Source organism: Mytilus galloprovincialis, chromosome 8, assembly GCF_965363235.1.
Source record: "Mytilus galloprovincialis chromosome 8, xbMytGall1.hap1.1, whole genome shotgun sequence".
NCBI classification, from domain to species: Eukaryota; Metazoa; Mollusca; class Bivalvia; order Mytilida; family Mytilidae; genus Mytilus; species Mytilus galloprovincialis.
The window spans coordinates 17,040,130-17,112,218 of record NC_134845.1 but is presented as its reverse complement, the minus strand read 5'-3'; the positions used below and the strand labels follow the sequence as shown (position 1 = coordinate 17,112,218).

Here is a 72,089-nt window from a genome sequence, read left to right as displayed (position 1 = left end):
AGTGCAGTGAGGACTAAAAATTCCTAAAAGTTTTGCCAAATACAGCTAGGGTAATCTATTCCTGAGGTAGAAAAGCCTTAGTTTTTCAAAAATTCAAAGTTTTGTTAACAGTTAATTTATAATTAAGAACATATCAATGATAACTCAAATCACCACAGAAGTACTGACTACTGGGCTGGTGATACCCTCAGCTGTACTTTGATGTATCTTTTCATGTGTTTTTGTTATGTAAATTTATTTTTATTGACCAATTATTTTCTTATTATAAAAACAATTGTCTAAACATTGCTAGATCCAGACAAAGGCCTCATTAACATTAATCATCATTTTAGTCATAAGTTATTATATTGAAGCATGACATATTATGTAATTTTAGTTCTCTATTAGCTTTATTAAGTATGTAAAGTTATATAATAATGTATTTATAATTATAAACAAAAATGACAAAATTTTTTAAATTTATTAACGGAGAATGTTTGAATAACAATAACATGTGTAATGGTAACGTTTGCTCTAATCATTAAGACCATTTATACCATATTATGACGTGCCAACCTTGCAGAAAAGTTCACATGTTATTGTTATTTCAAACTTTGAATTGTTGAAAAACTAAGGCTTTTCTACCTCAGGAATAGATTACCCTAGCTGTATTTGGCAAAACTTTTATGAATTTTTAGTCCTCAATGCTCTTCAACTTTGCACTTTATTTGGCCTTTTAAACAGTTTTTGATTCGAGCGTCACTGATGAGTCTTTTGTAGACGAAACGCGCGTCTGGCGTAAATATAAAAATTTAATCCCGGTATCTATGATGAGTTTATTTGCAACCACTGGGTCGATACCACTGCTGGTGGAGATTTATTTCCCCGAGGATATCACCAGCCCAGTAGTCAGTACTTCTGTGTTGACTTGAGTTATCATTGATATGTTCTTAATTATAAATTAACCGTTTACTAAACTTTGAATTTTTGAAAAACTAAGGCTTTTCTACCTCAGGAATAAATTACCCTAGCTGTATTTGGCAAAACTTTTAGGAATTTTTGGTCCTCAATGCTCTTCAACTTCGTACTTAATTTGGCATTTTAAACATCTTTTGATTCGAGCGTCACTGATGAGTCTTTTGTAGACGAAACACGCGTCTGACGTAAATATTAAATTTTTATCCTGGTATCTATGATGAGTTTATCTTACCTTAAATGAACGTCGAAGCGATTGTTATTTTAGTAGAAAATAAAAATCATATGGATCAAATTTAGAGCTAATAATAACATGTGTTGGTTATACTGAGAGCAATTTAAAGATTGAAATTTCGTGTGTTGATGTAGATATTTCAATATCGTGAGCTGTCTATATCTTGGGCGATTAAGAGCGCGTCATTCAGTTTGCTGTTTGTATCTGGTGCGATTAAGAGCGCGTCATACCGTTTGCTGTCTGTATACGGTGCGATTAATAGCGCGTCGTACCAGTTGCTGTCTGTATACTGTGCTATTGAGAGCGCGTATACAGTTTGCTGTTTAATCCGGTGCGATTAAAAGCACGTCATACATTTAGTTGTCTATATCCGGTGCGATTAATAGCGCGTCATACCGTTTGCTGTTTGTATCCGGTGCAATTAAGAGCGCGTCATACTGTTTGTTGTATGTATCCGGTACGATTTAGAGCGCGTCATACCGTTTGCTTTTTGTATCCAGTGCGATTAAGAGCGCGTCATACACTTTGCTCTTTGTATCCGGTGCGATTAAAAGTTTGTCATACCGTTTGCTGTCTGTATCCTGTGCGATAAAGAGCGCGTCATACTATTTGCTGTCTGTATACGGTGCGATTAAGATTGCGCCATACCGTTTACTGTTTGTATCCGGAGCGATTAAGAGCGCCTCATACAGTTTGCTGACTGTATACGGTGCGATGTAGAGCTTGTCATGTTTAAACTGTCTATATATGTATACAGGTGGTCAATTTATAGTATTTATAATGATTCCTGTCTATACCTGTGGCCATTTAGAGATTGTCATACCGTGAACTTTACATATCCGAGACGTTTTAGATATTTCGCGATTGCAAACTTTTCATCGTCCGAAAAGAAAGCGTGCTGTTGCGTGCAAACCTTAATATGATATCCTTGAAATGATTTTAGAAATACAAGAATAACTGAAATAATATTGATAATAAGGGCAGAATTAATTTCCTGTGTTGCAGAGAAAAACGGACTTATTAATAATGTATAGAATAGCCAGGTTTGGTCATTGAATTCAAAAAGAATATCATAAAATATAAACTGAGTTGTATTAGATTGAGAGGAAACATATAACGATAAAACAGATATAGTTTCCATTAATTGACTCAAAAAAAAAATCGTTGCTATAACAGTCACGTGGTTTATGTTACAAGTTTGTATCTATTTATTTTCTCTGTCGATGCATTCTTGGCATTGTTTTCGCTAAAGAATGGCGTATAATTTTGAATGCTAAAAAATACGAAAATGAATAAAATAGGTGCTGAACTTTAAAATCTGTTAAAACATAATATCTTTATAGTAAATATTTTCCTTCAAATATCGCTTCAAAAGCAAATCATTGGAGCAATCTGTGATTGATCGTTATATTTCGTATCTTAAAAATAATACGCCCTTTGAAAATTATGCTTGTTCTTTAACTGTTAATCACAGTTTATGGCCAAACTCAGTAAAGATCCGTATAAATTACATTTTATTGATTAATTTAAAAACATTTACCGTTACCTTGATAATATTTTTGCTTTAAATAATAAAAATATTAGATACCATCCATGTTAAATCATTGTTTCTTTGAATTGACCTATTCTTAAAGGTTATTAATTTAACACCGTTACGGTAATACTATCATGAAATATTGTGTTTTACGATACTAGCCTTGATTTTTGGTTTGGAAAATTGATGTGGTGTGTTCTATACAGTTTTACCCCTAATGTTCTAAAGAAATAACATTTTGTATGCTACATATGTAGCAAGGTAAAACTGTCGACAAAAATGTCGTAACTTATCATTCTTATGTATATCAAACTGAAGTTTCCTGAGATTTGACTGATCGGTGAAGAAATTAAAAGTTTTGTAACTTATAACAGGTGTGTATGTAGTTTTACCTCGTATGTTCTAAAGAAATAGTAATAGGTGTGTTGTAACTCATAAAGCAAGATACATTTCGGTATTTCTTTTAGAAATTGATTGACCGATAAATACAGATAATAGAATTGCTACATGTACTTATTAATGATGTGTTCGTTATAGTTTTATATCTACTGCTCTGAAAAGTATTTGTTGGTACTTATATAGCAGACTGACATTTCCTAATGGTATTAAAAATGACCATCTGGTTTAGGAAATGAAAATATCTGCTATTGCTACCTTCATGTTGCAAGATTGTATTCTATTTAATTATACTTCTAATGTTGAAAAGACATAGTACAATTTTTCGAGCTCTCAAACATGTTTATTCCGCCACATTCTTTATGTGCCTGTCCCAAGTCAGGATCCTATATTTCAGTGGATGTCGTTGGTTCATGTCAGTCATATTTGTTTTCCGTCAATTGTATTGTTTTAAATAAGGCCGTTAGTTTTCTCGATTGAACTGTTTAACATTTTTCATGCCGGGGCCTTTTATAGCTGACTAAACAGAAAGGGCTTTTCTTATTGTTGAAGACCGTACGATGACCTTTAATTACTTATAAACAGGTTATTTGAATTTTCTCATTGAAAATCATACCACCTCTTGTCATGTTTATAATTTATATGTTGAAGCTAACATGCGAGTTATAACCAACCACTTCTATTATGTTTTAACAGACTTTAAATTTCAGCAACCTTTTATTCATTTTTGTTTTGTGTTAGCATTCAAAATTACACGCCACTCTCCAGCGAAAACACAACTAAGAATGCATTGACATAGAAAATATTTAGGTATGAAATTATAACATCAACCACGTGACTGTCATATCAACGTTGTTTTTTTATATCAAATACCCGAAACCCGACTTTTTTATTACATTATATTTCAGTCCGTTTTACCCTGCAAGATTGATTAAAGGAATTCTGCCTTTTATGATCCATATTATTTTGAGTTATCATTCTTTTACCGTTGTGATAAAGGTCATGTCCAGCAAGTCATAAGTTTGCACGCATCAGCGAGCCTTATTTTCAGTTTATGACACGGTCGTAATCGCCTGAGTAAAGACAAGACACAGCTTGAAAAGCTCTAAAACGTTGTTTTGATTTTGACAGTACATGGTATGAAAACCTCTTAATAGCCGCGGGTATAGACAGCAAACCTAAATCGACCGCCTGTATACACGTTTCGACAAAACACGCTCTAAATTGCACCGGATATCGACAGCAAACATAACGACATGCTCTTTATCGCAACAGGTGAAGCTGCACTTTGGGATATTTTCGTTTGTGTTTTTATGTAAATTTAGCTTTATTGCACTAGTAAAATCCAGACAAAGGAGTCACTGACATTTATCATCTTTTTATTCATATAATTTTATATAATTATGTTTCTTTCCCGAAAGGTTGGTATTACATAATATAAATGGTCTTAATGATTAGAGAACACGTTACCAGAATGTCATAATCAACATTACCAAAAAAATAATTATCAAGATATGTTAGTATAAAAACTGACCCAACTAAGTTAATTTCATAACGACAAAAGTACACCAAAGAAGCAGAAATGTTGATGCTGATTGTTATTCTTGTGTGTTGTGATCGTGCCTTATCATGCTGTTTAGATCCAGGTAGGTGTAATGTTTTGCTTACATTAATATTATTATTATTATTATTATTATTATTATTATTATTATTATTATTATTATTATTATTAATATAAGCTTTGTGTAGTTAGTTTGTCTTTTTTTCTTCTTCGAAAAATACTGTTACCTGCCTTTTTCCTTCTAACAGAGTTGAAGCAATCGACAAATATCGATACCATACATCTACGTTTCATAGTCAGATCTGCCAAGGTGTGCCGAATGGGAGTTGAATGTCCCCTTGGTATTTTCTTATCTAGCGATCCAAGAGAAGTTTATATCAACACGACGTGTCATCCGCACTGAAAGAATTCTATTATATTTATTGTCCAGAGAATTCACACCTACGAGAACAAAAACAACATAATAATGCAAAATCACCACACAATTATATATATATACAATAACCAGGATTTTTGTTTGTTTTTTGATATTGGAAAGTTCATTATTTTTATCCATTTTGTTCCTTTTTAACTGTTCAAAAGCCTGATACCATTGAACAACTTGTACAACTAGCAATATATTGTCTTATGAGTATCACTCAAACAGTTATTGCAAGACTTTTCGGACGTCAAATGACCCTTGTTATATTGTGAAAACACGATGCATTCAATTTGGCTCAAACTACAGTAAAACTGAATATGGTTTCTCATTTGAACATCTCCCAGATGACATGTGAATATAGTTTTATACGCCAGTCAAAATTGGGAACATTTTGGAGGATGCTAGATATAGAACAAAACAACAAATTAAGAAATCAATAGAGTAAAATAATATTTGTAAAATAATTTGAGAAAAAAATCACTGTATGATACGAGTAAAAGATGCTTCAAAAACAAAGGTTTCAGGAAAGTAGTACTAATATAACCTCAACAAAAACTGAACGCAATTACAGATATATATATATACAATAATGCTGTGTTTGTTTTTAATACTTACTTTGTGAACAAGAATATCAAGTGACCACGCTAGTGCAAGCTGCTGTTCGAGCTGATGAAATTAAATTGTCATTAATTTTTTTTCAGCAGTCATATGTCTTTAAACACCTATTTTTAAACATGGTATAGAATACGAAATACTATGAAGTAGTTGGAAAAACTGTTTTTATGTGTACACAATTGCGATAGTTGTTCAGTTGTGTGAATAAATATCTCGTGCTTTTCATGATAAATTGACGCGGGTTGACACGAAAACGTGACGTTGCTGCAATTTTACGTGGCGTTATTATGGAATATTTTCAAATATCACGTTCTACCTATGATCTAAAACAGTTAGGTTATAGGATGGAAAATGTACAAATTACCAATCAATATATTTTTCTGTGAATTAATGTACATTGAGTTATAATAGTTCGATATGAATTGTTGCGTCGGATGCGATTTGTCTAGATTAAACTTCACCAGGAACGCTCAAACGTTATATGTTTACATAATAACGTTCAGATGTGGTTCATGTGTAATATCTTTACGTTACATGGTTATATCTTTACTTAATTTGGTTATATCTTTAAAGTATAGGGATATATCATTATAACATATAGTTGCATCTTTACGTTATGTGATTGAAACTTTACGTTTTGTGGCTAATATGGCATTCTTTTTATTGATTTTACAATCTTTGTTAGACTGCATTTAATTACTAACAATACTGAGTTATTTCAAACGTTTCTATTTAGTTCCACCGACTCCAAGCAATTTACAGCTACTACTACGCAATCAAACCAGTATTGCGATCGGTTGGGATTCTCCAGATTTTGATATACCCGTTAAATTCAATATCTACTACGGGATAACTCCTTCAACAAATTACAAAAAAACAGTGACAGCGCCTGGTAAAATGTTCAAAGCTCATGGGCTGAAGGCTGGCACTGAATACAAGTTCCAGTTATCTGCCAGTTCTGCAGATGGAGAAAGCCAACTTGGTGATCCATTATTCATAAGCACTCTGAAAGACCGTAAGTATAAACATCATTTTCTTGTTTAAGAACATGCATTACCTTTTGTGTATCGTACTTAACACATGATACAGTCATAAAACATTGTTGAAACGTCTTTGAATGTGATACCTTTGTTCTTTTTTAAAACACATTTACAGTAAATTAAATGTGGACTAACACTAAGATAACTCTACTGTCTATGTTTTATACATTATAAATTCAGAACCTTTAGTAAGTAAGCAAAAGGGGGACTTGTCTGATGATTTTTCCTGTTTATTTAAGAAATTCTTCATTTCTTACATAATTTATGACAATTATATTGTCTTTCACACTAGTTTTGGTGACATTAACCTGAGACTTCAAAAATCAATCTTCTACTTATTACATGTATATGTAACCAGAAATCAAAGTAATGTACAGTAACACTATGACCAAATGAAAAAAAGTAAACAAAACTACACAGAAAACGATTGAACAAGAAAAAATCCATCATATAAAGGGGTTCAATTCAGGTATTTAGGAATTTTGAAACCAACATTTCTCTAAAATTAGTAGACATATATGCTTAGCTCTGAAATCCGCAAATAAGGTTTACATTAGAAATAAACGTCCTTTTTATATGATAAAATCGTAGATGAATATAAATAGTTTATATAGAGTATGATTGCCGTGATCACACCAGATGTTTCATGGATGATCTTAACCAGATAGCTCCGTGCCATATGTTTGGATAGGCAAAAAAATAAAACGCCTGCAGCTGGGATCATAAAAAACCAAGATGGTGTTAACAGAATAGACATAACTTAACGTCAACTTTACCTGGGGCATTCCATTGTGTTTGCTGTATAATTATATATACTATGAACAGAAAGTGTTCAAACAAAAGCTTGCATTTAAATTACAAGCCATTACATTTTGGCCTAAAAGAAAATGTTTGGAAGGGCCAACCCCACCTACTATATTGGAGAATAAAAATCAGAAGATCTAAATAGAAACGACATTCTATATAATGTTAACTCGATGACGGTATTGAATTCTATCATAACCTTCAGCGGGAGCGCCAAGACCAAATGGGTTTAAAGCAAAACTTACAATACTTACAACAGCATAAAACAAAAATGGTGTAAGCAGAAAAACAAGGGTAAACTTTTCATTGGTTTGCAAACTTAGATGAAAAATAAAATTATTGAAGAGGAATCTAGGAAAAGAAAGAAAAAAAAGCAATTGATGTGATTTTGGAAGCAGTGGCGACTACAAGCGAATAATTATGACCTTTCGGATTGATAGTCCACACCAACTTTTAGACCGAGGAAATTCAAATCTGGATTTTGTGATTCGAAATTTTATTTTATAGTGCCACATATTCTGTTTTTTTTTCATTTCAGAGAAAACAGAGTGAAGAGATGTGTTTTGAAAACCCTAGACGATGATAGTTAATTTCATTTTTTAGTTTGTTTAAGCAAGTCACACCAATTATATTTAAAGACATATTAAATAGTAATGTATACTGTATATTGTATTGTATATTTGCGTCTGTCCTAGTCAGGAGCCTCTGGCCTTTGTTAGTCTTGTATGTGTTTTAATTTTAGTTCATTTATTTGTTTTGAAGTTGCGTGTGACGTCCATTTTCACTGAACTAGTACACAATTTTATTTAGGCATATTGACATATTCCCCATTTCCATTCTCAATTTTATGTATTAGATACAGAATTCGAACAAAGGTAACAAAAAAACAGGACAGTAGAGTTTTTTCTTCACGTCAAAGTCAGGTCAATTCCGAGGCGATAGCAGAAAAACTTTACGGTTGGTTTCTAACTAGAAAGTAATACAATTTGCATTTAAGACGATTGCACAGACAAAAAGATTGAACACAAAAAAATTGCATACCGTTTCTGTATCACGATGTTTAATGATATTTTGTCTTTAATGAATTAGTATATTGTATTAACACTAGCGCTTCTCAATTCTCTAAAATGTAAATAATTGCTTATTCCTTTGATATATATATCCGTGAAGTAGGAGTAGATTGAAAAGTGAAGAAAAAAAGGGGGGGCTTTGTAAAGTGACAAGCCAAAAAAAAAAAATACATTAAACTTATATTTTCTATCATATTAGTCTAATATAATTGAGAATGGAAACGGGGAATGTGTCTAGAAATAGTCTACAAGTAAGTTAATGTCCTCATTCGTAGCCACTTTATATTTTGATAACAAAATAAATTGCCAAAAGGGGGTGGGGGTCTTACAATTTTGCACTTCATCTTTGCAAGTGTGTATTGCAATTATGGTCCCCTTTTCCGGCTCCTACGCCCCTGCGTTTATACAAACCCCTTTACACAAAAAAAAGCATACATACATACATACATACAAACAAACAAAGTCAAAGAAATATGATTTTCCTCCTCCATTCATTTTAAAAGTGTGGGGGGGGGGTTGCTCCCTACCACGGCTCATACTATGACGTCAATAGTTCAAGTGTCGCAGATTCTGAGGTCAAGTGTCGCAGGTTCCGAAATAGCGATAAGGTCTATACATTAGGGAATGGTCATCCTGAATATGAATGAACTCATGATTGTAAACATTTGGAGCTGGGAAAAAGGTTGGTTAAGGGTACACGGGGTCCTCATTTCCCAAATCCTGTTTTTCTAGTCACATAGTATTTTTTTCCAATTTCCCAAATTTTATCTTATTCTTTCCTCATCTAACTTTCTTTTTGCTCCCTACATCCCACATCCTAACTGTTTTGCCTCCTATAACCCACATCCCAAAAGCATGCCACCCCCTTTAAAGTGTATTGACAAAAATACAGAACTCCATGGTGAACCAAAAAGGGGGTAGTCTTTTATCCTGATAAAAATAAACGCTAAACTATATATAGATATTAACCAACAGGATGACGAGAAAACAACCGTCATATTCCGGATTTAGTACAGGCGTAAACAAATGTTGGTGAAACTTAGTTTAATAGCTAGCTATCGTTAAGGTACCCAATTTTCACCTATTTCACTTTTTTTGTGTAACAGGCAAAAGTGTTCTAAGACTTTCTGTATTCATTGAGTAGTTGTATCCATATTTACATAATGTGCTGATACCTAAAATTGCACCCATTTTGACCGTTTTTCCACCTTCGTTTATTTGTGAAACAGACAATACTTTACATACTGTTGTTTATTTTGAAAATTTATCTTTATTTACCATACAGATAATTTTAATTTTAAATCGGTACAGAATCTTAAAAAAAAATGGTTTGGTCCGACCTCCCAATATTCTGCACTGAGGAATACCTAAACTGCCAGGCTAGTACAGGATTGGGGAAATGTTCGCCAAGTCGCCAACATTCTAAATAGGACCACTGTTCGCCAAGTTCGCCAACTTCGGAAACATTCTGAATAGGACCCCCTGAAGGCTAAGTTCGCTAACTTTGGAAACATTTATCAATACGACCCCTGTTCGCCAACTTCGCCAACTTCGAAAACATTCTGAATAGGACCCCTGTTCGCCAAGTTGCCAACTTCAGAAACATTCAAACAAGTATCCCTGTTCGCCAACTTCGATAACATCGGAAACATTCAAACAAGTACTTCTGTTCTCCAACTTCGCCAACATTCAAACAAGTAACCCTGTTCGCCAAGTTCGCCAGCTTCAGAAACTTTTAACAAGTATCCCTGTACTTCAAGTCCGAAAACATTCAAACAAGTACCCCTTTTCGTCAACTTTGCCAACTTCGGAAAAATTTTAACAACTACCCCAGTTCGCAAATTTTCGGAAACATTCAAACAAGTACCCCTGTTCGCCAAGTTTGCCAACTTCGGAAACATTCTAAGAATTATCCCAGTTCGCCAACATTCAAACAAGAAATTCTGTTTGACCAGGTTGGCAACATCGAAAACATTCAAAAATAAGTTCTCCTGTTCGACAAGTTTGCCAACATTTTAACACCAACTAATAAAAGGTTCAAAATAGGATCCCTGTTCCAAAATTTTGCTATCTGTCAAATGTTTAAACATGAACCAATTGCCTTATCTCTTTCCCATCTTTCATATTTCATAACCTTTCTTAAAACTGGTTGCCTGTTTGTCGAATTCAGCTTCTTCAGTCTCATTAAAAATTCCCATGTTGACCATATTTTAAATAAAGTTCTAGTTTTCGCAAATACAGTATTTAAGGATTTGTCAATATAAATTGTTAATAGTAGCATGAGTAAAACATGTAATTTTCATGGGTTACATAAAACAGCTGTAATAACTTTTCTGTGCATTGTATATTGTTACATTGAAAACTCACACAAATGTAAATCTGTGTTTGCCAAATTGAGTGAAGACGTCGTGTCTCCTTACAATTCTAATGTGTGTTAACCTCTAATACATAACATACAAATCATTATAGAAACTAATGAAAATAAGAATTAATAAAAAGACAAACTGAGAGTTACTTGCCGTTCTTCTATGGAATAGGAAATTCATACAAATCTAATACCATCTCCAAAAGAAAACCTAATTCAGTTGATCAATTGCAACTTGTCAAGAAACTAAATAATGCTACACTTCGATAATTAAATAGCCCACCAATAGTTTCCAAAAAGGAAAACAAATATCTTTAAAAAAAACCAAAACTGAACAGCCTACAAACAGCAATATCACATTACCATTATAAGATATAACAAGTGCTTTTAAAATTACGGGAATATAAAACTTGAAGTAATTTCATATCTTAAACTGTCAAATGAACAGGTTCTTATAATTTATCCACAAAAAACACTATCAATTATTGTCACTGTTGACTTTTTTTAGTAATGGTTATGTAAAACAATCCAAATCCAAAACTATGAAGTCTGAACTGAAGTGTAAATTTAAATAAAATATCACATGTAACTAAAAGCTTTGGTATAGTTCCTAAGTTTTGATTTTTCTACCCTATATACCACTTTGCCTCATAATCTGATTAAGAAAAAAATCACACACCTAATTAAATGGTAATTTAAAAGTCAGAATGCGAATATATAACAAACTCTTTAAGGTCATTTTTAAGTAATAGCACAAAAAAAAAAGAACTATGCCAAATTGGACCTGATCGGGATTCAAATGGAAACTGACTATGCACCATTTATTGCAGACCTGTTTCTTTATTGTTACGAGTTACAATTTATGACTTTAAAAAAAGACCCATCAGGACAACATCTGATACAAAAAATTTAATAACACTTTTAGATATTTGGATGATATATTGGCTCTCAATGATGACCACTTTAGTATGTACACGTAAGAGATGTATCTTGCTGAACTGACTTTAAATAAAGCTAATACTAACAATGAATACTGAAAGATTATTACACCAGGTTTTTCGATATCACAAAGTCATAACATTTACTAAATTTTATCTTCGGTTCAACAATGTACAAGGACATCATTCGTAAATATAAATCAACTTGCAAACATCTAATACATTCATGCATTTCACTATCTTTTAAGGTAATATTTTATACAATGCACAAACATTTCGGCATTCACCTCAAAAGCTATCCAAACCTTTAAACATACTTATTCAGAAGGGATATAGCTACGATACTATTATCAGGTCATTAAAGATTACATATTTTGGAATTAATATTGATTCACTCATAGGGACTTGACATCGGCAATAAACACATTTATTCTTAAATCAGTTGTTGGCATGATATGTGTTATGTTTTTCTCATATATTTTATGATGGTATGATACTAAATCCCTAACGGGAGGAATTGTGCTTGATTTTCATATGATGAAGACATAATCTTTCAATCAATTTGAGGTCTGGAGCTGGCATGTTAGTAACTGCTAGTAATCCTTTGTGGATTGATGTATCATTGTCATTTTGCTGTGTGTTTGTTTATTCTATATTGGCTACAGGTATAGGGGAAGGGTTAAAATCTCACAAAACATGTTTAACCCCGCTGCATTATTGCGCCTGTACCAAGTCAGGAGCATCTGGCCGTTGTAAGTCTTACATGTTTTTTTTAATTTTCGTTCATTTATATGTTTTGGAGTTTAGTGTAACGTCCATTTTCACTGATGAACTAGTACACATTCTAGGTTAGGGACTACATGAAGACCGCCTCCGGGTGCGGGAGGTCTGCTTCTGACCAGACCTGTGGACAAGTCTGCTATTGACCAGACCTGATGACCGGTCTGCTTATGACAGATTATCGTGTTTAAGAGTTTTCATATCAGACTTGAGCTTTAATTAAAATATGTTAACAACATCCGAATTGTTTTCCCTAGATAGCAAATTTCTTTACTCGCTAGACTCTACTAGATATTATACATATAAACAAAATTCCTTTTTTTATTTGATATATTCTTATATACATAAAACAATGCGTTTTTATCCATGATGGACCAGACCTGACTGGTGCATTGACAAAAATAATTAACAACATCTGTATATCATGCGCTATCCTAGATTACATCAAGATTGGAATTATTTCACCAATTTTCAAAACGAAAGGTTTGCCAACTGATCCGCAAAAAACTACAGAGGAATTATAGTTCTTCCTGTTATTGGTAAAATTCTAGAGATACTTCTTAAGGAACATCTGTGGCAAATGATAGCTGCCATCCAAAACCAATTTCAGAGAGGATTCACGTCTAAAAAATCACCGTTATTTTGCGCTCTTCTACTTAATGAAGTGATTATCGATACAGTATACAGAAAACACCTTTATATGTAGCACTGCTTGATGCAAAATCTGCTTTTGACGTTGTAAACAATAGTAGTTTATATAGGAAGTTATATCTAGCAGGAATTTCCGGTTCATTATGGCTACTTTTACTTTTCGATATTAAGCAGGGAGTTAGGCAGGGAGGAATACTAAGCACAGAATAATATTAACTTTATATTAATGATGTTCTTAACCAATTCAAGTAAAGGACAGTGCACTGAGATCCTATATTGAACACATTCACTGTCCTATACCAACCTGTGCAGATGATGTCACTCTGGTAGTGAATGACCCTACCAATATGCAAACCCTTTTGTCAACTGTGGAGAATTACAGTCAACAGAAGTATTCATTACAGCTTGTGTAAAATTATTAAAACTGGGAAACCAAAAATAGAGGATAACTTCAATTTCATATTTAATGATATACCCATTCAAAATGTTGAAACAGCTGTACATTTAGGAATTACTTATAGTAGTAACCCGCGGCAAATATTCCAATCCATGTCCAGGAAAACATCAACAAAGCAAGTAGAACAATGTACAGCTTGATGGTAACAGGCATGCATGGCAAGAATGGTCTTAATCCCGTAGCATGCCTGCAATTATTCCGTTTACGTGTTACCAGTACTCATTTATGGCCTAAAATACTCTTACCAAATTCTACTCAAATGGAACCAATTGAAGTCTTCTATCGGAAAAGTATCAAACAAATGTTATCTATCCCCAATAATACAACAGACATGGCCGTATATATACTGTCGGTTACCATTCCAGTAATCAGTAAAAAGCATAAACTAGCTTTAGGAACCTTTTCAAACATTTCAAGACAGGAGAACTCTATAGAGAGACAAGTTGCAGAAAGACAAATTCTTATCTCAACTGCTGTAAAGGACAGTTGGTTCAATAAAATTAGATCTTTATTAATTAAATACAGCTTACCATCATTTTTTTTTTACATTTTAGATGAACCACCCTCGACATTAAAATGGAAGAACCTTATCAGGAAAGCGATTGACAACTACTGGGTTGATCATGTGGTGACCATGTCTGTCTACTACAAGAGTATTTCATATATTTCTACAGCTAATTATAAAACTGGTCATCTTCAGTATCCAGACTTCTGCAAACGACATCCAAACTACGAATCCTTACTGGTACATATATTCTCCAGTGTAACAGGGCAGCCTTTAACCAGATATCAACCCAACATGTCTTTTGTCATGTTTTTTCTAGGGTTATCCGTACTTGCCAATACTAAGTCAGAAAATTATCGTTATTACCCATTTGGTTTTTTCTTTTCCATTTCATGATTTAAATTTAAAAAGTAAAATCACAAAAAATACTGAACTCCGAAGAAAATTCAAAACGGAAAGTCCCTCATCAAATGAATTTAATGTTCACTGTACTCTGACTTTCGAAAACTGTTCTTTATCGATATAGTTTGTTTTACTATATATAGAAAGAATAACTTAAAATCATGTCATTATAAAGTGGCAAATAAGTGAAAAGTCAAAATACTCAAAAATATTTTGCAGGACAATGAAACACAAAGAATACTAACTCCATAAGACAAACAATCACGCACAACAAGCAAAACACCACAACAATCTCATTTTTTTTTTGTTAAATCATCCTGAATCCGTTATAGTGAGCGCATTGAACATGGAGAGCTTTAAATCTGCTCACTATCACAGTCAAATAAATAGACGGGACTCTTGCAGGTGAATGTTAATTTCACACAATAGGATATTGAACATTTCAAGTTTTACAATGAAACATTACAATGGTTGAATATCTTGAATGTTGACTGAATTATTTATCAAATTATATAGTTACGTACTGAAGTAAAAATGGAACTTATGATACAGTAGGAACATAATCAAGATACTGTGATGTAAGCTCCCTTTGTTACAAAGAAGTACGTCTAGTTAAACCCCTTTTTGACCCCAACATATAGCAGTTTTACAAAAATTTTAAAAACGTTAACTTTTAGCTATTTATTGGAAAGTAGAATACTTCTGTTACATAAATATGAGTTTCCGTCTAAAATGGAAGTGGCCGCATTCGTGTTTTCATATTTAAGATTGACATTGAGCGTCGTCTAAATGAGTAAATCAGTGCAAATCTTTCACATAAACTAATTGGATCGACTGAAGTAGACACTAAAGTGTCTAAAAAGTCATCAGATGAACCTGAAATTAGAGGCCAAAATCGGCTCTTACCGGACTTACTCCTTTATCTCAAATGTATACATGACAGTAGTTTTCCATTTGTTTGATGTGTTTAAGCTTTTGATTTTGCAATCTGATTAAGGACTTTCCGTTTTGAATTTTCCGCGGAGTTCGGAAGATTTGTGATTAAACGTTTTGTTATATATTTCAATAATTTAAAACATTTTGTTTCATCTTTATGAAGGAAAAAGAATGATCAGTGATATCATATAACGTGCTATTTCAATGTAATGTATATGAAGTTTGTATAGTGTGAACAAGCAAGAGCATAATACCCCAGTCCCATTAGGCCACGATCGCACTACGATCTGTGAAACAAATGCAAATTTTGATGTTGATCGCAGTAAGGTCTTCAAGATCGTGATGAGCGTGGCAAACTTGGAACATGTTCAAAACAATCGTGGTGCGGTCGTGGCGAAATCAGGTCGTAGTAGAAGCGTAGTGAGAGCGCACTAAGATCGTAGTAAGATCGCAAAAGTTGCTGTACCATCGTCGTGAGAGCGTAGCGAAAGCGTGATTGTATTCGGAGAAACTGCGCTACGATCTCATTGCGACGTTATTACGACCTCACTACGACCATCACATTCTCATCGCGACCAAACTACGCTTCCACTACGAATATGCCACGCTGTTCATGACCATAGTACGATTCTAGCACGCCCTTGCCGTCCTCATCACGCTCTTCTTACGACTTGACTACGTTTATACTACGACCATTATTCTCATTGTCATTTTCCCATAAAATATATTAATTCTCTACAGGTTTTGTTTGTCTGTATTTGATTGGGACTTCTTGTCCACTTTCTCTAACGGCTCAACCATGCTTCTTGTTTTCATATAGATTAGACCGTTGGTTTTCCCGTTTGAATGGTTTTACACTTGTAATTTTTTGGGCCTTTTATATCTTGCTGTTCGATGTAAGCCAAAGCTCCGTGTTGAAGGCCGTATCTTGGCCTATAATTGTTACTTTTAAAAATTGTTACTTGGATTGAGAGTTGTCTCATTGGAACTCATACCACATCTTCCTATAGCTATTGACACATCTGTTTCATATCTGCTATCGTTCACTAAAATATCGTCATTTCAGCTTTATGGACCAGCAATAGGTTATAATTTAGGTAGATTGGTCGGTCCGACATCTCTACTTGATCAAGATTCGTTACTATCAGAGCCCAATCTGCCTCTACATCAACCCTTACACCACGCCCAACTGTTCTAGTGATTTTGGTGGCATGCCTGTATTTTGTTTTCTCGAGAAATCTACGTATTAATCAGAAATAGAACTGAAGGAATGATACTGTATTGATATGGAACACGATGTTGACGTTATTGCTGAGAGTGTAGTAAGATCGCGGTTTGGACGTAGTGTAATCATGGTAAGAACGTGCTATAATTGCAGAAGCGTGGTAAGATCGTGTTGCAATCGGATAACCCGTGGTATGGTCGTAGTGAGAACGTGAAAAGAGTAGAAAGGTCTTGATAAGCGTAGTAAGGTCGCAGAATAAGCGCGATGAGAACGTGTTATAATCGTAGCGGGATCGTTGTAGAAGCGTAATAAGGACGTAGTAGCATAGTGAAAGCAACGAAAATTTACATTTTCATGCCGCTCATACCGCGACCTCACAACGATCTGAATTTAATTTAGATCGCGGTGAGCGTGGTGCGATCGTGGTCTAGTGGGACTGGGGCTTAACGTACAATGTATCAACTGAGCTATGAAAACACCATAAGATGTGGTAGAGAGTATGTTACTGCTGATAAATTGGAAGTGGTTAATTTGGAAGTTAATATCGTCCCGTTTGCAATAGATGTTATTGTGAAGTCGTACATCGACAACACGACATCGTATAATCGGTTATATAAAAGACCCCGATGAATAACAATTTGAAAGAGAAAACTAACGACCTAAGTTTTAACAAAGCATTTTAAATTCATATTTCATAATTTTAATGAGCCGAAGTTTCAATCGCTGTGCGTATATGTAAATTCAAATTTCAAACGTTTAACATGCTCCGACTATGATCGTTGGAGATATGTACTTTCTATAACTTGATCCTGTTTAAAAGTTTCTTTATCAGTAATAATGTTTAACGTTTCTTGTTCTGATAAAGCACTGTAATTGTCACGTAGTGAAGGATCAAGTAATAATGATAAATCGAAGATTTCTGTGTTTTCTAACATGTTTGTCTGACTCCTGACATCCAATCGAATCTTTAAAAGTATGAATGTTGCCATTTTGAACCGAGTTTAGAACATCAGTTAGTGTTCTTCTGGTAGAAACAGAAGTTTACTGTGTCGATATCCGTCTTAGCTTTCTGAAATTATAAAAAAATAATTGCAGTAACAATATTTAACCTTTTTATAAAATGAAGCATTGCCAATATCTTATTCTTTTAGAACTATAAAAGAATCCATCAAAATGTTTTTCATAAACTAATGTAGGTGTTTGAAACAAATATCTTTTTTATGCTTTACAAATAGGAAATATTGGGTCCGTGAGTTATTTCTGTAAACGACACAATTTGTCTCCTTTATTAATAATTGTGTTGGTAAATTCCCTTCAGATATTGGTCATGGGAACAATTCTTGACAACATCTTATGCATGAATGTAATTGGTTGAACCGGAATGTTGCATCCAGTTAAGTAGTTTTTAGTGTCAAGAGTTTAGACGCAATATGATCATGATGTATCTTTAGGGTTTTAAAGAAACTCTTTAAAAGTTTACAGAATTAACATAATGTGTATATATTTATCAATATAAATAGCAGCCGTGTTACTCAGGTTTCGTGCATTTTCTGCATAGCATAAAAGAAATCAAAGACGATCCGCAACAATACTATCCTTAATGAAAGGATTATATTTGCAATGTAGTCATGTTAAAATTAACATTCAGTTGGCAAATCATTATTTAAAAGTAAGCTGCAGTATGAACAATAGTTGGGGAAATAAATTGTTGAAGCCTTTGTACTTCCCTACAATCCTTTACATATAAAAGGTAATAGTTTGTCGGTTTTTGTATTTTGTATTTTGATATTCTCAATAAATTAGATCCTTATTCAAACGTCTGTAATTTAATCAGGATCTTTCATGTTCTTTATCAATCTGTACTTGATTTGAATGACATCAATATTAATACATGACATAATAACTACTCTCTTTTGATTTTATTATAAGTGTTGACAGAAGATTTACAACTTATTCAAACCAGTCACTCTTCGGTATATATGGTAGTATGCTGTTTGTTTAAATGTTCCGTGGCACATATTTTATGCATATAAAACCCGTTTAATCAACCATTTTCTACATGAGATCGTACCTGTACCACGTCAGGAATATGACAGTTAGTATAAATTCGTGTGATGTGTTTCAGCTTTTGATTTTGTGATTTGATTACAGACTTTCCGTTTTGGGTTTTCCTCGGGGTTTGGTATTTTTGTTATTTCACTTTTCAGAACGAGAGCAAATTAAGCAATTAATCAATCAGATAGGTACTGCATAGTCGGTCAATCGGACTGAAGTTGTAAATGTGGTCTATTTAAACAAAAAAGGGTACGTTTGTTAAAACTAATTATGAAACATGTAGATTAATTCAATAATGGTATATCACTGTTTGATAGTAATAAATCGATTTTACTGAAAGCAATCCAGGTCTTTTAAAATAAGGGAAAAGTGAACACTACATAAACACACGTCAACATACATAGAAAGTACTATTTTATAACAACTACCATATAACTGACTAAGAAGACAACATCTAAAGAACATAAATTAGTGGATTGACCCTTGTTTTATGGCTGGACAGACATATGGCAATGATAAAAATATCGCTATAATGACACATTAAGTGACAGGAATACAATACAAATGAATGCAAGAACAGTCAGGACAGTGAAACATATTGATTTTGTTACAACACCTACATGTAGGTAGGCTAATAGTTGTTACTTTCAAAAGGAACATACAGTTGTTAGAAGTAAAAAAACAAAAATACCGCACTACGAGGAAAATTCAAAACGTAAACTTCTTAATCAAACAGCAAAATAAACTCAACAAACGAATGGATAAGTGTAAGTATATAAAAGAAGGTTTGTATGATTTATGAGTCTGAACACAAATAATAAACACGAGTTAGATCTATTTTGATAAGATTGAATATAATTTATTAACATTCTGTACACACGAAGTTCGATTCGTGTACACAATACTCATCAGTAATGGGAAAGGGGGGGGGGGGGGGTCCTTGAAGAATGAGCTGCACTATGAATTAAAGGTAGATACATGAATTGTCGGCGTTTCTCAACTCCTGGATACTAAATCAACCGCTAAATTGTTTCTTATTTGAATAATGAACTATCCAGTGATGTATTCAAAACCACAAAGCATCCTAAAACTTCTCTTCGTGCAAACAATGCTGAGAAATAAAAAATCAACACTTTAAATATAAAAAGAGACTGTCAGATTAATAGCAAAACAGATTTCCTGTATGAAAATTATATTTGAAAATCTTTACCCCCAAACATACATGTATAGAGTGCATAAATTAAGTGAATTTATGTAGGGTTCGGAAAAGAAATGCCAAAACAAATTGAAGTACCACTTTTCGCTACTTAAAGGCTACAATTCAACACTGTTGAAAGTTAATATCCTGAAAATCGAACTTGATTTTTATTTATTAGTAGTTATATGAAACAAAAAATCTAAATTTGAAAAGAATGTGTCAAACCGTATTCAAGTTATTAAACTGAAAACACTTCAAGTATCAACTTTTGCTACTTAAAGGTCTAGAACGCAGCAACTATAAAATTTCAAATAGTGAAAATCGAACTTGACCTTCAATCGCCCAACAACCCGCGCCCTATACACCACCAAATCAATAACGGATATTTTCCTTTTTAAATACGGGTAATAAGATAAGTGCGAACACTTTATCCTGTTTTTAATTTTGCAGTTACCAACAAATTTATTAATTACAACGGGATTAGTTAGTTTACAACAGCATACATTTGCACTTTGCATATCCTGAAGTGACTATCCTGTTACTTTGGTTACAGTACAATAATAAGCAGTATTTGACCGAAGCACCTTCAAAAAGAATACATTGATATACATTTTTACACATAATGAAATGTTTGGTTATTCAAGCATATTGGAAGGCTACACCGCCTTTAATTTTGCAATTTAGCACAGACAAAATGTAACACTGCTGTCGGTAGCAGGAAAGACAACACAGTTTACAGACTAGAATTAACTTAGTATGGTAACATATAGTTATCGCATGAACCTGTTACCATAATCACAATGACGAAGTTAAAACAATAGTCTAGGGAATAACTTGATGTTGGAATCCTTTGAAAGAGAACATTAAATCTGACCATTTCGAATGCCATTACATTGTTGAATGTTATTATTATAACATTTGAAAAAAAAAAGTTTCAGAGGTATATTAATTTCATCATGGAAAATTAAAAACAAATCTATCAACTCGCAGACTGGAAATATAAAGAAGTGTTCGCTATCGAAAACAACCTTATTGGCCACGACAAACAAGATACGAAAGTTATCGAGACCTTTTCTAAATATCATTAAACTCATTTTGATCAGTGTAACAGAATAAACCAAATAGTGTACATCCTATCAAAACAATTTTCAATATATTCTTGATCATTATTATCAAGATTTTATTTATGTATATGTAGTATAATTGTGTCTTTGGTTTAAACAGGTAAGTTTTATTCCATTTTGAAATTTCGAAATATGACATTATAAAAATATGACCTTTATGTAGAACTTGATTGGAAAAACTAAATATGCTGAGTACAATTAGTTTTAAAATTAGTTTAATGTAGAAAAGCAACTCTTTTGGGAGACAAGGAATATGATATTGTTTATTAGTTTCCTTGTAAGAGATGATCAAATCTTTCTCTTCAAATATGATGTTATCTCACAAATGACCTTTAATTCATACTTAATAAACAAACTTTTATTAACAAAAAGTATTTTATTGTTCTATGAAGCCATTGTGTTCATTTTGTAACGTTCATTTTATGTCTTGTTTTATACACTGACTTGAATATTAGAATCCTATATAATGTTCACACTACAATGTTAGTAACATCATGTGTAAGATAATTTTCATAGATTGGATGAAACTTTTTTCTATGTATCCTTTTATAAATCGAGCTTGCTGCTCGTTGAAGTCCGTACTTTCGCCTAATGGTTTACTTTCACAAGTTGTGACTTTGATGGAGAGTTGTTTCATTGGCACTCATACCACATCTTCTTATATTTATTTATGTTGTTGTTACGTGATTTCTCTACCGAGATTTGAACATCGATAAATTACCTCATTGAGTACGAACATCAAAAGAAAATCAAATCTATTGCCGTAGATTTACCGACAACGTTCGTTCAATATAACACTTTCAGATATCCTCCAACAGGCTTATCATGAGCCTTCACATTGTTTTCGTTCCTCGTTCTCTTTAACTGTAGAGGTGTCAGCTTTTTATTTTTAAAACACATCAACGGTAGAGAAATCCTAAGTATGGTTACATTAATTTGCTGTAGAAAAGTTTCATAACGTTTCTGTTTTGTAATGCTCTGGTTCTTTTGTGGTGTTGTTATTTGATATCTTTAAATATCATTTATTTAAATGCATTAATCATAACACTTTCATTTATCAGATTTGATTTCGTTCAAAGTAATCAGTACGATATTTTACGTTTGAAGTTAGATTCATAACAAACCTGACATAGTTTTATAATATAGTTAATTGCTACCTCAGTTTTATATTAATAAGAATTAAAATGTGCTTTGTTATTAAATGCAATATCAGTATTTAGTTCAAATATATAATCTTAAATTAATCCTAATTCTAATGACGTCATTTTTTCGTCATTTTTCATTTTTTGATGCTCTGTTTTACTAATTCTAATGACGTCATTTTTTCGTCATTTTTCAGTTTCAAATAGGACGTCACTTGGCGTAGAGGTTTAAACGTATTCGGATGTGTCTACTTTTGTGTTTCAAATGTCTGGTTATGTAAATGTATTTCAGTTGTTTCCTGTAATTAGTTAATACTTCAGCTTTATCATGTACATCTTTTGAATATTCATTTTATTAAATTTACTGTTTGCAAAAGTATAAATTACTCTAAATTATAGGGATTTTCTGGTAACTTAACGGAAAACCCTTGCCGTTTTTGGCACAACCTTTTTGATCTTTTGGTCCTCGATGCTGTTCAACTTTGTACTCGTTTCGGCTTTCAAACTTTTGTATCTGTGCGTCACACATAGGTCTTGTGTGGACAAAATACACTTCTGGCGTATTAAAATTTTGAACTTGTTGCCTTTTGTTGGCTGTTGTTCGTGTGATTCTTTGTCAATTGTGTTCTCCAATTTATTTATATTGTAGTCCTGTGTTGTCATTTTGATGTTATATTTCACATGGCCATAAAAGTGCGAGGTTTGGCATGCCACAAAACCAGGTTCAACCCACCATTTTTTCCTTTAAAAATGCCCTGTACCAAGTCAGGAATATGGTCATTGTTATATTATAGTTCGTTTCTGTGTGTATTACATTATAACGTTGTGTCGTTTGTTTTCTCTTATTTTTGAGTGTAAATTCACATTGCGATAAGACGTGTCACGGTACTTGTCTATCCCAAATTCATGTATTTGGTTTTGATGTTATATATATATGTTATATTTGTTATTCTCGTTGGATTTTGTCTATATGTGTTACATTTTAGTGTTATGTCGTTGTTCTCCTCTTATATTTAATGCGTTTCCCTCGGTTTTAGTTTGTTATCCCGATTTTGTTTTTTGTCCATGGATTTATGAGTTTTGAACAGCGGTATACTACTGTTGCCTTTATTCATTATTACAATCCATCGGTGGAACACAACATAGAATAAGCCAGCATTCACTTTAAATCCCTATTTCGAAAAACAAAATTGACTTTTGAAATAATAATTTTCAAAATGTTTTGTTAAAAACACTTTGTAAAGTTTCATATTGTATGAACCAATCAAATAAAGTTATTAAGATCAATAAAAGGTGCATGTTGCCATTATGCCATGAAATATATATCAGACACAAATTATACTGTTGGAGGATGCTGCCATTGCCTATTCAAATAAATAATTATTCATAATATATGAAATTTTTATCCCCATTGTTTTTTTTTGAAGTTTAATGAAATATTCTGTCAAAAATAATTAAAATTTTGAGGCAATGATTTCAAATAATACATCAAAATATTTACAAAAGGACACGATAGCATCCTTAACGTTGCTTTTTATAGCTTGTTTAGATAGTTTATGAATGAGTAACAACCCATCAGGGTGATAAGGTGAGCCAATAAAATTGCAATAAACCCATACAAATACAATAGAGAACCCATAAATGTGCAATAGTGAACTCATCAATGTGCAATAGTGAACCCCTAAAGGTACAATAGTTAACCCATAAAAGTGCAATAGTAAATCCATATAAATACAATTTAGTCAACCCATGAATATTTGATAATGAACTCATAAAGGTGAAAAAGTTAACCCATAGAGGTACAAAAATAAATATGCAAAATAAAACACATAAAGGTACAATACTGAACCCGTATAGGTACTATAGTGAACCTTAAAAGAATAGTGAAGCCATACAAGTACAATTGTAAACCTATAATGGTAAAGTGGGGAACCAATCAAGATGTAATAGGGAACCCTTAAAGGTACAACAATGAACCCTTCAAGGTGAAGTACTGAATCCATGAAGATGCAGCAGTAAACTAATAAAGTTACAATACTAAACCCATAAATGTAAAAAAATTAACCCATAAAGATGAAATAATGAACCAATAACGGTGCAATAGTGATACCATAAAGGTGCAATAGTGAACTCATTAAGATACAACATCGAACCTATATTAAGGTGCAAAAATTAAACATTAATGTTTAGTATCATATTTACATTTTTATCAAATAATGGACAAAGTTCGTGTTTCTGTCATACCAAAATATAAATGTTTGACCAAATTATTGTGTCCTACTTGCGCATGATATTATTATTTGAAACTGATGTTGACAGGTATACATTCAGTTTTCTTTTATTTTGTTCAGCACTGCGTGATTCGTATTAAGTCTTCCGAGGTACTATATGTTTTGTAACCAAATATTTACGTTAGTTGCAGAATTTATGTCATAAAAATTAAGTTGAGCCTGTTGTATGTATTAAATTAACGTTACCTTTGTATATAAGTTTATAACTCACAAAAAAAAAATTTGCCTGATAAAGAGCACAGTATTTGTCGATGCATATGCTACGAGAATAGTGCACACATCGTTATGTTATTTTGTTCGAAGTTTGTTACTCCTATTCTCTTTCCTCTTGCAACTTTTTAAAGCGTATCGGAAGTAAGTCTTTATACAGTTTCTTCACTCATCGTAATTTGCTTGATTGAAGGCTATTCTCAAGAAGAATTTTTATGGTACCAAAAGTCTAATCTGGTAAAATCATGAAAGTTGAAGTGATCTTTTTATGGGCGCCATTGGGATTTGTTTGATGATTTGTAATAGCTATGTCACCGATACACACAGGTGTGTTCCTCGTGTCGTAGCTTATATAGTATCCATAGTTTCTTTGATATGAGATCGCCTTATACAAATTATCACGAAATATGATACATGGTCCTACCGACGAGACAAATCAATTGGTGGAGCACGTACCTTGTATCCTGTCAATTTAATTTGATTGACATAGAAATGTAAGCTATTTGGCTTTAGCGCAGATACCATAAGGCTGATAAGTGGCGATTCGACTAATTGGTTGTCCAAATTCAATACCTCAAAAAAGGAACAATGGCGTTTAACAAGTTTCGTCAATTTTGTCAATTCATTTAAGACAGACACTAACAGTTTTCTTTTCCTCCATTCATTTGTTAATATCGTAATCTTGGATATTTATGATGGCTCATTGTAAATTTGGAACATGCATGTTCACAGCTGTGGTTTAATGTCCAGGTATCAAAGTGTATCAAATATTTGGCATGTGTAATGCAGCTTCGAATTTTGAAAGTGAAGTAAAACATCGTTACTTTCACTTTGCTAAATTCTCTGGAAACTCAGATCTTACAAAAATTTACTAATCAAATAGTTGTTACATTTTTCCATTTTTTTCTTCTCATAAAAGAGTCCATCTATTAAAGATCGGTCAATTGTCCACATGTCTTACATCATTGCATAGAGTAAATTGCTCATGTTTATTTTACATCAACATTTTTACAAGGAAAATAAAGGCAACATTAGTACACGGCCGTTCAATAGTCATAAATTGATTCGAAAACAAATCAGGGTCACAAACTACAACCGAGAGAAACACTTTAATTATAAGAGGAAAACAACGGAACAACAGAAACAACGAACTAGTACTGCTATAACAACAAATGCCAACATACATTGAAACGGTGTCTAACAACTGTCATATTCCTGACTTGGCAAAGGACATTTTAAGAAAATAATGTCTGATTAGCAGACCTGTGTATAGGCTTATATGAATGACATTAATTTACAGTTTGACACCACATTTTTGAATCAAGTATGAGACAAGAAAAATAGGAAATAACAGTAAATAATTTTTTTTTTGTTTTGTCTATACATGATAGTTATTCTCATGGTTCCATTTGAAGATGTTTCTATTTTATTAAATGTGGACATTGTATGCTGCTGTTGACATTTTGTGTTTCATAATATTTAATGCTTAGACAACATATTTTTTTTTCTATAGACAGCTGCTAGTCATGTTCTTAATTTTCAGAAATCGAACCGTTTTCGATTGATTTATCAACCTTGCTAATGTTCAAACTCCGCTACACTTTGATAATGAGTGCACACTTAATAATACAAAATTTAAAAAACCTTCAATTCTACCGTTTAAAAACTTTACGTTGTGTAACGGCATACGTTTAATGGAAAAATATGTATATTGTTTCATGAATAGTCATACGAAATTCTACATGTTTGTCAGAAATCAAGTTATTTAACATTTCCGAGTACAAAATGGACTCGTTATGGCAGTTTTAGCAATTAAAATGTCAAGATTAATGCTCATTTTGGTTTAAAAACAAGTTAAAGTATTGTGTCAAAACATCATGAATAGTAAGCTACTTATGTATTTTTTCCTGTTTATAAATGTTTTTAATTTTCATGCTGAGATTTATGTCTTTTACCGTAAGGCAATTATATATCTCATTTAGTGCGTTAAACTCGTCCTTTTTTACGCTTTATGAACTTCATTAGAAGGGTGTTGAGCCTTCTATAAAAAGACTGCTTACAAATAGTTATCAGGGAGAACGACTGAAATAGCGCTAGATATGTTTACAGGTCATTCTCACAAATTAGTTCACCGATACAATATAAGTCTCGGCTACCAAGTGATACGTTGTCACACTCTTAGATGTTCATGTAAAAGACTAGTTGTATGATTGATAATTTTACCGCTTGTGTCCTTTCCCGATTATAACATTTTGACTGAATGTCGCATTGCACATGATGCCTGTATACAGCATAGCATGGGACGATAACCATTTTTCGATACAAGATCTCGCTTTTATTGGATTATTGGATTTAATGCTATTCCTTCATAATTGTGTTTGTTTTCTAAATTAATCAACTAGATTTGAACATACGTTAACGACTGTTGTCTTAATTTTCGTCGCGAAAATTATGTTGCAATCAGACTTTCAAGGTTTCCCTTGTTCTTAAAATAAAATGTCCTTTTCGTCTACAACTTAGAGAAAAACGTGTATGTGGGAAATCATCAATACCATGTTATTGAATTGTTTTATTTAACATTTGATTTATATGCATTTAACAGTATCCAAAAACTGCATTAATGTAAAATAAACTGTTTAAGTGTTCATTATGTGAATTGCATAATTGTTTTAATGGTATAGTATTCACGTTATCATTTTAATTATGGGTTTGATTTTTTCAAATCATAATATATCGATAAAATAGATGCTTGAAAACTCAGAAACTTTTCCAATGTTTTTAAACTGACAAACGAAGCATGTCTGATTGGTCATCTTTTTCAGATCAACTAAGGCCAGATGTTTCTGTCTTCAGAGAGGCACAACAAAAGGTGGAGTTAAACATGTTTTGTGAGATTTTAACCCTCCCCTTATACTTCTTACCAATGTAGAATAAACATACACACATTAATACGCATATTTAAAATCAGTTTATAAGAAGTCCGAATTATATGTTAGTAAAGATAACAGAAGAAACATATGAAAATGATGAACATAAACTTAGAAAAACTTCTAGCAGTTATTGACATGCCAGCTTCAGACCAAATAAAAATTAGAGAATTGGACACAGGGGTACAGGACAAAATCAATGAAAAAGCGTAAAATAACAATAATACAGACCTCCCTGGAAAGTTTAATCGGAAAATCCCTTATCAAATGGGAAATTAAAGGTTCAGACGCATCAAACGAACAGAACACAACTGTTATATTCATGAATTGAAACAGGTATTTGCATATATAGAAAAATGGTGGAAAGTGTTTAAATCTTGCGTTTCTGACTATGAATCGGCTACTATTGGTTTTTGGTTTTTAACTCGCTTGGTCTGCACAACCGTTTTCTTCCTAAATTGCCTTTAGTGCTTCAACAATTTTGTGTTTTTTCGGTCATCCGTCAACTTTATATTTCGTAAGTAGATCGGTAAGCTATAAATTTCAGCTTAGTAAACGATTTAAGATAGATGACTACTACGCGTTTGTTTTAACTAGATATATTTATCACAGCCTTTTGTTTGCTAAGTTAAAAATTTGTTGTCTTAAAGTTTTCAAACTTTTTTTCGATAGTGTGTCTATGTATCTTAAAAAAAGAAGGAAGGTGAACAATAAAAATAGGACGACAAGTCAAAGAATAACATGAAAAACAATGCATCGCAAAAAGAAAATCGACGACATGTCAGTAAGTTACAAAATACTACACATAAAAACTAAGATAAGAAACTATTGTTATCTCAGGTATCTCCATAGCAAGCACACATTTGTTTCCAGGTGGTATTTGCCATGTTACAAAGTCCCAGTTGAAATTCAATAAACAGTTAAGTACGGTTATTCCCTAATCGAAGAAAAAAATGCATTGTGGGTAAGACAATTGAACCAAGTCTTTAATCGTCTGTGACATAGGACAACACAAGTATAAAACCGTCGAATAACTTTCGCGTTGAAAATGGTCAGGGAGAACAGTTATCGTCGCTTGTTTTTCGTTTTTCTAGTACCTATTTTGGACAGTGTGTTACTTGCCAATTTTTATTCACTTTCCAAATTTATTAATTCATTTTATGCGTCAAAAAGCAAGTAGGGGGATGAATTTGCGCAGAAATAAAAATCATGAATTTTAAAGTTGCGAATTGGACCAGCTGAAAAAGTGAAAAAAAAACAAATTCAAGACCCCCTTAACATAAAATTGTCCATTTTGGGAGTTGGAGCTGATAACGTTTGCTGTAACTTTTATATAATTTGTTTCACAAGTTGTACACCACGCTGTTAAAATATCATTAAGAAAGCGCAAGTGGGATTTTTTTTAAATTTCAATTGTTTGTCTCAAAGAAATTTACTACGAAATAACTGTGTTCTCGGAAATAAGATCATTAGACAAAGTTATACGTCATCAGCTTTATTTTTTATAAAACAAATCCTGTATCTATCATCGTGTTTTGTGGTTTGTGCTTGAACAGACTTTTTCAATTGGAATTGATTTTCTATATTTTCCATTTATTTTGTGCTGTTAAAACACCATGTCGGGTAGGTAAGAAGAAGTGTGACATATCATCTCCCAGAATGTGAATCTTCCCTGAATTCTTTCCTTCCATCAACAACACTTCGAGTTTCACTATCGTATTACTGCTGCTTAATTTGTCCATAATCGTAATTACATTTTGGTAAAGCATTTATAGGGCCGAATCTGCAAACTCTTACGTAATAGCTTTTGGTGAGAGCAACTTAGTCTTTGGTTGCCTATTCAGTGTTATGTGAACTTGTTTGTCCATTCGTCTTCTCTTGAATTTTTAACAATGCGCTGTCAATATATCTCTACTTAATGAGTTTCAGGAGACTTCTTGGTTGCTTCCAACTCTTTTTTGAGACACAATGCATACAATTGACCTAACCATTTATGTATGGAACATTTAATCAAGTGGTTGTTGTTGGGTTGCTGTCTGTCATTTCAATTTTTTGTTTATTTTTGTAAATGATGAATAAAAAAAAATGTTTTTCTCTTTTCGACTGTTCAATATTTTCCATTACAAAAATTATGAAAGCTTTCAATTGTCTTAGGCCGTTGTACGACATATAATTGCTTTCATTCATTTCCCCCCCAGTATGAAATATAACTACATGGATAAAACCAAAGGATTCCGAAAATCTGGCAAAAAATCAAAAACAAGAGAAGCGAACACACTGAAGTGTTTCTTCATTAAATGCTTTTGATCATAAAACTGTACCATTCAATGAGAAACAAAACGGATGGTACTTGTAAAGGAAGCAACTGAGCTCACATGGGGAGGGGGAGGGTTTCAGAGTGTTGTTCTCTTTTAATAAATTTACATGCATGACATACATATATATACTTCAATCATCTTTTAATTGTTTCATTTTTGTATAAGAGTCCACTGAGGGAGTAATAAAAATCTACAACTAGTTTCTCAGTGTTTGACTAAATGTAAGACGTAAAAGCATATGTATAAACTGAATTCCCGTTGCTTACGTCATAAAATAATATGCCATATAAAAATGAACAAAACTGACCTAGAAATAAACGAAGTTTTAGAAATTCAGTTTTATAAACTTTTTAGATATTTGCTAGAGGAATTTGATGGCGAATGCGGGGTAAAAGATACATTAAACTCATAGATAGAAATTAAACTGACAACACCATAAAAAAAGATAAAGGACAAACAGACAAATAGACAAACTATAGAACACCATATAGGAAACTAATGACCAAGTAACACGAAACACATAAAAATGTGTGTGTTCTCAGGTGCTCCGGCATGATAAGCAGATCCTGTTTCACACAGGGTACCTATAGTGTTGTTCAAGTTAGTACAAACCCGGTAAATAGTCTACTTTGGCATAAAAAAAATATTCTAGAAATTCACAGCGGCATTTTATCAGAAATATCAATGAAAGTTTTCATTTGTATTGTTTATTTATCAAACAATCCAAATTCACCGTGTTGAATGCTGTTTTATAGGCTTAACAAGGCTTTCTATGATGGCCATATGAAGGCACTCCACATTTGCTTGCTGAATAGAGTGTCCTAGCAAATGTACAGCACCATCCATTCGATTTTAACCAATTGGTAACTCTTCTATCACACTCGTCACCGCATGTTAAAACTGCTGAGTTGTGACAACCACAACTTGAGGAACTACAATGTTGGATTGAGCGAAAATCGTGAAGTATTCTATGTGTATCTGCATCAACAGCTTTACAAAAACAGCTAAAATAACATCAACAAATGCAAAAATTAACATACATGTGTATTGAATTTCATACCGAGGAACATGGTTCAACTGGTGACATATTATTCTTTGATAAAACAACAAACAAAAATGAAGATATGAAGAACATTTGAAATAAATTTAACAGATGATATCTGACGAATGTAGCAAATATCGTTACATTTTTCACATTTATTATATTAATGAATATCTTTAACATTTTAAATTGGGTTGGCGTATATGAGACAACTTCAATAAAACACTAAAAAACAAATACTGAAAATATGCCTAGTGTAACAAACGTTACTGATACTGCAAGCATCTATATATATATATTAGACCGTTGGTTTTCCCGTTTGAATGGTTTTACACTAGTAATTTTGGGGCCCTTTAAAGCTTGTTGGTTGTTCGGTGTGAGCCAAGGCTCCGTGTTGAAGGCCGTACATCGACCTATAATGGTTTACTTTTATAAATTGTTATTTGAATGGAGAGTTGTCTCATTGGCACTTACACCACATCTTCCTATATCTATTGTACGTTTTACTTTATAATAATTGCATTACATATTAGTTGAGAGATTTGAAATCATTTACACAATCTAGGTTTCTTTTAAATTTGATTTGTTCCTTAATTTGGACACGGTAGACTGCATACATAAGTTTTTAGAAAAAAAAGCGTCTTTAAAATTTAATTTGTTCCTTAATTTGGATACGGTAGACTGTATACATAGGCTTTTAAAAAAATGATAAGTTAGTTTGCTTAAACTGTATGTATAATGTCTTTTCACTAACAAATTTTAAGTTTGGTGTTTATAGCAGTCATCCTGTTGAATTTGAGATTAAGGATATTAAAGATACAGTAAAGCTTGTTTTACTTCAAATACTATCATAAAATGAGAGCCAAACTTTGCGACAAGAAACAACGTTATTGCAATTTTCATTTTCAAACTTTCTACTTAAATTTGGAGTATTACTCCAACAATCATGCATTTTTAGAGGGATTCCAAATTTCAAATCATAATTTATGCGAACCAGGTGGACTCTTTACAGGAAAGTTACTTTACCGATGGTTTAAACGGTAAAATTGAATCATATATTCGATATTATTTATGGATGCAATCCACAAGCACAAGAATTGACCCAATGGTAATAAGCTTCATATAACTATATTCGTATGACGAACGATTATACTGAAATATGTATATATCGAATGTTCAGTTACTTACTGTTTAGTGATGACTGGTGGGGCTCTATACCTATGCCTTCTTCTTCTGAAACGCCATCCTTCACCCTGGTCGGTAAATACAAGGAACATAAGGACGAACAATAATTTCTGCATATCTTCCTGGAAAAATACATATATGAATAAATATAAAGATAGCAATTACTTAAGGATGTATATATCGAAGCAATACTATCTTCAATACAACTGCTAATTTGTTACATTGTGTATACAAAATAACAAACCGTTCAGAGGAAAGTTCAAAACAGAAATCATAATCACAAGGCAAAATCGACAAATCAAACCCGTCAACGTTTTCTGATAACATGCATTAACAGTAGTATTCATAATGAAACGCCACAAACGACGTTCAAAACGAACTTCTATACACTTACTATATCATTTGTATTTGGTTGGATACAATCTTCTTTTTTTACAATTTGAAAATATGATTTTGCATCAGCCAAAAATGTATAAATCAACAGGTTTTTATATACATATCGAAGATAATAACAGTTTAAACCATGTATATAACTGTTCATACAGCGTATTTTAAATCCTTAAGGTTTCGATCAATTCCATTATAACAATCATAACTTACCTGGTCTTCAAATTTTTCTCAGTAGATGAATCTGCTCCTGTTGTTGGAACTTCTGATGGAATGCAGAGAAGAACAGTCTGTTTTATAGTCAGGAAAGCAGTTAATGTATTCAGATTGTGCAACATATTGCAAATACCACATTAATATCTCAAATGCTTGGCATGCTGATTAACATAATGTGGGCGGTTGATTATATTCGGACATTTGTACTGACTTTTTTTTTAAGATAGCAGTGATAGATTGTATATGAATGTGAGTGTTTGGTCTCGGCCTCTTTGTTTGTGTTCAATATATTGTGGAGATATCACCCCTTCTGGTATTGACCAACCGTATAAGTTGGTTGATATGTCAAGGTTAAGGAGTTATTTTATCAAATTGTATCAACACTGGTTATGTATTGTGCATCCCATGATACTCCTATATAGCATAGATATTTACTTGTAAATTTACTTTTAACCATGTAAAATCTGATCACAATTACGTATGAAGCCATTTTTGAAGACATTCTTTTTTACCTTTATATCTGTAATTTTGTATACCAAAGGTGTCTCTATGTATACATATTGTCCTTTTACATTGATGGTCAAATCACTTGGTAACCTATAAACTGTTCTTGCTGAGGTAGATATTGTTTTATAGCCATACATGTTTCATGTGATACATACATTTTACAATAATATTGTGTGAAATTATTTGTCATAATCGTAAACAGTTTTTTTTAGAATTTATAAATTTGATACATCATTGTGTTCATCAATTCATATCTTGTTCAGATTGACTCGCCACCACTTCAATTACTTACATTCTGAATTAGAAGTGTTTTAAAAGTGTTCAGAAAGATTTAAAAGATCTGTAGACTGGGTTGGTTCTCACGATTACAATACATTTATTATTGGCATTGCACAAGTCATGTCTTCTCTGACTGTTCATGACGTTAAAATACTAAATCCCTGGGATGTGTTTTAGTTGATTTCAGTCTCTGATGCAAGATTTTTTATTATTAATTGTTTTTGGCTTTTAAGTAGCTGTCAGTAACTGCGAGTACTCTCAAATCAAATCATATTCTTGTTAATTTGACCTTTTGATACTGTTTATAATGCTTTTTTGTTATTTTATATTATTATGGATCTTGTCTATATACCAGCTTTGATTATTTGGAATATCTTCTAATTTTCACTTCTTCTTACTACATTTGTATAAACTTCAATATTTACCTGTATTATTAAAACCGTTTTTTTTTTTTTTCAAAAGTGATTATTTTCGAAGGGTTAACTATTCCGCAGTGGTGTCTTGCCATGGCTTTGTTTGGACTTGTTTGTTTGCTTAATGGCCTTGAATGTTTGTCCCTAAAATTTTATAAAACTGTGCTTTTGCATTCAGATATCACAGATCAAATTTATTCGTTCATAGTGTATTAATTTACGTTTTTTGATTGAGTTAAGCCTGCCAATTGATATTTTATTGTGTGTTTTTCTGTGTTGTGATGTTATGCTATTGTTTCAGGAAAAAGGGAAAAGGTTTGGTACCATTAAAACGTTTAATCCCGCTGCATATGTTTGCACCTGTCCTAAGTCAGGAATCTGATGTACAGTAGTTGTCGTTTGTTTATGTAATTTATACGTGTTTCTCGTTCCTAGTTTTTTTATATAGATTAGACCGTTGGTTTTTCCGTTTGAATGGTTTTACACTAGTAATTGTGGGGCCCTTTATTGCTCCGTGTTATAGGCCGTACATTGACCTATAATGATTTAATTTTTTCAAATTGTTATTTGGATGGAGAGTTGTCTCATTGGAACTCACACCACATCTTCCTATATCCATGTAATTATGTTTATATCTGTCCCTTTTCTGGCACTCAGATAGCACGACTTAGTTTAACTACCATTGGTCTTTTTGATAACTTTTAAATACATCCTGCCACTATTAATACCATAAGAAAATAGAAATATATGATTTTATCGCAAAATAAACTCATCATAGATACCAGGATTAAAATTTTATATTAACGCCAGGCGCGCGTTTCGTCTACAAAAAACTCATCAGTGATGCTCGAATCAAAAAAAATGTTTAAAAGGCCAAATAGAGTACGAAGTTGAAGAGCATTGAGGACAACAAAATAATCAACTGTCCGGGATTTCAATAATTCTCCAACACTTTACGAAATCTGCAAATACATACCCAATAGTACAGCTAGTACATTATAAAAGTACCTTCAAATGTCATTGAATTAATTTGAATTTTGTCACGATCATAGCATAATATGTACAACTGAGAATGATTAATTACATGTACACGGTAGATTTTTTGATGTAATGTAACATATTCGTGAATAATAATGCTGATTATTAATTTTATTCGTCTGCAACTTTTTTTTTAAAAGTACAATGTCTCGTAAGTTATTTTGAAATATGTAAATGTTGTAGTTAAGAAATGAACATTTCACATTTATAACAATTGGTATTTGAATGTTTTTAATGCGTGTAATTGCGTTACTTATTAACGCTTTCAAGCATCCTTGTTTATGTTGACTTCAGCTTTAATGTAGCCAACAATGACGCTTAAATCGTGCTTGTGTCTTGTGTCTTTTCCTTACACGAGTAGCACAATATCTTTAATTCCACATGCACCTGCCCAACACGATATGGCATGCATTTCAGTTTTTCTTTGATTTATTCATTTGTTGATATATTAATAAATGACCATCTTTTACCAAAAATATCTAAAATTCAAACTTGCTTAACACACGATTCCAGCCATCTTCACAACGTAGTCTGTGCAGACTGAATTGATGTGTATGATTCTTTTTGTTTTAAACTCCACAAGTATCCTCGATGCTATTTTAATGATACATAATGCATTTTAATTCCGAAAGAACTTCACAAAAATAATATTTATTGTATTTTTCCAAGATATCCCGAACAATGGCCACACCAGCAATTGAGTTTTACCGATGATATTATTGATTTTTGTTAATTGTTCAACACATGAAATAGTTTATCTACTTCAAATGTTATAAATGCATACACGAAAAAAGTATCCAGGTATACTATCCGATTTCATTGCGTACTACGAGGGGGATTTATTTATAGCAGCAAACAAAGGCAAGTTTTATAATAAATCTTAACATATAGTCATCTATTGTTGACCTATTCCTTCTAGGAATATATTCCAATCGCTTAGGCGATGAGGAACAAAATAATAAAATGATAAAAAAGCATGAGACAAACCGACTATGCATGAAAAAGGTTCAACCATACCGAGTGCAGCACTGTCAAATCTATTTTAAATACAACAATACAACAATATGTTGAATGAACACACATGAAGCGTGTAAGCAATTATAAATATTTCGCTGTCATCGGAATATCCCCTCGTATATTTTGTCATTGATTTCTAAGAAAATTATGATTCAAAGTTAAAACTTTTATTAGTAAAAATGCATTTATATTGTTATATAATATAACTATATAATATTATATAACTATAACAAATTCCCAACACAGGGTGAGATTTAATGTTGTGTTTACAATTATTTATTTGCAATTTTGTCGCAGGACCAGTATGTGGTTTGTATATAAACACTTAGTAAATTATCTTTTTCGGATACACGATTCCTTCTTACTATGACTATAAACTGATTTTACTTCTGATCCTCGTATTACAGCAGGTCTATCAAACGTTTAATTTTAGTGTAGCTGAAATGGTTGGTAGGAAGAATGCGAGTAACACAGAGGTCGATGAGGATATCAAATAATTAGGCGGAAAAGTATCTTGAAGCATCAAAAACAAAAGTTTCAACGTACATTGTCTAATAAATTGATGATACAGAGAAAACCAACATGAGAAAATGGTCACGAAATGAGAATGGAAGCTGTCAGTAAAAAATCAATTTGAAAGTTGTTTTAAGATATTGAATTGATGGGTGACTAATATTGTATTAGAATGTGACCTTAAAAAATATAATAGTGTTTGTGTAATTGTCATTTTTGTTTTGAAATAGTTTGTGAAATGAAGAAAAAAACTGTGAATTAATGATTTCTTTTAGTCTTTGAATTATTAATTATATCCAATATTTTTAGAAGTTTTCATTCTATAAAATAGTGGACGGTTAACTGTAACATAATGGTATCTTACAGGTGAATGATGTCGCTTAAAGAAAAATCACATAACCAATATCTGCTATACAACTATGACCGAAATATCACAAAATACATGGAGCTTCAGAAAGGCTTACTCATGTTAAATGTATAAAATAATATATTGTCAACCACGTGTCACCAATGATCTAAGGAAGGACAATGAGTAAAAGTAACTGGACAATGCATCTTTGTACTGCAGTACTCGTCGTATTTTTTTTTTATTTCAAATGGATATACTAAATTAAACGAAAATGTTATAGATATTTAAATATTGTTTTTGAAAAACAGTTTAAAGATAAAAATTAAGATGGCATAATTCACCTTTTCTACATTCAGAAACAAACTTTAGGTTCTTGCAAAATGATTTCTGTTTCTACCGGCTGACAAAGCAGCCAACAATCTGGTAGTTTTATGCCGTATGTGCGCCTATCAGAGGGCCATATAGTAAACAATCATATCATACATACACAACACAGCTCGAAGCTTCTTCTGAACTTTTGAATGTTACTATGATGTATTGGTTACCTACTCTTCACCAACACCTAGTACATCATTGTTTCATAATTGTTTTCTCGTTTTTCGTTGTTGATTTCAATGATCAAGAACGAAAATCGACATTTGAATTATATGTTTGTATTTTGTTCTAATTGTTTCTCGTTTTATATTGAGATATAGGTATTCCTGTGCTCGTTTACAACTTGATAGTCCTACATATTGTATATCCGATTTTGGCTTTTTACAATTTACAATAAACGAGGCTTGGGTTGTCATGAAATGATACAGGATAAGGAAAACGAATAAGACCGTCCGTTCAGTGTTGTCATAACAACATTATTACAAGATAATCTAATTAGATATAGGAAGATGTGGTGTGAGTGCCAATGCATGTAAGTCGTTGTCTGTCATTTTACGGAATATGTGTGGGTATCCACGTGTATTTGTGTTTAATAATTTGACCGAATAAGCCAAATTTAAAACAATTGTAAAAAGTGCTAAATCAAGAAGAAGTCTTTGACTGACCGCTGTAGAATATACATTTAAAAGGCTCAAAGGGGTAGTGTATTTATTTCCTTTTCGTTTAGGAAAGTCATGGTTTATTAACAGTAATGAGAAAATGAAATGATACTGAAAGTCATTCAATAAGGGCGAAATATACCAGAGGAACATTCAAACTCATAGTTCGCAATAAACTGACAACGCTATGACTAGAAAAGAAAATGACTAACAAACAAATAAATGCACAAACGACACAATACAGAAAACTATAGAAAAAGCAACACGAACCCTTCCAAATACCAAGGGTGATATCAGGTGCTCTGGGAGGGTACGAACATATTATTAGAAACATTATTAACATGAGTAATACAATTTGAGGAAAATAAAATTGAGAATGGAAATGGGGAATGTGTCGAAGAGACAATCACCCGACCATATAACAGACAACAGCAGAAGGCCACCACCAGGTCTTCAATGCAGCGAATAATTCCCGCAGCCGAAGGCGTCCTTCAACTGGCCCCTAAACTAATATATCTACTAGTTCAGTGATAATGAACGCCATACTAAACTCCAAATTGTACACAAGAAACTAAAATTAAAAATAATACAAGACTAACAAAGGCTAGAGTCTCCTGACTAAGGACAGGGGCAAAATTGCGGCGGGGATAAACATGTGTATGAGATCTCAACCCTCCCCCTATACCTCTAGCCAATGTAGAAAAGTAAACGCATAATAATAGGCACATTAAAATTCAGTTCAAGAGAAGTCCGAGTCTGATCTAGAAGTTGTAACCAAAGAAAATAAACAAAATGACAATAATACATAAATAACAACAGACTACTGGCAGTTATCTGACATGCCAGCTCCAGACTTCGACTAAACTGAATAAAAGATAATGTCTTCACCATATGAATATCAGGCACAATCCTTCCCGTTAATGGTTTAGTATAATACCATCATACCATATATGAGAAGAACATAGCTCGTGTCATGCCAACAACTGGTTTTTAAATAAATGTGTTTAGTTCCGATCCAAAGACCCTATAAGTGAATAAATATTAACGCCAAAATATGCAAGGTTGACAAGGAAACGTCACCATCTAAAAATAGATAATTAAGGTTCATCATAACAAATGGATGAATATGGCCGTATATATTTTCACCTCAAAAACTACTCTGTGTACAGACTTACCTGTGCTGTTTGGAAAGTTTTAATGCCTAGCATCCACTAGATATATAAAAGTTAAATGCATTTTGTGTTAAAGAAAGATAAAATCTTTTTTGGTTTTTGCTGGGCATTTTTTTTCCTTTCTGCAGAAGATGTAAAAATAAACAAAAAACCTGAACTACTTTGATACTGTCCACTCACTGACTCAGATGAACTCTTCAACTCACCTGTAGTTGTGAAAATGCCTCTTGTTCATGTCAATTAAGGACAATCAAAACAATACAAACCGGTTTTTTATCTGAGGGAGCATCTCATAGTTGTACCACAACTTAGTTAATTTTCAGACCTTTTGCATGAAGGAAAAAAAATGCCCATCAAAATCCAAAAGAGATTTTATCTTTCTGAAAGACAAAATGTATTTAACTTTATCTAGTGGATGCCAGGCATTAAAACTTTCCAAACTTCACAGGTAAGTCTGTACATTAGAGTAATTTTTGGCATGTAAATACAGCCATATTTGTCCGTTTGTTATGATGAACCTTTACAATAGGAACAAAATCATCTCTTTTATCATATATTTTAGTATTTAAAAGCTTTCCATTAATGATATACATATCAAGATCGAGGAAAATGCAGTGGTCATTGTTAGTATTAGCTTTGTTTAAAGTAAGTTCAACAGGATAAATTTCTTTAGTATACATACTGCAGTCGTCATTATTGAGAGCCAAAATATCATTCAAATATCTACATTTTTGTAAAAGTATTAATAAATTTGTGTATCGGATGTTGTTTCGATGGGTTTTTTGTTGATACACAAAAAGTCCGCAATAATTGGTGCACAGTTAGTCCCCATTGGAATTCCGATAACCTGACGATATACGGAATTTCCAAAGCGAAAACAAATGTTGTGTAGTAAGTATTCAAGGGCAGATATAGTATCAAAGGATGTCCAATTGACATAGTTTTTTTTTGTTTATTGCTGCTAAAAATGACCTAAAAGAGTTTGAACATATAAATTCACATTCTGACTTTTTAAATGCCCATTTAATTAGGTGTGTGATTTTTTTCTTAATGAGAATGCGAATGTGAGGCAATATGGTATATAGGGTAGAAAAATTGGAACCGATTTGAAATCATCTATATATGCATGCAATTTATCAAGTACTTCCAACGAGTTCTTGACGCTCCAAAGTAATTAATTCCACTATTTTCTAATGCCTTATATGAACAATTTATTATCAAGTTTTTGATTGTACCAAGTGAACTGGTAAGAAGAATAGACAATTTAGTGGTGAAACAATGGCTTGAAGATGAATTTAATCTATATTGTAAGGTTTTTCTGTGTAGTTTCGGAAGCAAATACATAATTGGGACTTTCAGTGTATTTGGTTCTGCTTGTAAAGAAGTAGCTAAAAGTTTATGTTTGTTACAGATGTCGTTTTCTGAAAATGGAGTAGTTGAAAAGTTGGTGAATTGGTGATTTCTTTTTTCAGAATCTCAATGTAAAATTTATGTCAAACAATCATAATATTATTAACAACTTTATCCAAAAAAAAAACAAAAAACAAATTCCTTGGCTAGTTTTTTTAGTTTATATGTGATACGAGAGATAGGTTTATTGTTAAGAATAAAATATTTTTTAAAATGTTGAACACGTATATCAACTATGTTCATTACTGAATTGAAAAAAGAGTCCAAAGACTTTTTGTCCGCTTTTTCCCCGTTTTATCCATTTCAAACAGTAAGTACGGAGTGAGTCGTGGATGATATTACGACACTCATTCCAATTAATAATTGACGGGGGACGATATTTAGGTCCTTTACTGAGGAATGATTTTAACTCTCGGTCTTAAACGATTGATACGATGCTTTTCGTCCGCAATTTGTTTTTTGTCCGCTTTTGCTTTTTGTCCGATAATTTTGCTTTTTGTCCGACACTTTTGCTTTTTGTCCGTTGCTTTTTGTCCGTTATGCTTTTTGTCCGATAATTTTGCTTTTTGTCCGATAATTTTGCTTTTGTCCAAAACTTTTGCTTTTTGTTCGTTGCTTTAATTACTATATCCACTGTTGTCACAGTTTCAAGGTGTTTCATAACGGGTATGCTGATAGGGTATTATGCCCTTACCTTAAAAAAAACTTGAAACTATTACAGGAGTGGAAGAAGTCTTGGATGCATATGGTAGTTGTAGCAACACATGTGCAGGATATTCTAATCTTAACCACCACGTGACGTGTTTCAAGTTAAGCACCATATGCACATTAAAAGGCTGACACTAGAATCAGTGTGCATGACGAACTATGGATTGTGTTTAGGAGGGGAAAAAGCTTTGGATAAATATCTATCAATGACCTTTCAAATGCACAAGCGATGAGTGATCACACACACATATTGTTATCCATGTATTTACCTTACCGGTTGTGATACGGTTCTCAGTTTGCTTGAAAAGGGAAAAAAAGACTGCGTGGGAGACATTGATTGCATTTGAAGATGTGACTTAAACATAAAGAATGATAATGTTAATGGCGCTTCTGGATAACGAAAGGACAAAGAGGATCACTTTTAAAAAAACTCTCATCATTTTGTCAGAAGCTTGTACATTGTGGATGTACGAAAGGTTGCCGCGGTTGTTGTTAATGTGGAAAATCAAGTCTCCCGTGCCCTGTGTGGTGTGCATGTGGTGGTGACTGGGAATTAACATGTTTATTTGGCAAAATAGTGGTAATTTTTTAAAATGTTTAGTACTTAAGTGATTTTATTTTGTTTTAATCAATCTATCCAAAACTCTACATCGAAGATATGGATTGAGGACTCACCTTTTACATTTACGCCATATTGTTTTTTTTTTTACCAGAAGTGTTTACTTTACATTTTAAAATCAACTACAGTATATGATTAGTGGTTTAGAGGATAAGTTAAAGCCAAAAAAATTTAATGACCACCACAAAGAAAAACACTTTCTTCACATTTTGAAAAGAAGTTGAATATCAAAATAATAATAAACTGTTATCACAGAGATATGTCTCGCTTTTTTGTGATTTTGATTATGCAACTGTTGAAATCAAAATAGCAATACTTTAACATCTTATACAAGTAATGCAAGTATTCAAAGTCAATGGACCATGACTGAGCTACATGGCTAAACAATCTCCATGTAAATGAGATATGCCAATGCTAATTCAACTCATACCAAATACTATTGACTTATTATAAGTCGTTCCCAAACCTAAACACACACATTAACTTGTAAACTATGTAAAAGTTTCAAAGTCAATGAACCATGAAGAGCGGGAGGAGCTATTTAATCTCCATGGAAACGAAACTTGCAAATGCCAATAGATTTGCATACCAAATATCATTGACTTAACATAAGCAGTTCATCTTAAACTGATATAATTACAAACTAATACATAATAAGTAAGATAAGTTTCAAAGTCATTAGACTGTGACTGAGGGGCAAGATCAAATATTCTCCATGGAAATGAGATGTGCCAATGCTTATACAACTGAATACCAATTAACATTGGCCTACCACTAATGGTTCCCCTTGAACTGACCTAATCACAAACTTATACATGATAACTAAGAAAAAATTTCAATGTCAATAGACCATGACTAAGGGGGCGGAACCAAATTATCTCAAGGGAAATGAGATATTTCAATGCTTATACAACTGCATACCAAATATCATTGACCTACTACTTGTGGTTCCCCATAAACTGACCTAATCACAAACTAATACATGTAAAATAAGCAAAAGTTTCTAAGTCAATAGACCATGACTGAGGGGGCAGGCCCAAACAATCTCCCTGGAAATGAGATGTTTTAATTATTTGGTTAAAATTTCAAAATTTCAAAACTTTTACACAATTTGGAATTTTGATATTTTAGAACTTTGATCAAAATTCCAAAAATCTAAAATTTCAAAATTTTTAAAACTTTGAACTGATAAGTGTTACACGGACCGCATTCCCGTGGCTTTCTTTCGTTTACTTCGCCTACATTTTATACAGACCAGTATTTTTCTTCAATTGTTTTATCAATATTCACATCTTGAACACTCATAACAAAATTTAGATTTCAGAAATAAATAGCATTTACAGTGTAGCCATAAATGAATTACTTTTCAAGAGATGTTTTCGTTTAAGGATAATTCCATGATTTTTGTGCAATTTCCAGTCTTAACGTTAATGTCTTGAATAAACATCTTTATGCGTTTGTGCGTTTTTCCGCATGCGTTTCAGTTTTTATCATGAAATTTTATCTATTTGCCAAGACAAAACTCAATTAGTTTAATGAACTGGACATTGGTTTCGCATTAAATTTGTTCACATCTATACACCTTGTTTAATTACCTGTACATAAGATTTGTTCACACTTGTAAACTCTATGTCATTTAAATGTTCATTACGTAGAACCGAATGCAAAGTTTTCTAGCAGTAAGGGAACGACCATTCGACTTCAAATCGGCGGAGGGGGGGAGGGGGTGGGGGCGGGGGTAGGGTGATCGATGGAAATACTCCGAACCCCAATTGGATCAAAAAAGGTCCTACAGATGATACAAAAAAATTCTAAATCAAGAGTTTCCCCATACTTTATAGTGTTAAATGTTGAAAAAAAATTTGATTACCAGCATCGAAAAAAAAAAACCCGCAATAAAACATTTGCCCAGAATTTTTTTTGGCTCAGATAAATTAACAAAATACCCCCCCCCCTTTTTTTTTAAGTTAAGTGGTTGCTTCTTTATGAAAGCCATTTTGATGATTTGCAGTAGTTTAAAAATAATAAAGATGTCTCGATTAAGCATTAGAAAACGTAGGCTGCAGCAGCGTGCTTACAGGCGAAGAATATATATTTTTATTCTCATAAAGCCAATGCATTACATCGGTACAGAGATTGAAGGAGAAAAAGGAATGATATATTAGGGATAACTATATTCCTATCTTTTCTGTTTGTTTCAAATGGTATTTCTTCTCCAAGGAGTATTAGGCAAAGAGAGGGGGTAATGTTTTTTTTTTTTTAGTTTTAAGGGTAATTTAACGGATCCGAGATACATGTACTAGACAAACAATAAATTTACCTCACACTTTTTAAGTAATGCATTTATGAGTGAATCGTTGTTTGAGTAAAGACCAGTGGCAAACATTTCTGTGCAAGTCAAGTCGATTCGGAAAGACCTTAATTTTCAAATGAATTATGTGTTCGGCAATGATGATGCTTTGAGTCTTGATAAGGGCTTAACAAAGATACGTTTAGTTAAAAAAAAATATATATATGAGGTTTAGACAAATATTTCTGTAAAGAACTTTATTAATAATTGTTATAGATATCAATTTTATTCAAAAATTGTTTCTTCCTTAAATATACACGGTAAGACTAATGTTTTAGATGCCTAGTTTTGTGTACCCTTAATATACACAAGGCCTACATCGAGTATCGGCTGCATGTAGACAAAACATGTTTTACACTACATGTAAACATTGAGTTTTATCAATGGGAACGTAATTTTGTTTAGTTTACGTGTGAGTTACACTTACACAACACCGAGTTTAGGCCAATGTGAACACGGCCTTAGTCAAGTGGTTTAAACAAGTTAGTTAAGTCGTTAAAACAAGTTAGCTTACTCGTTATAACGACTTCAAAATAAAACTCCAATCAAATGTAAACTAAAACAAGCTAACTTACCTTAAAAGTAAAATATCAGGGGCAGCAACTCCAAAACGTGTTGTCTAATGTAACTGAAAAATTTCGGGCAGCTAGATCTTGACATCGGATGAACAATTTTATCCCAAGCTCTAAATGCTTTAGTTTCAGAGATATAAGCCAAAATCTACATTTTACCACAATGTTCTATTTTTAGACATGGCGGCCATCTTGATTATTGGGCAGGGTCTTCAGATACTTTTTTGAAACTAAATACCCTAAGGATGATTCTGGCCATATTTGCTTTAATTTTGCCATTAGTTTCAGATTTTCTTAAAGTTAACGACGACGACTGATGCCAAGTGATGAGAAAAGCTCACTTAACCCTCTGGTACAGGTGAGCTAAAAAGGCAAAACGGACAAAAAGCAACGGACAAAGAGCAAAAGTGTCGGACAAAAAGCAAAATTATCGGACAAATGGCAAAACGGACACAAAGCAACGGACAAAAAGCCAAAGTGTCGGACAAAAAGCGAAACGGACAAAAAGCAACGGACAAAAAGCAAAAGTGTCGGACAAAAAGCAAAATTATCGGACAAAAAGCAAAAGCGGACAAAAAGCGAATTGCGGACAAAAAGCACCGTATCAAACGATGTTAAGATCTCCTGTTATAACATAGGAAATGGGTCCATAAATGTATTCGGAATTACTGCAATTACATGAAATAGGTGTATTTTCAATGATGTTAACATCTTTACACAATTGGCTATTTTAATTAAACACAAATTTCCGGGTAGATTTCTTGTAAGTATAACAGATGATAGGGAGCTCAGTATTATAAAAACATCCAGGAATTTGTTCTTTAACAGAATGGTCGTTAAAAATATCGGCAATATTTACAAAATCAAAACCCTTATTGACATACTTTATTTTAATCAAATGTTTTTATGATCTTCATGGCGATCAATTTTTTGAAACAGTTTGGAATAACAATATGCCATTATAGTTTGAACGATTTCATACTTAGGACTGCTATATGAAATTAAGTTGCAATTCACTAAAATTTTATGTTACTTATTAACCGGTAATGAACAGAGCTCTGTTAACAGAAAATGTCTTCCATTGTTTTTTAAAATAGAAATTAGGTCCGAAATATTGGTATGATTGCTCCCAAATTTTCTTTAATTGCGATTTTTTCTATGACCATGAGAACTGTTTTTACGAACAGTTTTAGAAACTATATTCAAAATGTTAACAGATTCGGTTCTTGTTACCAATTCCCATGATATTATCATTAAGAGCGAGAGGGTAGACTGTCTGTATTTTTTTAATCCAATGTATTCAATTATTTTCCGTGATCGTACAAACTTTGAATGAGATTCGCCAGGCTGCTTAAAAATATAATTACTTACTACTAAAGGTGGAACTGCTAAATATTTTAATAGGATGATTGTGCTTCTTAAGGTGTTGATAAATGATACTTTTGAATTTATTGGGTCTTTTAAAACGATACAGATGTTCTTGAGTGCGTTTAGATAAATGTCAGTTTCATCTACGTACTGAATATCGCATCCCGGTTTGTTTCATATAGTACGTAGGGTGCCTAATCAACAAATTTTATCGATTTGCCTTAACGGATTAACACACGGCTATATTTTATATCATTGAAAAGAGAAAACAAGCCTCGTCGAAATACCGTTGTCGTCGTTGGCTGTTGTGGTCACGTTTTTTTTAAATCAGGGTCAAAGGTCAAAGAAAAAATTCCAGAAAAATGCACAGTCACATTTAGATAGCTTCTTTCTCCTATAGATATGAGTTTGGAGCAAAATAAAAACAACTTCTTTATAGAAAAAAATCTTTTCTACCTACATTTAGAATTTATTTTATATTTTTATCGACAAACATGACTTTAGATTGACTTCTTTGCATAAAAAGTTCAAATTTGAAATTTTCAAACAGCTGTTAAGTAATGTTTGATATTTTTGTATTCAATTCATAACAAGTAAGATCTAAAGATGTTTTTTTTTAGATCTTAACTTAAATAATTTGTCGAAAGAAAAATGGGGTTTTCACGTCTTTTCATAGTATGGTGTTCGTCCGTTTCTAGGTAAATATAAAATTTATGTTATTTGGCGTGAAAGAGTATATATAAATGATTTGTTACAAAATTGTACAACATTAACGTCGAGCTTGGTTGATTAAAGTTCTGTGTAAAGCTTTGCTTTACAGATGTAAAAGTTACTGCAAACGGAGATAACGGGGGGTTAACGTTATGAAAACAAACCGTCTATTAGAAACGAGTAAAACACCTCATCCTATATATACAGATGACTAAATGACAAACAATTGGCTATAATGTTTACAAGTATTCCAAAAATATAATAAGGGAGAGGGTTATGTACAGCACCTATGTATTTTACAAACAATTGCAATCAAAACAGGCGTTAGAAACCAAAAGGAAATTAAAAACTTATAAAATGAAGACAAGCTGACAACACTGAACAGCATAGCAAAAACACGAAAAATGTTCTATGAAACTAGTATTACCTACTACGATCTAAATTATTATGGACTATTTTATTTGCATTCGATAGCTAAGAATGATTCATAAGGTACAAACAGAAAAATGAAATCTTATATGTAACATCATCTTCGTCGTCATCAATGTTTCTAACTACAACCAGACGAGCATTTACACTTTGACATATGTCTAAATCTGTACATGATATATTTTGTTTTGAAGCAAATGCAACCCTTTGAAAACACAGATATATCCTTACAAGTACAAACTAAATCTTGCAGAAATTCATTTGACATCTGACCTTCGAGATGGACAGGAACAAGTCATACTCCTTTCAAATCCGAGCTGATGCGGAGATTGTTAGGGTAGATTTGCTATATTGGGAGACATCAAATTTATGTCATATTGTTTCAAAGTAGATTCACAAGGAGGAAGTTTGACAAGGTAGACATTTTAAATTGTAGCTAATTTTACGCTCAATTTGTTTAAGTCACAATGATCTATTTTGAGTTTTGACTTGAGATCATTTAATCTAACAACAAAATCTCGAGCTGCATCTATCGATTCATCAGCGTCACAATTAGAAAGGTTTGACAAATCGGTGAAATAATCTATGTTGTCCTTCAAGACTTAAAAACATTGTGCTTACCTATCCTAAACAGGGATGACGTTGTATTGCATCATGTTACAGCATGTGCGGCTGGTAGAATGTTACAGATAGCAAAAAAGAGAAATGAAGACAATTGTTCTAGTTTATGAACAGATAGTGTAAGCTTTAAAACAATTAACGGCACGAGAAAGGTGATGTTTAAATCAAGGCAGAATTATCACTAAATATGTGTTTTAAATTGCTATTTTCTTCTCACACGAAAGATATTTGGCACACATATGAACCATGTCTAATTGATGTAATCAGAGTAAAAATCCCGTGGAAGTAATTCGCAATAAATTTTCTTTGGTTCACAAATTTCAGCTTAAAAAAATGCCTTACTAAAATCATGAAAAACTTATACTTAAATTATATAAATCTTTTCAGCCTTCACTATATGATAAATTATTTTTTTAAGCTAAATGATAAGTATCATTTGAACAAATAACGCAGAAAGCAATAACTTTATTTTTGTGTTGAAGATTGCCTGTATGATGAGGTATCTTTGAGTACCCTAAGAAACCACAAAATCTTGAAGAACGTGACCACGGGAGCTTACGACGACATTCATGATTGGAAACTATAATGATTTTCCAAAAGTTTGCATATAAATACAGCCGTGTGTTATCCGTTAACTTAAACTCGTTAACTAGACGTCTTTTTCGATACTGGGCACCCTACTAATATGAGTAAATAAATAATACTGTTTGTTTTTCAAGTTATATCAGTTTCAAAATTTAAACAACATTTGAGACCATTAAACGAAGACCTTACCGTATTGTTGGTGGAAAGACGGGCACATGTATTAAAGTCATTTTTTGGGCTAGAAACTCATCGATCGAAGATAATGTTAGCGATGGAAGTATTTTTAGATAAGCGATTTTGAAGATTAAGACGTGTAGATACCCTTTGAACGAGTTTAGTATTTAATATTTCTTCTATTTCTTAGCTTCATATTTGTTTTTTGTTTGTGAATTATAAAAGAAAAAAAACAGCCTACAATGAATCAAATTTTGTAAAAATGATAAATCTGTTCGGATAATGACGTCAAACGCTATCCGTATTAATTACATGAAAAAGATAGGGTATATCAGGGTAGCGACTGACGTCTGACTAAAAAGTAGAATAGGGCTGAATATTGAAAAATTTTGATAAATATTCCTAAAGTAATGAATTAGAGAAGTTCTCGCTCGGAAACACACTCCATAATCTAGTATATTATAAGAGCATTAACCTGAATCACGGGGAGGCACTCTACTGTCTCTACACGGCACTAATGACAAACTCTGTAAAAATAAATGAGAATGGAAATGGTTTATTTTTTTGTGGAAATATGAGGTTTTTACAAACAAAATACAGAATAATAAGTATAAGAAGAAAAACTATAATGTATGGGTGCATTTTGAGACACTGACTAGGTGAAGATAGGACACAAGCAAGTTAACTTCATCGTTTAAATGTCTGTTTTTGGACTGCCGCACACCTATTGGCATGTCTGCTAAAGACCATGACTGTGAACAAGTCTACTGTTGACCAGTCCCGAGACAGGTCTGACCAGACCAGACCTGTGAAAAGATCTGCAAAGACCAAACATGTGGACTTTATAGAAAATAAAATGGACTATAACTTATTTTAATTTGATAAAGTCCATTAGTTATAAACAATTGGAAAATGGTAATCACTCGGGAAAGGGGATATAAAAACTTACTTATCAGTTGGTTAAATCATTTTTAAGGTTTTGTCCGTAATGAGGACAACAAACGGACAGATAACGAACATACTTGAATCTTAACAAAAAATGGTATTATAATTGTTCTATTTTAGATATGAAATAAGCAAGTAAAATATTATCTTACAAATTAAAAAGACAAAGATATGAATTCAGTGATCAGTCGTTTAAAATCAACCAGATCATTTGGGCTCTAGTTGATAGTTGCCACAATGGAAAGCATACCGAGCATTTTTATTTTACAATGTGTTGTTTTTCTAACAAGAAAACAGCAGCAGCTATCATAGTTTCCTATGGGGAATGAGTGGTACAAGGAGTTTTCTGGATATCTTATATCGAACAAATCGAAGTTATCATACAATCAGTTCAGTCTCAGTAAAAAAATATCACTATTAAATGAATCGATAGAGCTGACGAAATAATTAAATCAACCGCACTTTATGTGTTCACCATGTAACTCTGTAGGTAGTGGTTGCAAAAAAATTTACCTTACGAGAATGACAAATACCTAGCATGAGTTGTCTATTCAATGAAAATAGCATTAGCAAAAAATATATATAAGGAAAAGCATAGCAAAGTTTATTTCTTAAATCTGAAATTTCTTAATTTGATCAATGGTAATCAAATCAAGCCTATCAAAGAACCATGAAAACACCATGCATCTTACAATATGAAAATGAACTTAAATTTGTAGTTTAGATCTCAAACAATTAATGATTTAACTAAAATAGATCCATGCCAAACTAACATTTCTTTTTAGCTTTTAAGGTGTACTAAACTGTGTATAAGTAAAGAAATATTAAGTCGGGGATTAAGTTACCTCAAATTACTAAAACAGTTATCAAAAACTGCCGTAGATATAAAGATTTGGTTTTAAAGTTTTGTTATACCTGTACAACTCTTATTTAAATCGGATAGCACATTCTCAATTTTATGCTGATGTTGTTAAAAGAGGGACGAAAGATACCAAAGGGACAGTCAAACTCATCAATCTAAAACAAACTGACAACGCCATGGCTAAAAATGAAAAAGACAAACAGAAAAACAATAGTACACATGACACAACATAGAAAACTAAAGAATAAACAACACGAACCCCACCAAAAACTAGGGGTGATCTCAGGTGCTCCGGAAGGGTAAGCAGATCCTGCTCCACATGTGACACCCGTCGTGTTGCTTATGTGATTACAAATCCGGTAAATAGTCTGTTAACAGTGCCCGAAAATGTAAAAACTGATCGATCCTTTATCAATTTTATTTTCAAAGGTTATAAATTCAACATTTTGATATTGATAATGATATCGTTTTTATTGTTATCAATGTTGATTTGGAAATCAGTAAATTAAAACTAATATTATTATAACTGTTATATACTGTACACTTTCATTGATATATAATTTGTAGATACCTGTATATTTGTATTGTATAATGTCATGTTTGCTCTGACTGTTTATGGTATTATTACACTTAATCTTTTGGATGACAGTTTTGTCCTGATTGATAATTTGGAATAAGATGCATGGTAGTTTTTATTTGTTGTTTTTGGCTTTGAACTTTGTTATTAAGGTTTCATCAAAAATCAAAGAAGATCTGCAACAAATTTATACCTCACGAACACTTTATTTACGAAATGTAGTTAAATTAAAAAAAAACTTTCAGTTGGCAAGGGATTCTTTAAAAAAAAGGGTCCAGTACAAACAATAATTAGTGAAAATAAATTGTTATGCAGTCCTTTACATAGAAATGGTATAATTTGTCGGTCTATGTATATTCCATTTCACTATTCTTAAAAGATGATACTTGTTTATATGCCTGATCATTGACTGCATGCATATAAACAGTTATGGGCAATAAAAACAAAGTACTTCTAATATATCGTGTTTATTTTCGTATTTAAATCGAAAGAGAAATTATTTAAACGAATTTTACTTGAAAACGAGTTCTCTAATAACGATTAAGATATCAAATAAACGTCTATATTGTAATCTGTCTCTTTCATGTTCTATATCATATTGTACTTAATTTGAACGACATCAACATAAATACATGACATAATAACTTTTATCTTCTGACTAATCATAATTATGTAAGTGATGTCAGATAAGGATCAACTCATTCAAATCATTCACTATTCCGTATCTACATGCAAAATACTAGTTCATTTCCTCAATATAAAGCAGCAAAGTAGTACAATGCAACGACATTGAGAAATTTACAAACGACAATAACTAAAATTGGTCATTAACATGTTGTTTGTTTTACAATTCAGTGCAACAAATATCTTACACATATTTCTGACGATGTTTCATAGGTGGTTAAACGTGTACAATGACTTCACATTTAAATATGATAATACAACTCTTCTCGTTTATTTACAAATATTTTAATAGTGTTTTAAATGAATTGCATTTTAATTGTTTGCACTACGTAAACCTTTGTTTTCAGGGTTTTCCCTACATGCAAATGTCAATACTCAGTCAAAAAATTATGGTTCCCGCATATTACAAGCATTGAATTATGTTGGCTTTATCCTTTTGCATTTCATGCTTTGAATTTAAATGGTTACGATACTTTGACTTTTGAAAACTGCCCTTCATCGATATAGTTTGTATTAATATATAGAAAAGAATATCTTAAAGTCATGTAAACATCATGTGACAAATAAGGAAAAAAAGTAAAATACTCAGAAATATTTGACAGTCAAATGGAACGCACAAAATACCAACATCGTAAGACAAACAATCATGCACAACAAGCGAAACACCACAATATTCGTCCTCAGTTTTTTTCAAGACAGTATGTTAGTTGAATCATAAGGAAGCCACTGCGACTCCAGAGCCGTGTTTTTTAATTTATTATTGTAAGTTAAAAATTTACACTAAAATTATATGAAATGTTTCAAGTTTATAACTGAAACACTAGATTGTACAATGCATGTGTATCTAAAATTTTGATTTAATCATTTATCACGTCAAAAAGTTACAGATTGAGTATAATGGAACATGTTAAACAGTAGGAATACACATCAAATTACTCTTATGTAAGCTCCCTTTGTTATATACATGTATTTTAATAATTTAAAACATTATTTTTATTGATCTTATTTATGAGTTTGCCCCAAGCAGAGGTTATACTTTATATTTCACCACTAATCAGAAAAATGATTTTATTTATTTATTCAATTTTATCCCTTTTTTGATATAAGTTATATATAATATATTTTTTTTAACCTAAATATAATCAGAGATATATTTCTTATATAAGGTTAAAATCTTTTATAAATTTTGTTGGCTGTTGTTATATATGTCAGTTAAAAAAAGATTTATTTAAACAGTTAAAAAAGTAGAGGGTTTTTGGTCTAGTATGGTTCAGACTGGTCGAGTATTGTTCAGACCTTTGGTTAAGTATGGTTTAGACTGGAAAAATAGGTCGAGTACATGTCAAGAATGGGTTAAGACTGTTTCAGACTGGTCGAGTAATAGTTCAGACTATTTTCAACAGCAAAGATAAGGGTCAAGTACGATTCAGTACAGTCAAGTATGGTTCAGACTGGGGTCGAGTAATGTCAAGTAAAAGTCAGACCAATTCAGACTGGTCGAGTAAAAATCAGTACGGTCGAGTACATATATAGGCCATTTCAGATTTTAATGGTTTGTAGTGAGTTGTATTCAATCTCCATTCTTTTTCGATAATTTTTATTGTACACAATCTGTTTAATCAAATCTAAAATTCGAATAATATCAATTACTGGATATCAAATAAATGTATATTATATATAATTTAGATCCAAATGTACCTCCGAGCTTATTGGGTCTGGAGCTGTGAAATGGTTATGTTATTTTTTTTTTTTTATTCATATTTGTAACGAAAAGCATAGAAACACGGTTTCCATGTAAACTGCAAGTCACATCAGGCAGATATTTAAAAACGCTGGTCAATATTTAAACAAATAGAAAACTTGAAATATCCATGCATGAATGTGCTTTGGGGTTCTAAAAATCGTATGGCTAACAACTATTTCTGAACAGATAACCATTTTCCGAATGCATGAGGTAGATAAACTGCGATGCTACAGATTTTGATAATTTTAATTATTTATCCAAAAATGTAATAATAGTACATTTTTATTAAACTAATTTTGTTAGGGTAAAGCTAATAAAGTTTGCTTGATAGAAACTATATCACTGCCACTTGCAACTATTATTAAAACCAATTTTGTTAGGGTAAAGCTAATAAAGTTTGCTTTGATAGAAACTATATCACTGCCATTTGCAAGTAACGTCCTTCGTTCAAAATTTAACCATAACATGCTACATTTTTAATTGTGTATCCAGATAGCTCCACAATCAATGTACAGGTGCGAACTTCATTTGTCTGAATGAAAAAATAAAAATTAAAATAATGAGATATGATTGACAATCCGACAGCTAACCACAGTAGTTCACATAATGGGCAAATATATGTGAGGGAATATGATGTTAAGTAGCTGTCTTCTTTTTATTTGGTTCATATGTGTTTCTCGTTTTCTCGTTTTTTTACATCGATTAAACCGTTGTTTTTCCTGTTTTAATGGTTTCGCACATGTCAATTTTTGAGGTCCTTCATAACTTGTTGTTCGGTGTGCTCCAAGTCTCCCTGTTAAAGACCGTACCTAGACATATATTGGTGTACTATTAGAAATTGTTACTTGGACAAGAGAGTTGTCGTATCATATCTTCTTATATCAATATAAGGAATTATTGGCAAACGGACGGCATTTATCAACGAGAAAACCGATACCGTATAGTCGGCTATATTAAAGGCCCCGTTAAGAAACAATTCGAAAGAGAAAATTGACGACCTCAGTAATAGAAAATCAGTTAACCAAAAACAAATATGACATATTTAAATCAATTACAAACACTGCACATATATTATTATACGGTTGTTTTTAACATGCTTGTAAACAGAAAAACATCCCCGTAATCAAGGACAGTGTAGTAACAGCAAAAGAATTTATTTTAAAGACGTCATAAACAATCTGAGAAACGCACACCCTTTTTTTATTATCATTAGATAAAACCTTTCAATAATCCGACTTTAGAGGAATGAGACAACTTTTAAAATTCGATCCTGTTTGTAAAACTAAATAAAGGCAACAGTAGTATACCGCTGTTCAAAACTCATAAATCCATGGACAAAAAACAAAATCGGGGTAACAAACCAAAACCGAGCGAAACGCATTAAATATAAGAGGAGAACAACGACACAACACCGAAACGCAACACACACAGAAACAGACCAATCATCAGACAAAACACCACGAGAATAACAAATGTAACATGAAAACCAAATACATGAATTTGGGATAGACAAGTACCGTGCCACGTCTTATCTCAATATCTCAAAAATAAGAGAAAACACAAACGACTCAACGTTAAAATGCAACACAAAGAGAAACGAACAATATTATAACAATGACCATCTTCCTGACTTGGTACAGGACACTTTTAAAGGGGAATAAAAGTGGTGGGTTGAACCTGGTTTTAAGGCATGCCAAACCTCGCACTTTAATGGCAAAGTTAAATACAACACCGAAACGACAACACAACACCACAGGACCACAACACAAACAAACAGGAGAACATATTAGACACAGAAAAACATGATTAATAGATAACAAAAAGCATCAGGTCCAAAATTCAATACGCCAAAAACGCGCCTTGCCCACACAAGACTCACCAGTGACGCCCAGATATAAAAGATCGAACGTGAAAAAAGTACAAAGTTGTACAGCACTGAAGATCAAAAGTTGAAAAGGTTTCGCCAAATACGGCATTGTTTTTATGCCCGGGATAAGAACATTCTTATTATATAGAACAATTCATGCTATTGCAAACAGTAAATTTTATCAAATGAATATGAAAGAGATATACACAAAGAAACTAAAGTATTAACTAATTACAGAAAACTAAACCTGAATACATAACGCCTAGATATAAAAGATCGAACGTGAAAAAGGTACAAAGTTGTACAGCACTGAAGATTAAAAGTTGAAAAGGTTTTGACAAATACGGCATTGTTTTTATGCACGGGATAAGAACATCCTTATTATATAGAATACTTAATGCTATTGCAAACAGTAAATGTTAACAAATGAATATGAAAGAGATATATATAATGAAACTGAAATATTAACTAATTACAGAAAACTAAACCCAAGTTTATCACAAAATAGACACACATCCGAATCAGTCCAAGCGTCAACGTAATTAAAAAAAATTGTGACGTCACATACGATGGCGAAAAGGCAGAAACGTTATGCCACATTTGAATTTATGAAATTTAGAAACAGCATGACGTCACATATGAAAAACTATCATTCAAAAATGAGATAGAATTAGGATTGAGTTAGAACTAAATACTGATAATTCATTTAAACAAAATGCATATTGCAATACTTATTAATAGCAATTAACTGTAATATATATATGTCCAGTTTGTTATGAATCCAACCACAAACGTAAATAATCGTACAAAATTTAATATAATTATTAAAGAGGAGGTGGTTAATTTTTCTATACGTCATACCTAAATATATAATAAGAAGACGTCAACACATTTGACAAAATCTGATGAGAATTACAAATATAACATTAAACATGTAAACTAAATACATGAATTTGGGATAAACAAGTACATAAACACGTCTTATAGTAATGCGAATTCACATTCAGCAAAACGGTCACAATCGGGAATAAGTCACGTTTGGTAATTAAAAGATTAGACGACATAATGACAAACCACAATTTACCATGTGGTAAAAATGTCCTTAGCTAGTTTGGTTAAAGAGACATTATATGGATCAACCAATTCGTGATGGTGTCCATAAAATTTACGGAGTGTCAATTTTAATCTGTCCTCCTCATAACTTTGTTGGAGCAGTTTCTGCGTAAGGAGCACACTCCTGTATATGAAGTCCGTATAGTGTGAACAAGCACGTGAATAACGTATCAATTGTGATATGTAAACACCATACGAAGGGGCAGAGGGTATGTTACTGCTGAGAAATGGGAAATTGATAATTGGGAAGTTGAACCTAGCTCTCTCTCTCTAATCTAACTATAACTCTAAAATTCATATCGATGTACTACATGTATCATATAGGACCACATTCCGTAATTGTAATGAGTCGAAATTGCAATAACTGTCCGTCTATGTAAATTCAAATGTTAAACATTCTTAATACTCTACGTTAGAGATATGTACTTTCAATAACTGTATCCTGTTTAGTAGTTTCGTCTTTATCAGTAATATTGTAAAGCATTTGGTGTTCTGATAAAGCACTGATATTATCTCGTAGTGACGGAACAAGTAATAATGATAAATTAAACATTTGAGGGGATTGTCGCTGTTTTCTAACATGTTTGTCTGACTCCTTGCATCCAATCGAATCCTTGTAAGCATGAACATTGCCATTTTGAACCAAGGCTGGAACATCAGTTTGTGTTGTTTTGGTAGAAGCAGAATTCTGCTGTGTCGAAGTCCGTCTTCGCATGCTGAAACTATAATAAAATAAATGTATTAATAATATTAAACCTTTGATAAATTAAAGCATTGCCGCTATTTGAAGGCTTTATGAACTATTGAAAAATCAATCAATCTTTGTTTTTCATTAACTAATGTAAGGAAATAAAACATCATTGTTATGCTTTGTAAATAGAAATAATAAGGTCAATGAACTACTTTTTAAACACAAATTATCTCCTTTTGTCATAATTGATTGTTTCGGGAAATTCCCTAGTCATGGGAACAATCCCGGACAGCAATTTTTGCATGAATTTAATTGGGTGAACTGGAATGTTGCATGCAGTTAAGTAGATTTCGATGTCAAGAGTTTAGACGATGTATCGTTAGGATTCTAAAGAAACTCTTTAAATGTTTACAGAATCTGAATAATGTGTATATATTTATCAGTATTAATATCAGAGGTGTTACTCAGGTTTCGTGCATTTACTGCATAACATAAAAACCAAAGAAACCCGGAATAATTCTATCCCTGATGAAAATAATATATTTGAAATGAAGATATGTTTACACAAACCATCAGTAAGCAGTTATGAAGATGCAGTAGGAACAATAGTCATAATATAACTTGTTGAAGCTTCTAAAATCCCCTACAATTCTTTACATAGAAAGGTAATAATTTGTCAGGTTATGTATTTACTATTTTAATATTGTCAATACTTTAGATAATGATTCAAATAAGATCGTTGACTTCATGCATACATGAACTGTTATGGCCACTATAAATTATTCCCTCCTTAAATGTGGTGTTTGCTGTCGTAATGCGACTCGAAATGAATTTAAATCACAGCTCTTCTTTTTTGTTATTTAAAGATTAAATTGATAGATAAATTATTTAAATGAAAGTGCAGTTTTATTTGAATACAAGTCTTCTAATAATGAGCACAGTGAGATATCAAATAAACGTCTTTTATGTAATCTATCTCTTTCATGTTCTTTTTCAATTTGTACTGCATTTGAACGACACCAACATAAATAAATGACATAATAACTATTCTCTTCTGACTTTATTTTAAGTGCTGTCAGAAAATATACAGCTTGTTCAAATAAGTAACTCAGCCGTATCTATGATAGTTAATTTCCTTAATAGAAACGTGATGGAAATATAGACCACGTAAGAAAATATTATCACGGCACAGACGGGGGGTATAACAACAAGAATTTGAATGAAGCACTTTGCATATCCTGTTGTGGCTATCCTGTTACTTAAGTAGCAGTTACATGATAACAGTATTTCATCGAAGCGTCTTCAAAAAGTATATACATGTATTTACATACATTTTTACACATACTGGATATTTTGGTTATTTAAGCTGTTTTAAAGGCTTTAACGCAATTTAGCACAGACTTAATGTAACAATGTTCCCGGTAGACGTTAAGACAATACGGGTGACAGGATATAATTAACTAAATATGGTGTTATAAAGTTATGGTTCTCTTCCCAAAAATACAATGACAAAAATAAAACAATATGCGATGGAATTACTCGTTGTTGGAATCATTAGAAAGAGACAACGAAAACTGACCATTTCGAATGCTATCTGAGACTTAAATTATTGATCAATTTGTACTGCATTTGAACGACACCAACATAAATAAATGACATAATAACTATTCTCGTCTGACTTTATTTTAAGGGATGCCAGAAAATATACAGCTTGTTCAAATAAGTAACTCGTCCGTATCTATGATAGTTTATTTCCTTAATAGAAACGTGTTTGAAATATATACCATATAAGAAAAAATTATCACGGCACAGACGGAGGGGTGAGTTATTTAACAACAGCATACATTTACATGAATCAATTTGCATATCCTCATGTGACTATCCTGTTACTTTGTTACAATACCGTTTACAGGATATAATTAACTAAATAAAGTGTTATATAGTTATCGCATGGTCCTGTTCCCAAAATACAATGACGAAAGTAAAACAATATGCGATGGAATTACTCGTTGTTGGAATCATTAGAAAGAGACAACAAAAACTGACCATTTCAAATGCTATCTTAGACTTAAATTGTTGATTTTTATTTTTATAACATTTGAAAAACAAGTTTTCTAAATAGCATTACACTTTTGATTAGTGTAACAGGAAAGTCCTATTGAAGGAATTTTCAATATTTGTTTTCCCGTTATTATAAAGATTTCATATTTGTATATGTTGCCCCGAAAGTATTGTTTGTTTGCTACAACTAGGAACGATTATTCCATTTTGTAATTAAGAAATTTGACATTTATAGAAACATGACCTTCATGTAGAATTCGATTGGAAAACTTATAAGTATGAAGAGTATTGCCTGCTTAAATTTTAGAATCATTTTGATGAATAAGAAAACAAATCAACTCTTTTGGGAGACAAGGATCATGATATTGTTTATTAGTTCCCTTGTAAGAGATGATCAAATCTTTCTTTTCAAATATGATGTTATCTCACAAATGACCTTTTATACATGCTTAATAAATATAGTTTAAATAAACAAAATTTTTTATTGTTCTTTGAAGCACATTGTGTTCAGATTTTTTAACGTTTATTTTATGTCTTATTTTATACACTTACTTGAATATTAGAATCCTATCTAATGTTCACATCCAAATGTTAGTAACATTAGGTATAAGATAATTTGCATAAATTGGATGAAACTGATTTTTTTAATGTTTTTTTGTTTTTATAAATTCAGTACGTGAATTATTAATACTTCCAAGTTATTGTTTTGTTATTGCTTTTCCCTTTCACACTTTTAAGATATATATATTACAAAAAGAATTTTTAATATCCGAGAATTTTGACTTTACTATTTTAAATATCTTATCTTTTCAAACTAGCAAAACTACTTTTATTATACGCATGCACATGTACACACAAGACCTGTGGTATCTAAATAGATTTACACTATTTAACTGAGGATCGATGTCATCGAGACACTGATATTCATATTTGACTGTACAAACATGTTGCTTTTGTCAACTAGAAATTAACCTTTTTTTACGACCGCAAATTTTTTTTTCTAAGGTAAGTATACTGCTATGAACTCATGGTTGTCTGTTCAGTCGTATGATTCGTCGTCCATTTGGTTTCAGGACAATAAATTTAGTTTCAGTGACTGGATCTCTATGAAATATTACGTTCAGGTCCATACCACAACAGGAACGTTGGGATGATTTTTTGGGGATTATTTTACCAACAGTTTAGGAATAACGGGACAACAATAGTGCAAAACAAGCATTTTTCCAAATTTTTTAAGAGGTTCATATTTTTCTTTTTTAAATTTTTCAAATTTGAATTTTTTTTTAAAGATATTTGACCACATTTATTTTGTGTCAGAAACCTATATAAAACAAATTTGATCACAATCTAAATTCAACCAGTATCAACCATGAATATTGTGTCCAAATTTGACCCATCTGTTCAGGGTTCGACCTCTGCGGTCGTATCATGCTTCGCTCAGAGAAGCGTTTTATTAATTTTATAAGCACACAAATCTAAAATCATATATTTGTTCATATCAAAATGGTGGGCAATTCGAAATCTACATACAAATCTACATACAGAGGAAAAGTTTGCATTGATTAATTTAATCCTGTGAATATTAATTAGTATAAACATTCTATAACAACATGTATATTCTTATGTGCAATAAATATTATGAAAACTATAACAAATAGTTCTGCTTTTATATACCAAACACATAAATATAAATTTCTGTTAGAACATCATTCAATCAAAACAAATAATTTTCTTACACAACCTATTTATATAAACGTCGAATGAATATAGGACCGAATGCTTCTAAAAAAGGGGAACCATAATTTAAAAAAAAACTAAATTAGGATTGTTCATTGATTAAAAGTAAAAAAAAAAGATGTAAACATGTTAAAGCGCTTTCTTATGCCATTTTTATTTCGTTTTCTAATTAAAAAAAACTGTTTACTGAAGAATCAGTATACACCATTCTTCAATAAAATCTATTATGGATAAGGCGTTAACAAGCCTTTAGTTATAGTTGTAATTAATATTTGATTGTGTAAAATAAATTGCATTTTTTGTCGAGTCGTTCAATGGTTTCAATAAAGTTGTTGGTATTGACAGAAAATATTAAGGTCGTCATATGACATAAAATTGGTTTTTATCTACACTTTTATGAACACTTACATATTTCTCCGGCAAACCATTGGAAGGTTTCTTTTAAAAGTTTCGTTGATGTTGACGTAAATGTAAAAGTTAATTCCATAATTAGAAAATTGAAACAAATACAGTATTGCTTTGATAAGCCCACGTTGTGCTGATATAAATGTCGTTGCTGACGTGGTAAACGAATCAACTGCATTGAAAATTGATATTGGAAGTGTACTTATTATGAAATATATACTAATGAAGAATAACATATGAGTAAGGCGCTTACTACTCCTTATGTTGCGCTTTCTATATTCTTTACTCCTCATAAATAATCCACGTAATCGTCCAGAGCTCCGTAATGATTGTCCAATAAAGATATTCATTATAAACATCAACATAAATGGAAGTAAAGACAGCCATACAAGATCTATAACAACATAATATTTTTCTTCAAAATTGAAAGATGCAGGTGATGTGTTATTGCATATGTATTTATTCTGTACTTCCATCAAACCGTTATTTATAAAAAGATGACCATCTATTGCGAAGCTCATCAGCATTGGTACTATGAGAACTATTTTAAGCAGTGATGAAAATTTTGCAGTTCGATATTGTAACGGAAACCGAGTTTTCACGAACCTCTCAACGGTTATGGATACCAGTATCCATGACGAAATATGCATTGAAAAATATATCATAAAAACATCCAGTTTACAACCGACGTCAGAAATGGTCCTAATGTCGAAATCGAACGTTGCTAGAATCCATCGTCTCACTAATCCAGTTATAAGTACGGTAGTGTCCGATACAGAAAGAATAAAAAGGAAATTGTAGGTTATATTTTTCCATTGTTTCATCCGACATAAAACAATAATAATTCCAATGTTTCCAAAACCTCCGACAATCAATATTATTGGTGATATAATTCTCCAAATCCATTGTGTAATTTCCTCTAAATGTACAGCATTTGTATCTAACGGCAGATCAGTAATATTGTAAGAATAATTAGAGTAAGATACATTAACATAATTTGACGATTTGAATGAGCACTCTATGTATCTCTCAGTTGTTTCTATAGTACTGTTTACACTTGTTTGAAGACCGACAACCATTAAATGTTTTTTTTTCTACACACAGAAAAGGGTTCTAACAAACGATAAGTCATCTAACATTTCCTTATAAGAAAACATATAGCAGATTTACTAGGGTGTATCTATGCAAGGTAATATTTTGTGCATTGTTCGTCACTGGAATTCTTTTCTTTTTTATACATAATAATTTTTCACCTCTACACGGTTCACAATCTTTATACTTCCTCTTTATATCATCAAAAGTGTTGAAATATCAAACCCTGCTTTACAATCTGTTAATACTCAATTTGCAAGTGATTAATTCTTTGAAGCATACTCTGTACACTATATTTGTATAAATAAAATAGTTTTTTTTGTTGAAGTGTATGTATTTAATGACGGACGACTTGTATTGTATGTAAATATACATGGCTCGTAATTAGATTTTTTAAAAAATGCCTTGTCATGATTACATTTACACATCTATTTATCTTAAAATCATATTTTATATAAAAAAGTCTATCCATAACTACTTTTTAAATGTAGCGTCTAGATTTGATAAATAGAATTATAATTCTTTTAACATCTATGATCATTTACGAAAAGGATAATGATATTTAATTAATATGTACAATTGATAAATAATTTTTATTTTTCTTAAAGCTTGAAAACAACGATTATTGAAATCATATAGCTAACAAATGCAAATACTTCTCTATTTATTAATGAATCAAAGGTTTTGTGTTTCGTAATTAGACAGCCATATTCATACAAACAAACAAAATACAAAAACGAAGACAACTACATAAAAAAAGAACAGGTATATCAGTCTGATAATTATGTGAGTAGCTTAAATGAAATTTCTAGTTAAACAGTTTTATAATCATACCTTACGTTAAGGGTAATTTGTAAATTACAATTCCATCCTTTACTAATCCGAATTGACTTAAAGGTATTGAATCATGCAGTAGAATTCTATAACTAAATGTAAACTGGTTTTATGATGTAATAGATTTACATTTGATTATGTGCAAACGTTTCTTTCACAAAACTGATTATTTATCAAATTTAAAGTAGATGCGAACATTGTTCTGACACTTATTTAGAATTGTTCATGGTCGAATACAAATGTGTCGTATTTAAAATGTCATAAGCAAGAAGGCCAAAGTTATGAAAGGATAGCACTTGAAAACTGTATTCGTGTTAAATATTTGTTTCAAATTGAGTGGAGTTTACAATGTTTTGATCTGGAAATATCGCCAACAAAATTGAACAGATTTACAACGATAATTATCTTGCTTCTTATTTTTATTATTCTGTGTAGGTATGGTTTGAAGTTGATTTCCTTTTTAATTGATTATTAATTAATTAAATACTCGTGTCACAGTACTATTATAATAGTACATTCTATAGACTCCAAACTTATCTGGTCATTTACAACGTGTTCGAAGTTGATGTCGAGTTTTCAAACATATCACAAATGTAACTGAAATCAAAGTTCATGACGAATGTAAAATATGCAAGAAACAAACAAATTCCAAACAAAGAATTAAACTGGAAACAGCCATTTTTCAATTAAATTTTCATTTCATTTCCAATGCTATATACAACCAATTATTGTTTTTTTTTTAAATTCCGTACTCCATGTATATTCTACCTCACAATTATTTTATTTCCTTGTACATGTGTTCGTAAATTTATATGGCGAGATTTTGTCCAACGTTATGGTTGTCTTTTTCGAATTGTTTTATAAATACCCCTCCCCGTTCTTTTTTGTTTGTTTTATTTTTTATGTATTGTCATTGTATCATTACTTTTACAAATTGTGACTTTCATGGAGAGTTGTCTCATTGGCACTCATACAACATATCCTTATATATAATTATGATTATAAAGCAAATTTACAGATCTAACATTGTTGGGTTGATGTTTAGACGAGTTGTATATATATATATATATATATATATATATATTGTTGTTACCTGATTTCTGTAACGATATGTACTACTTTATTGTATACGAACATCAAAAGAAAAGACAATCCATCGTCTTAGATTCATCTACAACGTTCTTCAATTTCTCATATAATTCCTGAGTTTTTATATATTCTCCAACAGGATACTCATAAGCCATTTATTGATAATCATTCCCCTTTCTATATCACTGTAAAGGTGTTTAATTTAGAAACACATCAATGGTAAAGAAATCCAAAGTATGGTTACACTAATTTGCTGTAGAAATGTTTCATATTGTTTCTGTTTTGTAAGGCTCTAGTTCTTTTGTGATGACGTTATTCAATATTTTGACATATTATTTATTTTTATGCATTAATCATAACACTCTCATTTTTACAATTAATTGGTAGAACACAATTCAAAATAAGCCAATATTCAAGATTGATCCCTAATGCGAAAAAACAAACTAACTTTTGAAATAACGATTTCAAATTTTTTTGTTAGAAACGCATTGTAAAGTTTTATGAACCGATCAAATAAGGGGATAAAGATCAATAACAGGTGCATGTTGTCATTATGCCATGCATGATACATTTGTAAGACACAAAAAATACTATTGGAGGAGGTCGCCCTTCCCTATTCAAATAAACGATTATTCGTAATATAGGAAATCCTTATCCCCATTGTTAATTTTTGAAGGTTTGATAAAAGATTCTGTAAAAAATAATTATGATCTTGAGGTAATGATTTCAACTTACACTATACACGCGACAGTTTAACATATTTACAAAAGAACTTGTAATCAACATTGGCGAGGTTATTCCTAGCTTGGCTAGTTAGTTTGTTAATGAGTAGTGAACCCATCAAGGTGAAAAGGTAAGCCCATAAAGTTGTAACAGTAAACCCATCCAAATTTAAAAGCAAACTCATCAAGAAGCAAAAGTGAACCCATATAAATGCAATAGTGAACCAAAAAAGATATCAATGTGAACCCTTACAACTGCAATAGTGAACCCATTCAACTGCAATAGTGAACCCATATAGGTAGAATAGTGCACCAGTAAAGGTGTATCCGGGAACCAATACAAATTCAAAAATAACCAATACAAATGACATTTAAAACCAATTCTTCAGAGAACAATTGAAGGTCTTTCAACCTCGATAATAAGAATGAAATTTAAAAAAAATATGTTACAAAATGTCACTCCTTGTTGATGTAATTTGTAATCTCAAACTGATATAAAAAAAAGATAATGAACAAGAAAGAATTTTAAGCAAAGTTCAAAATCTAGAACGTCAAATTGACCTTTGACCTCGACCTCAATTTCAAGGTCTTATGTCAGTGATCTCGAATCAAAAGACCCCAGTTCAATCACTTCTATGGTTGTGGAGAAATACTGATTTCAAATACATAAGGGGAGAAAACTCCTATAAGGTTCAACCAAAACACTTTAACTGAAATAGGTTGAAGTTGCCCCTTATTGTTAACAGTTATTTCATTATCATAACATTAACTGTAACAGTCTCTTTTGAATAATGATAACAAGCAAAATTCAAAATTTATGACATGACCTTGACCTTTGACCTTGACCTCAATTATTTTCTTCGAATGGACCAAGGACTTCATATGAAAAGACTGTAGGCCTCTACAACTTACATGTATACCGTATGAATTTATTCAACATATCGCCTATCTTAAATTCTCAAAGGGAAATAACTCCCATTAGATGTCTTTCGATCACTCCAGTTAAAATTTAAATCATTCTAAAGAGTAGACGAACAGTTTTGTGAAAACAGTTTGTTAAAAAAAATTTTCGTTTTAGAGATATAGTGATAAAAAGAAAAGGGGGACGCGGGGAGATAACTCCTATAAAAATAAGTGTTCGGTCACACAGGGTGAGTTTTGAAACCCCCATCACTGTACAACAACATTGACCAAACATCCATTCGATATGTTGGAAAACAAAAAAGCATCTCAGAAAACAAAAGATCTTTCCACGAATAGTGGAAAGACCTAATAATAACCAATACAAATGCAATAGTAACCCAATAGGTACAAATAAAAACCCATGAACATGAAATATCGAACCCATAAAATGAATTAGATCTACTACAGTAAATCCGCCAGCCCATACATACATGTAAACGGTGTCTAACAACTGCAATATTCCAGAATTAGTACAAGACCATTAAAAATATGTGTGGAAAGCAGACAAGTGTATAGCCATTTTGAATGATATTGATTTAAAGTTTGATACTAATAAAATTGAGAATGGAAATGGGGAATGTGTCAAAGAGACAACATCCCGACCATGCATGGAACAGTAAACAACAGATGGTCACCAACAGGTTTTCAATGCAGCGAGAAACTCCCGCACCTGGAGGCGTCCTTCAGCTGTCATTTATTCAAGTATGCATGCTATAAGGCAAATTGGAAATTACAGATAAAAACATATATTTCGATTTTTTCTATACATGATAGATATTCTCTTGGTTCCATTTGAAGATGTTTTTATTTTATTATTTCGGGTCTCGGTGACCGAATGGTCTAAGTACTAACATTTTTATCAATAGCCAGTCTACACTGAGGTTGTGAGTTCGAACCCCGCTCGTGTGCGTGCACTAGATTTCCAATATTATTTGACTATGATTGTCAGTTTTCTTATTGAAAGTCGGAGTTTTTATCCAGGCACACCGGATTCCTTCACCAATAAAAGGTGGCCGCCACTAAGTAGCCAAAAAGCGCTGTTTAAAAGTGGTAACACAAAAAAAAAAACCCACAAAATTCGAAAATCAATTCTATTTTATTTTCTGTGAAAATAGAATGCTGATGTTGACATTGTGTGTTTCATAATACATTATGTTTAGACGACTGAATTGTTTATATTGAATGTTGTCATGTTCCCGATTTTCAAACGTTGAATAGTTTTCAACTGTTTATCAAGATTTTCTAAGGGTGAAACTTTGCTATTCTTATACACTGATTGCGATTTTGATAAAAAAAAAAAAAAAAAATGCGATGGTACCGTTAGGATACTTTAAATGTTGTAAGGCGATAAGTTTGATTGAAAAACATTGATATTTTTTTCCAAAAATTCGTTATTCGTGATAAATCATGCAAACTTATACATGCTTGTCAGAAATCTGATATTTAAAAAACAATATTTTGAAATATACCGAGTAGAGATTGACTCGTTATGGCAGTTTTATGGTTAGCAATTAAAATGTCAAGATTAAATTTTGGGTTGATTAAAGTGTTGTGTCAAAACATCATGAACAGTTGCTACTTATATGCTTCTTCCTGTTCAAATTTCTATTAATTTTGTTCGCTGGTATTTATATCTTTTACCATAAGGTATTTAGATATCTGAATTGATACGTTTCACTCTTGCTTTTTCACACTATACGAATTTCATAAGCAGGGTTTTGCGCCTTACAAAAAATCCAGCTCCCAAATAGTGAAAAAAAAACGAATGAAATCGCGTGAGATATGTTTACAGATCATACATACAAATTATGTCTCGATTCCCTAGTGGTATGCTTCCACACTGTTAAATCTTCAGAAACCATGATAGTTTAAATTATCTGGACTTTTATCGATTGTGTCCTTTTCCGATTATTTTGATTGTAAGTGGTTTCGCATGGCACGTAATGCCTGTAAAGCATGAGACGATAACACTATTGCCATACCAGATCTTGCTTTTTTATGAGTGCATGCTATTCCCTCAGGTTTGTGTTTTCTTTTCTTTCTTAAACAAATGATGATGTGAACAAATAATTATTAATGTTGGTTACTTTGCACATCATCGTCATTGCCTGTGCACACTAGTCATGTAATCAGACTTACATTTTATAACAATTGTAGACTTAACATGACAATTTATAGAAAAACGTATGTGTGGCAAATCATTAATACAGAGTTATCAAACTTTCCTTTGCCTAATTGAATTTTCATTTAATTATTTGTTATATATGTTACACACTATTTAAGAGCTGCATTAAATTGTATATTAAAAGTAGTTATAATGTAATTTTTTAAAACTGTATAATGTTTTTTAAAATAACAACGTTAATGTTTAAATCATATATTTCATCTTTTAAAATGTAAATGTTTGATTGAATAGAAAAAAAGATATATGCTATACATGACCAGAACACATGACATGTATGTTCTACTGTCCGTAGCAATCAGCAAGCTCTATGGTTTAAATAGTGAAATAAAAATATAATAAAGGTGCAAGTGTAATTATATTATGAAGAGTATGTACCAATTGTAGTACCTTTTATCTGTTTGTATACACGAGCATCTTTACGAAAGCTTCAACAACGAATTCAATCTACTGTCTATTATATCTCTTTTTCATGCGTGTACGAACTGGTGACATAAAAACTGGTGGAATTTGTTTGTTATGGTACTGTTGTCGATTACGATTATTTAAGTCTATATCATCACGTATGCAATCAAATTAAGAATTGAAATGGAAAAGTGTCAAAGAGACAACAACCCGACTACAGAGCAGAAATTGCAACCACCAACTGGTCTTCTAAAAAACGATGATATCCAGCACCCAGATGCGGCTTCAAGTAGCCCTTAAACAATAATGTAACTTAAAACACATCCAAGATTAACGAAGGCAACCGGTAACTGACTTTGAACATGAATTTTGGATCCTCAATGCTCTTCAACTTTGTACTTGTTTGTCCTTATAAATATTTTGATATGAGCGTCACTGTAGAGTCTTGTGTAGACGAAACTCGCGTCTGGCGTACTAAATTATAATCCTGGTACCTTTGATAACTATTTACCCATTTGTTTTCTTCCTTAATGTCTTTTCATACTTCACGATTTGGTGTTTGTTAGTCAGCTATGCACATTATATTTTCTTTACCTCATAGTAAACACAAGTATGATGGCGTTCGTACAACTTTCGAAGTGAAGTTTTCCGTTTTACCATCTTAAGCCTCGGTCACAGCTTAACGTTCATGTCCTTAAGACGTCGGTTCTTATCCGTTAGACGTCTGTCCATATCCGTGGCATGTCCATTTGTCGTACGTTTTATCCGTCGACGTCCGTTCTGTCCGATGGAAATTTTTGAGCATGTTCAAAACTTTGAACGGACGACAAACGAATAAAATGTCTATTGAACGTCCGGTAGGCGTCCGTTTTGTACGGTACTCGTCTGTTTCGTTTCCGTTTTGTATCCGTTACGTGTCCGTTATACATTCGTTGGAGGTCTGGAAGATAAATTCATCAACGAACTTCTACCGTATGTTCAACGGATAAAACGGCTATACACACATGTTTTGTAATGGTCCTGCACTGTTTCTAGAATATTGCAGTTGTTAGACACCGTTAATGTATGGGCTGGCGGATGTTTTGTAGTAGTTCTAATTCATTTGATGGGTTCGATATTTCATGTTCATGGGTTTTTATTTGTACCTATTGGGTTACTATTGCATTTGTATTAGTTATTATTTTGTTTTTCTTCTGATTTTTTGTTCTGCCGTCTGAGATGCTTTTTTGTTTTACAACATATCGAATGGATGTTTGGTCAATGTTGTTGTACAGTGATGGGGATTTCAAAACTCACCCTGTGTGACCGAACACTTATTTTTATAGGAGTTATCTCCACGCATCACCCTTTTCTTGTTATCGCTATATCTCTAAAACGATAAAAGATTTTAACAAACTGTTTGCACCAAATTGTTTGTCTACTCTTTAGAATGATTTAGTTAATTTTGACTGGAGTGATCAAAAGACATCTTATGGGAGTTATTTCCCTTTGAAAATTTAAGATAGGCGATATGTTGAATAAATTCATACGGTATAAGTCTTTTCATATGAAGTCCTTGGTCCATTTGAAGGAAATAATTGAGGTGAAGGTCAAAGGTCAAGGTTGTGTCATCAATTTTGAATTTTACTTGTTATCATTATTCAAAAGAAACTGTTACAGTTTATGATATGATAATGAAATAACTGTTTACAATAAGGTGCAACTTCAACCTATTTCAGTCAGAGTGTTGTGATTAACCCTTATAGGAGTGTTCTCCCCTGATGTATTTGAAATCAGTATTTCTCCACAACCATACGAGTGATTGACCTGGGGTCTTTTGAAGTACATCAACAAGAAGTGACATTTTGTAACATAGTTTTTTTTTAAATTTCATTCTTATTATCGAGGTTGAAAGACCTTCAATTGTTCTCTGAAGAATTGGTTTTTAATTACATTTGTATTGGTTGTTATTGAATTTGTATGGGTTCTCGAATATACCTTTACTGGTGCACTATTGTACCTATATGGGTTCACTATTGCAGTTGTAAGGGTTCACAATTATATCTTTTTTGGTTCATTATTGCATTTATATGGGTTCACCTTTGCTTCTGTAGTCTGTTTGTGTTGTTTACGCATCGTTGTAAATATAATGGAATTTGATGCGCCTGTCATACAAGTGAGAGCTTTAAAACCAGGTTCAATCCACCATTTTCTACATAACATTTACCAATTCAATATGATGACAAATGTTATATATTTGTTTGATGTGTTTGAGCTTTTGATTTTGCCATTTGATTAAGGCCTTTCCGTTTTGAATTTTCCTCGGAGTTCAGTATTTTTGTGATTTAACTTTTTAGACACTAATTAATCAAACTAGTTCTACAAACTTGTTCCACAATGACTACAGATAGATAATGACAAGAGAAACGTTAACGGAATAGAAATAAATGACTTGCACTGACAACATATCATAATCAACATGATTGATATAATTTGGCGAAAAGGTTATTTTGGAGTGAAATATGTGGTTTTAAGAGAACAAAATACAAAATATAGTAATAGAAAAAAAAATACAATTTATTGTTATATTTTTAGGCTAATGACTTGGTGACGATAGGACACTTTATCTTTCTATTTTATTGTGTAGTCCTCCATTTATTAGTATTCATATTAAAGTTATTTTGAGGTGAAATGTGTGATTTTTAGAGAAAAAAGCGGCAAAAAATTGAACTGAGAAAAAGCTCATATGTTAATGGTTAACATCTTTGAAATGTGATCTTTATAGAAAATAGAACATACAATATAATATTTCTATTGTAAAGTCATGATGTAATGAACAAATCATTAATATCTATATAAATATACATGAGATATGTTTTAGAGGAAAAATGTTGAATACTAGAAATGAAAAAAGCTTGGCTATTTATGATTAATCTTTTGAAGTAGGATCTTTATAGAACAAAAAAGAAACCTGTCATATCTTATTTCAATATTATAAAGTCCTACAGCTATAAAAAATTAAAACCTGGTAGGATTGGGGAAATGGATATAAAAAATGTGGTGTGCATGGTTACAACTTTTAACAAATTGGTTTTTGCATATTTGAGTTATTGTCCGAAATGAGTACGACGATCGACCTTACTTTCTAAGTACTGCACAGGCATTTTTTTAGTTTTTATTGTCTAAAATGTGATCGACGAACGGTCAGATAAGGAATATACTTTAATTTAAAAAAAGAATACTGGTATTACGGTTTTCGAATTTTAGATGTTTAACATAAACAT

General features: G+C 32.0%; 2 long non-coding RNA genes across 2 annotated transcripts; one reads left to right on the top strand and one right to left on the bottom strand.

Moving 5' to 3' along the window:
- Positions 1-4,625: 4,625 nt before the first annotated feature.
- Positions 4,626-8,225, top strand: LOC143085209 (uncharacterized). Its single transcript, XR_012981269.1, has 3 exons — positions 4,626-4,765; positions 6,453-6,731; positions 8,099-8,225. It is a non-coding gene; the product is annotated as an uncharacterized LOC143085209 (long non-coding RNA).
- A 48,682-nt stretch (positions 8,226-56,907) lies between these two features.
- On the bottom strand, positions 56,908-63,102 carry LOC143085208 (uncharacterized). Its single transcript, XR_012981268.1, has 2 exons — positions 61,543-63,102; positions 56,908-57,367 (listed from the first exon to the last, which is right to left on the bottom strand). It is a non-coding gene; the product is annotated as an uncharacterized LOC143085208 (long non-coding RNA).
- Positions 63,103-72,089: the final 8,987 nt, after the last annotated feature.